The 72,089-nt window shown below is 30.4% G+C and overlaps 4 protein-coding genes across 7 annotated transcripts; 2 read left to right on the top strand and 2 right to left on the bottom strand.

Annotated features, from left to right (window-relative positions):
- The first annotated feature begins 9,538 nt into the window (after positions 1–9,538).
- On the top strand, positions 9,539–15,415 carry LOC130797972 (protein IQ-DOMAIN 31). Of its 4 annotated transcripts, none has more exons than XM_057660783.1 (8): positions 9,539–9,702; positions 9,828–9,860; positions 10,704–10,833; positions 12,066–12,362; positions 12,695–12,895; positions 13,173–13,250; positions 13,542–14,718; positions 15,054–15,415. In XM_057660783.1, exons 3-8 carry the CDS (start codon positions 10,750–10,752, stop codon positions 15,080–15,082), a joined length of 1,866 nt encoding a protein of 621 aa, XP_057516766.1. In that variant the 5' UTR covers positions 9,539–9,702; positions 9,828–9,860; positions 10,704–10,749; the 3' UTR covers positions 15,083–15,415. The 4 variants fall into 4 exon arrangements, with proteins under 4 accessions (XP_057516766.1, XP_057516763.1, XP_057516764.1 ...); XM_057660780.1 differs by having other exon boundaries at positions 9,555–9,702; positions 13,167–13,250; XM_057660781.1 differs by lacking the exon at positions 9,828–9,860 and having other exon boundaries at positions 9,565–9,702; positions 13,167–13,250.
- Positions 15,416–45,961: 30,546 nt separating this feature from the next.
- LOC130798209 (uncharacterized) lies at positions 45,962–48,668 on the top strand. The gene is made up of 2 exons (XM_057661099.1): positions 45,962–46,612; positions 48,112–48,668. Coding segments are annotated over exons 1-2 (621 nt in total). The 5' UTR covers positions 45,962–45,992; the 3' UTR covers positions 48,113–48,668.
- A 4,712-nt stretch (positions 48,669–53,380) lies between these two features.
- Positions 53,381–57,772, bottom strand: LOC130798363 (long-chain-alcohol oxidase FAO2-like). The gene is made up of 3 exons (XM_057661306.1): positions 57,171–57,772; positions 55,848–56,120; positions 53,381–55,397 (listed from the first exon to the last, which is right to left on the bottom strand). The coding sequence occupies exons 1-3, from the start codon at positions 57,408–57,410 to the stop codon at positions 53,676–53,678; spliced, it is 2,235 nt and encodes a 744-aa protein (XP_057517289.1). The 5' UTR covers positions 57,411–57,772; the 3' UTR covers positions 53,381–53,675.
- Positions 57,773–60,678: 2,906 nt separating this feature from the next.
- On the bottom strand, positions 60,679–69,840 carry LOC130798736 (ABC transporter A family member 2-like). The gene is made up of 16 exons (XM_057661835.1): positions 69,457–69,840; positions 66,906–67,137; positions 65,496–65,680; positions 65,229–65,414; positions 65,034–65,129; positions 64,221–64,403; positions 63,961–64,120; positions 63,653–63,876; positions 63,287–63,404; positions 63,130–63,206; positions 62,962–63,051; positions 62,717–62,860; positions 62,106–62,387; positions 61,959–62,039; positions 61,587–61,763; positions 60,679–61,084 (listed from the first exon to the last, which is right to left on the bottom strand). Exons 1-16 carry the CDS (start codon positions 69,838–69,840, stop codon positions 60,827–60,829), a joined length of 2,877 nt encoding a protein of 958 aa, XP_057517818.1. The 3' UTR covers positions 60,679–60,826.
- Between the last annotated feature and the right edge of the window lie 2,249 nt (positions 69,841–72,089).

Below are 72,089 nucleotides of genomic sequence, written 5' to 3' on the forward strand. Positions count from 1 at the left end.
TCTAAAGTAACAACAAACTTCAATTTTGTTACTGTTAGTGCACTTATAGTGTGTGACAGATACCAAACCGAACTTGTGTTTAGGGGTTCAGATTTGAAATTTTCAATATGAATTCATCGAATTTTAAAAAAATATTGGCAGTGTTCGATAAATAGTTGATAGTTGATATTGCAATGAATGAATTGACCAGCTTATTTTATAAACTAATTTGACCAACTGATTTTGAATCCGCTACTCTGAGTAGTTTGTTCAAAAACAGCTTATTCATTATAATAAATTGTTTCAACCAGCTAATTTACCAAACATTAAGATTGACTGGTTTGACCATCTAATTAAATCAAAATAATTTAAAACTACCCATTAAACTATTTTGCCAAATACCCTTTGATTTTTTCATTCACTAATCTATAGGGTTCCCTTCAATCAATTGCGACAACAAAGCGCAAGCTAACAACCAAATAATACCTTATTTTGATATTCACCTTATTACAGAAAATTACCATGAATACAAAGAGTAACTCAAGACAATAAAACAAATCACAAATTAGAAAAACAGATAACTAAAAGACTCACTCCATCTTCACCTTCATTCTTCAAAGGCCTCAGCAATGCTACCTATTCCAGCCAATAACTCAACAAACCAATTACCTTCTTCATCTTCTCCTCCTCCTTCCTCCTCCTCTTCTTCTTCTTCCTCCTCCTCTTCCTCAGCACCTTGTTCTTCTTGTTCGTGATTTTCACCATGTTTTCCATGTTTATGTTTCTTAATTTTATTCATCAATGCATGAGCCAATGATAGATACTCTGTATGGTCATGATGATCTTCATCCTCATCCTTTTCATTCTTCTTTTTCATCATTATTTTTATTCTCTTTTTTCTCATCTTTTTAGTGGAAAAATCCATGGGCCTTTTTAAGAAACTCAAGATGACGAGTATCACCACCATAACCACCACTTGCGGCCGCAGTTGGTGGTGTTGATGTTGAGTGCGAGGCTTGATACTTTTTGAGGTATCCCTCAGCCTTTGCAAGGAACCTTTGGTACCTTCTATCCTTGTTAGAGTCTACATTAGTGGTGGCCGCCATTTGCATGGTTGTGTTAAGAGCTTAGCTCTTGGGAGATCAAAGGAAATGTAAGGGATATTAATTATAAGACTAGTAAGATTGAAAATGGAATGAGTAAATTGTATTAGAGTTTATATACATTATATATATAGTGAGACCTATGTAAGAAAGATAATAGGATAGTTGCCCAACATGGTACTAAAATATAGTGCCATTTTTTTGAACAAGTCACGGTTGTCCCACGATTTCATATTGCTACTTAGTATACTACTATTTAAACTTAACTCATGGGATATTGTTTATTTGGGGATTACTTACAAAGAAACACCTTTTAAAACCCCTTTTTTGTAAAAAAACACCTTTTATAATTTTTTTTTTATAAAAAAACACCTTTTAAGAGACTTTTTTAAAAAAAAAACACCTTAAATCAGTTTCCGGTGACTTTTGTCAACTTTCCGGCGTTGACTATGCCATTTGTCAACTTTCCGGCGTTAACTTTTATTTTTATTTTTATTTTTATTTTTAATATTAATAATTTTTTTAAAAAAAATTTTATTTTTATTATTATTTAAAAAAAATTAAAAAAATTAAATAATAATAATAATAATAAAAACAAAAATAAACAAAATAATAATTTTTTTTAAATTTTAAAAAAAAATTATTATTTTTTTTATTATTATTTTATTATTTTTCCTTTTGTTTTTATTTTTATTTTATTTTTAATTTTTATTATTATTATTTTTTTTAATTTTAATTTTTTTATTATTATTATTATTATTATTATTATTATTATTGTTATTTTATATTTTTTATACTTTATACTTTTATTATTATTATTTTTTTTAAAATTTTTTTTAAAATTTTTTTTTGTTTTTATTTTTATTTTTATATTATTAATATTAATTTTTTTTAATTTAAATTTTTATTATTATTTTAAAAAAAATTTAAAAAAAATTAATAATAATAATAATAATAATAATAATAATAATAATAATAAAAACAAAAATAAAAAAATAATAATAATAAAAATTAAAAATAAAATAAAAATAAAAACAAAAGGAAAAATAAAAAAATAATAATAAAAAAAATAATGAAAAAAATATTTTTTAAAAAAATTTTTAAAAAAATTATTATTTTTTTATTTTTGTTTTTATTTTTATTTTTATTATTATTATTATTATTATTTTTTAATTTTTTTTAAATAATAATAAAAATAAAAATTTTTTAAAAAAATAATATTAATAATAAAAATAAAAATAAAAATAAAAACAAAAGTCAATGCCGGAAAGTTGACAAATGGTATAGTCAACGCCGGAAAGTTGACAAAAGTCACCGGAAACTTATTTAAGGTGTTTTTTTTTAAAAAAGTCTCTTAAAAGGTGTTTTTTTACAAAAAAAAATTATAAAAGGTGTTTCTTTACAAAAAAGGGGTTTTAAAAGGTGTTTCTTTGCAAATTTCCCTTATTTGGGTTTTACAAATCATTTCATTTAAGAAAATTATCGACTTAGCCATGCATTTATTATCTATTTTACTATGTATATTCCATTTGGTTATAAACATTCCTATTGGACTTAATTCTATTTTAAGGTTGGTCCAATTTTTTAAACCTTAAGGGTTTGGATCTAGCCCTCAGGATTATGAATTTGACTCGACTCTAAAATTAAGGTTCAGGTGAGGGTCAAGTCTAGTGCCAACTTGAATTCTTAACAGCCCATTTAATAACCAGTACTAAATGGTGAAAATGGTAATGAAAAATTAGTGTAATTTAGTAGGAATATCTCTTAACAAGTTTAATTGTCATGTTTATTCTTCTTCAACAATCTTAATTTCTTCACAATATTCATTCCTATACATTAATATTTGAAAATGTGGTACTAAGTGGTAATGGAAAATTGTAAATAAGTTTTTTTTTATGATTAAATTTCATTACCATGGAAATAACAAGTTACATATCATGAAAATTTACACTACAAATCATTCTATTTCCACCAATTAATATTGATTACCAAACTATTTCCACCAATTAATATTGATTACCAAACGGACAGTAAATGTCATTCTGCCAAGTTAGATATACTTCTATAACATCGATAGGGGTCTTAATGTGATTTTTAATGACCATAACAAATAGATTCTGAGTATACAACTTTTATATTAAAATGAATATATAGAAGGAATTATTTGTCGTCTCTAAACAGTAGCCAATACTAAATTTGCACAAATCACCAATTAAACATCAATACATGAGCTGCCCATTTCTAAACAATAAATATGCTCCCAACCATCTTTGGTTTATTAGGAGTATTAGAATCTTTCTGTTGTAAATTAGTATCATATTATCAAACAATTGTCTTATTTTATCTATTATATTAAAAAAAAAAAATTGACAAAACCAAAATTGTTTTAAACATAAATAAAATTAATGTTAGTTAGGTGAATGGAGATAATGAAAAGGATATAATTTCTATGTTTGAATAATATTACATCAGTTTATGTATTGACTTTTAGATTTAATACGAAAAATATTTTTTAGTGAAGAGTATTCTGTATTTCTTTTTATAGGCCCTCGTTTGATAGTCTTGATTTTCAACGTCAATGTGTAGTCAAAATTTTGCATTACTCAAGTGGCATTACAAAAGTATAAGGGGATTACTTATATAATTAATCTTTTGGGTACAAATACGATATATGTTGCCTCATGGAAATAATGATTGATGTTTTATTTCGTTAACACTTAGGAAAATAGAATAAGTCTTAATAGAAAATTAATTACTATTATAGTTAGTCTCCTTAGATCTATTATATTAAAATATTTTGTTTTCTAAAATATGTTGTATATTAGATTTTTCATTGTACAAAAAAATTTAAGTATGAAATACAAATATTATTCAATACATAAACCTAAACCTAAATTTCACATTACATTTCTTTATAGTATCTTGTCTTACTAATTTCACAAGGAGAAAGGGAGAAAAAGGGTTGAAATCACAGAACTTACAAGTATAATTAACTCATCTTATCAAACTTACAAGTTTTAAAACTTTTTCTAACACACAAAATATTGACCAAATAAAAATCTCTATAAACTCACAAAAATGCACGACTCAAACTTATCAACCCGCAAAAAATTTAGGACAACCCGAAATTCCCACTAACCGACGCACTTTTTGGCCCAAAAAAACCCATAAGTTATGGGTTATCTTGCTTTATTAATTCTAACAAATAAATCTTTGATAGTTGGGCAATGAATACTATGACTTATGACCTAAAGACATAAAAAAATTTTACACCTACATAAAAAACCCATATTCAAAATGCTTATAGTGAAAGTATTGATGTTGAAAGTACATATATGGACCGTTGAAGTAACACCTAATTAAACAAAATATGCCATAAGCTCATTTAGTTAGTCAATTAACTAAAGAACTTAATTGTATTTTCCTAATTTCTTCTAATAATTGTATTTTTTAGGATGCTCAAATAGGGAAAACCATTAGATGTGGTATTGAAAGCGACATGTTGCATTATGTTGATAAGGAGATCCATCAAGGTAGTCCAGCACTTGCACATGAGTGCACCGATCAACAACTATGGATGTGACATCGACGTCTAAGTCATCCCTTTGTAGGATATTTAATACCTTTATTTCCTTTCCTTGCTAGTTCAAATTTGTCTTTAGATTTTGAAGTTTGTGTTTTTTCAAAAAGTCATAAACACTCGTATTTTCCTAGGCTCAACTCATGTTACTAAACCATTTGTTTTAATTCATTTGGACGTTTGGGGGTCAGCTCCTGAAATTGATAGACATAATTTTTCTTACTAATATGTTTGATTTGTTGATAATTGCACTAAAATGAGTTGAGTTTACTTCTTAAAACATAAATCTTAGATCTTTAAAGTGTTTATTTCATAAATGTTATTTAGTGACTACTCATTTTAAAACACAAATTCAGATTCTTAAATTAGATAGAGAAATACATAAACCTTAACATGAAACATTTTATTAAATTATTCACCAATCTAGTTGCCGACACATACCTTAACAATGGGTCTTGTTGGTGGAGCAAAAATAACACACTATAACTTGTATTGCAAATGGACATGGTAACTTGTAATGCTCAATATTTAAAATGACCCTAAATTTTAATCCAACAAACACAAAATCAAATAATGTCGATAATATTTTTTGAAAATGTCGTTTAAAATGTAAATGGTAAGTATACTTTTCATATTTTTAAAAATATGCTTAATAAGGCTTGAACCCAAGTCAATATTGTCACATTGATAGAAGCGTTCCTACCAATTTAACCAACACATATACTAATATATCTAGGTATATAATTTTATACATAAGTTGAATGTTGTCAGTTAATATCATTGATTGGCTAGACATTCACCCTCAAAAAAATGTAATTTATTAAGTTGAGCTTGAAAATGAATAAATGATGGTGTGAGTTGTGACCAAAGTTCAGTCCAACAAAAATAATAATAAAAAATTAATGAGCACCTTCAGATAATGAAATTAACTAAGATACACAAGTTCAACATTTTTTTATTTTTTTTTTTTGGTAAGATTGAAGGAGTTGAAGTTGCCCTTATGCTTCACTCATAGAAAGTCATGTTTTAGATTCAAATATTCAGATTTCATGGCAGTTACATTGGAATTGAAGTTGAATTTATTTTGATTTATAATTTTTTGATTCGGACTTTAAATCATTTTTTTAATAATTTATTCTATTTGAATTTATTATATTACAATAACATGATATAAGCTATGTTATTTTTTTATTTGAAAACTCTCTATTATTTGCACTGTTTCTATTTTTAGTAAAAGAAGTTAATTTATTATTTTTATGGATGTCACCATTTTAACTTAATGTCATATAAACAAGGATAATATTCTAATTTATATGACTTCTAAACAAATTTAATGATAATGCTTTACACATGTAAATTTTAAATTAGTTTTTCTAATGCTCACTAAGGAATGTTGTAACTTTTTAGTATTTTATCAACTATCTTAATTCTTGTGCCAATTTATTTATATGTGGATAAAAAAAATTATAATTTTCATGATATAATTGTATTTGTTTGATAATCTAATCTAAAAGAAGTAAAATAAAGTTGACTAATTAGGAGTAAACTTTTGGTTTTAAAAAAAAAAGTTGGGTAATCAAATTTCTACATTTTGTAGAAATTTTAATTTCTAAATACAACTATGTTTCTTTTAGACTTTTATTTCCCCGATTTATTTTATACACACAAGAAACCCAACCAACTCTCACTCAACATCAAACTCACCAAGAAGTTATATAGAGTATTAATTAAGTCCTATTTTTATTTTTTTTAATGCTTAATGATTCATGAACTCTCAACTATCTCTTAATTAAATAAATAATATCCGTTGAATTGAACAACAATAACACATAGATGCATAATAAGAAAACTAAAGACATTTGGTAAATAGTTGTAATCAATCAGTATAAAAGTAGTAATTTTATCTCACAAATTGGTGCATTAAAAAGTAAATCTTGTAACAACAGCATACAAAAATACAAAATTAATAGTCACGTACATTTGTATAATAGTAATACCTTAATTACATTCATTGTCATTATATACAAATAAAAAAAAAAAAGAGAAAAAAAAAAACTTGCAATAAACAGCTTCTTAAATCCTACAATGGGAATGGGAGGGTTGTTCAACCAACCTCCACATTGCTACGTTTCCCATTTTGCCTGATTTTAGCAGCTATGTATTGTCTCCTAATCCAGTCTGGCTCTTTATTTAATATTTATTTTTACTCTCCTACTCATTTTTGCACATTATGTTACCAAATATGGCCAAATAAATTGACATCTTTTATCACTCAGCTTCACCTAAAAAAGTAAAAAGATTTTTATTTAATAAATTATAATTGTAGTATTATGTAAATCTATGTGAGAGTTTTTAAAAATAAATATTATAAGTCTAATGGAATGGAGAAAATAGGTGTCATTGATACACCCATCAAATCGAATCTTTAAATAGTATTTCTTAATATTATTGTATTTTAATTGCTATAAAATAGCTAAAGGTTCCATATAATTTTTTATAAGAAACTTTAAAATTAGTATATTTCTTAATATATGAGGCCAAAAAATGTTCTTCAAGTCATTATTGTAAAAAAATGACTCGGATAGTGAAAAAAAAATAGGTTATCACTTGAAAGTATTAGGAGAATAAATTCTCAATATGATTTCATTTCTGTTTAGTCGATTATTTATGGTCCGGTTAAAACAGGGTACTATGTATTATTAATTCATCAAAAATCTTGACTTTGATTCTAATGTGTTACATTATATTAGTTGTAATAACAAAATTAAAAGTTTAAAGCTAATTTTTTATTATTTTTTGATTTTTTTTGTTCATGTTTACTATTTTTTAAATTTTAAGGTTGGAGGAAGAAAGGAATAATTAGCTTTCGTGCACTAAAATACAAGTTTTTGGATTTTAAGTTTGGACTTTTGAGGAAGAATGTGATACTTCAAATTTAGTTTTAAAAAAAATAATTGATAAACTACTCATATTAACAAAGTGCATATTTTTTCTAGGGAACCCATGTGCTAAGCACTTCTATAGTAACTTGTATTTAGCTTGAAAAAGGATTGATAAACTACTCATATCAACAAGGTGCATCTTCCTTTCTAGGGAGTCCATTTGCTAAAAGTTCCACAGTTAAGTGTGCTTGGTGGGGAGCAATCTTAGGATGGGTGACTTCCTAGAAAGTTTTTCCGGGGTGCGCACGAGTGAAGCCAAAGTGCGCTAGAAAGACTTGTGTTGGTTTGTGGGGCTTGTCTAAAGTCTCCATGAGTGGTCATCAGCGGTCTGAGGGACTGGGGTGTTACAACTCCATAGTTAAGCGTGCTCAATGGGGAGCAATCTTAAGATGGATGACCTCATGGAAAGTTTTCTCGGGTACGCACGAGTGAGGCCAAAGTGTGCTGGAAAGACTTACATATGTTGGTCTGTAGGGTCAGTTTATACTCTCCATGAGGAGTCACCGGTGATCCGAGACGCTGGGGTTACAAATAGTACCAAAGCAACCCTGCGATCGTGATTGATGATGTGTTTAGTGCACCTAGTCGGGGAAAAGTTCTGAAACTACGGTCCAACGAAGATGTTGTATTCTTAAGTGGGAGGTGAGTGTGATACCCCAGATTAGCTTTAAAAAAAGGATTGATATACTACTCATATTTATAAGATGCATATTCTTTTCTAGAGAGCCCATTTGCTAAGAATTCCACAGTTAAGCGTGCTTGGTGGGAAGCAATCTTAGGATGGGTAACCTCTTGGTAAGTTTTCTCGAGTGCGCACGAGTGAGGTCAAAGTGCGTTGGAAAGACTTGTGTTGGTCTGTGAGGCCAGTTTACAGTCTTCATGAGTAGTCACCGATGGTTCGAGAGGCCGGAGTTTTGTGTTACAAAGAAAGGTAGGAATAAATAGCTTTAAGTGCACTGAAAAAAATTTGAAGATAAATGGATTTTTTATGTCTAAATTAATATTTAGTAGATAAAAAAAATTATTAGACAAAAGAAGTACTCATATTACAACTAACTGACTAAGATCCAATTTAGTTCACATTAAAAAATAACTAATCAGTAAAAATTAATTTGTATTAGTAATAATAAATTTTAATTAGTAAATTTAGTTTTAATTAGTAATAAAAAATAATTTTAATCAGCACAAAACAATTATAATATGAAAAATCAATTTTAATCACTAAAAATTAGTTTTAATCATTGAAACTTAAATATACTTTATAACTAAAATTACTTATAATTAGTAAAACTAACAATCAGCATGAAAATTAGTTTTGACCAGTAAAAATCAGTTATACTGAGTAAATTAAATCACTAAAAATGAGGCAAATTTTAATTTATTGACAATTACTCAATCAATGATAATTTTTCTTGTTTCCTCTTAACTACTAAAATTCATCGATTTGCAGAGTTTGTTATTCTAGATAATTGATTTATTTTACACAAATTATTATTTAAGTCAGTTTTTTTTAAACGCATTTTATAATATAAGTTAAATAATATAATTTATACAAAATATGAGTATATTGATTTCTCACATAATTTACTGTTTATTGCTTTCATTAAATTTGTTTTAAATAGGAATATGAAAATTACAAGATAATTTAGATTACTAAATTTTAGGAGTATAAACTCACTTAAAGGGTACACTTGGAATTTTACCAATTTTCCAAGGAATCTCCCCACTCTCTTATTTCCGAAGCAACTTCACAGTTGTCAGTCTCAATGCAAAACATTAATACACTCTTTCTCCAACTTCAAATAACAACCGTTTGATTTCATCATCACATCATAAAATATCCATCAACGGATTTAATTTGTTAGATGACGTGCATTACAGTGTACAAGCACGTACCTTATTATTACCTCTCCATAGTCATTAATATTCACTTTTTTTTGTCTGGAAAAGATTTTTTTTTTTTTCAAAAAATAAGGGTATATTTTCAATGTTGTTCAGTACAGAGTAGCAGTAGTATTTGCAGCAAGCTAAAAGAGAAACAAAAAATAAAATTAAAAAAATAATGTCTAACAACATCACCTTCATTTGAACTCCCAAGGTTTTTTCTTTTCTTTCATGGTTTTATTTTTCTCTCTCTTCTGTTTTATTTATTTTGAGGAAGAATGTTTTTTTTATTTGAAATTTAAGTAGTAACTAACTGTTTTTTGTTGGGTGATTTATTAGATTTTGTGGGTGTAAGTTGCTGCATTTTGTTTGGTAAGTTATAGATCTGAATGGGGTTAACTGCTGTTTACAGTTAATTTAATGTTTTTAATTAAGGAAACTGTAGTTTTATTTCTTAATAATGTTTATTTTTTGTTTTATGGTAATTTTCTGTATGTCGGTGCTTACTTGTAGATCTTCACTTTGGATTATTATTATTGGGTTTTTGTTATTGGTTGGTGATTTGTGAAATCTTTGTTGTTTTTAATTTTATTCAAATTTTAGGGGGAAATGATAAATGGGTTTTAAAGATGGAAACTTTTGGATTAATGGGTGTTTTGTAAATGTTAATTATAATCCTGTATAATTGCTGAATAGTTTTCCATTTTTTCCTTTGTATTTTGTGTATTTTCTGTTGCTTGATAGTGATCTTTGGTTCCACATGCATCCTGTTTTAAGATTAATCTTAGGGAGAAGATTTGCATCATTTTGATAGCTCATGATAGCAATTTGGGACCTTCTAGGTTTAAATTTTTCATATTTTTTATGGTTCTTTAGGAAGGAGCTTTTAATTGTTGAAATTTTGACCATTTACAAGTCTAGGGTTTAATTTAATGTTTAGATGCATACTGTTGGGGGGTGGGGTGGGGTCGTGAATTCTTGTTTTGTTACATATTTTAATTTCTGGTGTCTCAATGTAACCTAATCACTTTTGGGTGCTTCAAGGTCTAATTTCGCTGTCGCCGAACATAGATGGTAAGCTTGATTGCCACACACACATAGGGTGTGTTCGGTCTAGCATTCTATGTAGCGTTTAGCTTTTGTTATTGAATTTATGTTGGTTGCCTTAATCAATATGTTAGCTATCTTGTTCATTGCCTTTTTGTGCTGAAGCAGAATCCGCTCTGAAGACTTTGTTAACTCAATTGCTGGCCTTTTGTCAATGGGGAAGTCACCAGGAAAGTGGATAAAGACCGTACTTTTCGGGAAGAAAGCATCCAAATCCAACTTTGCCAAGGGCAAAGAGGTACTTTCTGAAGACTAATTTCTTGGTGATATTAGTGTATTACTCTAGACTCAACTGTGGTAGATTGTGTGTTACTTTCTTATCTTTCAATCACCCCGTGCACAAACTATACAAGGGTCATACGATCTCCCGTGTTGGCTGTTGTTGGTTCATTTAGTTGACCTATCATATTAGGATTAAGGCTTTGAAATCATTTTTGTGGCATTGTTGTTCCATTTGCTGAAGTAAGGTTAATGTTGTCTTTGTATTCATGTAGTTTTCAAAGGTTATATGGCTAAGTCAGATTAGTTATTCTTTTGGTACAAAATGATATACAATGTGCATGGAAAAAAAATCAAAAGTTATGCATCATAAAGGTGTATTTTTTGTTTTTTTTGGACATTTACTAAACTTTTGGTAAAGGTGAAGGAAAGGAGTTAATGTGTGATTGTGGATGTTCATGAGTTCAGTTAATGGAACTTTGGTTTGGGGTGCCAGGAGGACTAAATAGGGAATCTATAAGAACAAAATGTCAAATACTAAAGCGTTTATCCCAACAATATAGGGTATTAGGGAGTCTTTGGAGGATGAAGAAAGCGGGCTAGAAGGCTTCTTTTGAATGTATTGAGCAGTATCTGTTGTTAGAAGAGTACAATGTTTTTAAAATGGTCAAATTACACAAGTGTATTGACAGTTGATAAGGAGGCCATGCTATTGATGAATAGGAGACATAATAGGAGCGTGCCAGAATATTTGCGAGCTTACAAGGGGCATGTACTATGATTAGAGATTCCTATTTGTCTGGGTAAAGCTATGGTTTTGATGATGGAATATTCTGATGAGAATTTCTATCTTAAAATTGTAAGAACTATGATACTTGTCATCTAGCTTGGGGTCTTTCGTCTAATCGTCTTGCACCAATTCTGCCTCGGGTTTAGGCATGTTATATCAGACCTAATCACCCCCAAACTTTTTTCTGCTGTGATAGGTTTTGTCAGTGTAAATCCATATATGGTTTCTGTTCTTTTGGCACATCCCTTGTGTTCCTGACTGCTGGACTGCATTTTTCTGAATTTGGTTTTTTCTGTCATATGTGGATATTCTTTGTGATCAATGTTTTATTCAAATTTAATGCTTTTTTCTGTGGATTGCATCAATCAAGTGGATTTAGCAAATACTCGAACTTAGTTGTATGACAAGAATTTATGTGCATTTATTTTCACATCTGATTTATGCTTTTCATTGTGATAAAGAAATCCAACAATGAGAAAGAGGTGCATGTTCGTGTAAGGGTTCCTGAAACTGAGAACGCTGTTAGTATTCCAGATACAACAAATGTTGCTCTCAATGAAGTTCATGAGGATGATCATAACGTAATGTCGGAGTACAAGGAATCTTCTCTTGGGCAGCCAGATGGTGATATGCCAGTGTCGGGGGATCACTTTCCTGATGCAAAACCAACCAGAGAAATAGATCCGTTAACTGAAGCTGAGAGAATAGCTCGAGAAAAGGCTGTAACAAAGGCACAAGCTGCTTTTAGGGGATATCTGGTAATTTTTGCCGCTTTACTTCCACACTGTATTTTCCTGAGTGTGCTGCACACTATCATCTATTAAATAGTACAACATTTTATTATCTTAATGTTGTACGCAACCTTACACATGTTATACACTTGTTAGTGATAATAAAGAGGTTTCTGATTGACCCATATTAGTAAACATCATCGGTAACTCCACACAAATGCCATTTTACAATGGTTCATTATTAGAAACCAAAAAATTATAAATCTTTGACCCAATCGAAATAAGGGCATATCTATTTGCTAGTGTAATAGAAAAATAGTGCTTGTTCATCTTTTCTGATTTATGCTTATTCTGTGAAGGCTCGTCGCGCATTCAAGGCTTTGAAGGGTATAATAAGGCTTCAGGCTCTTATTCGTGGACATTTGGTGAGGAGACAGGCTGTTTCAACCTTGAATTGCATTGTAGGCATCGTCAAGTTGCAGGCACTCGTTCGTGGGTCAAGAGTTAGATGTTCTGATGCAGGTCTTGAAGTCCGAAAATTCTGTATAGTGAAGCCTCTGGTAACTCCCTTTACTGTCATATATGCAGTTAAATTTGACTCTATTTCTGCATAAAAGATCACTTTTAACTAAAAATTATGAGTGGATTGTCCGTTGGAAGCGAAGTAAAGTCAGGTTGGCGTTAGTATCTTCATTTGATGGTTGTACTCACGTTTTTTGGGATAAGCTTTTGTCTTTTATATGCACAACTCACATGAAACGTATTGGTCTTTTTCTCGTAATTTTGTGTTAATTGAAAGTTCTTTAGTTTCTCTTCTAAAACTTCTAGAAGTTCCAGGATGGCAAAGTTGGGGTTCATGAAGATGGTTTTTCTGCTGGTATCAAAAGCTCGTCAGTAAATGCGTTTACCAAAAAAGTAAGTTTGAACATTGTTTGAGTGGTTTATCCCACATCGAAAAATTAAATTAAAGAGGGTGTGCCAACTCTATAAGTTATTGAAAACTTTTCTTCTCATTGCCATATGGTTTTGGGTGGTATATATATCTTTGGCTTATGAAATGTGTGCACCTCGTGTTTTTCTCCAATAATATCCTGGCATTCACAATAAGTCCAGCTCAATTTAGTGTATTCTTATTTCTTACTCTATTGACAAACCAAACTAGAGAAAATCGTTTACATTGTAAATTTCTTTGTGTTATTTGTATAGCTCTTAGCATCATCACCAACAGTGATGCCTCTTCGAGTCCAATATGATGCAGCAGATCCAAATTCAGTTCAGAAATGGTTAGAAAGATGGTCAATATACTGCCCATGGAAACCCGTATCTCCACCCAAAAAAGTTGCAAACTCTCGAGTTCCCAAAAAGCAAGTTAACTCACTGACCGTTGACGGAGAAACAGGAAGGCCAAAACGCAGCGTTCGCAAGGTTCCTTCCCTCTATGATAATGTGTCAGCTTCTGATGTAGAGAAACCGCGGCGCAATCTAAAGAAAGTAACTGCCCATCCAGCAGATTCTGCACTAGAAAATTCGCCAAGTGAGCTTGAGAAGGTTAAACGTAGTCTAAGAAAGGTTCACAACCCTGTAACTGAAAGCTCTGGACAGCCGCAGACTGGGGTAATCGAGAGGGCATCTCACAATCAAGGGAAAACATCTGCAGCCAATGCTCAGGAGGTTCCAGCTCCAAAGGTAACTGACAAGCCGATTCATAGCTCAGGAAAAACGACAGCATCGATTATTCAGGAAGTCTCGGCCTCAAAGGTAACCGAGAAGCCAAATCCCAGCCATGGGAAAACGACAGCATCCAATGTTGAGGAGGTTACAGCTCTTAAAGAGGTTGATTTTCTTGAGGAAACCAATGTAGAGACTAGCACGGCTGTTGAGGAAGAAACCGTTCTTGTTTCTAAGTCAAATGAAAAGGAAACTGTGGGCCCTATAGAAACAGACAAGTCCGTTGAACTCTCGAACAATGATAAAATCGAGGTCAAATTAGAGTCTTCTGAAAATGGTGACAAGGATGAAAACACTCCTGTGCCGAATGGTGCCATGAAATCTAAGGAAGATTCAGTGTCAAACGATAATCAGAAATCCAGACGGGCTTCTTTCCCGACAAAACAGGAACTTATGGAAGACGGCGTGCAGAACACTCCGAAGCTTCCAAGTTATATGCAAGCAACTGAATCAGCCAAGGCAAAGCTAAGAGCACAGGGATCCCCTAGACTTGCCCAAGATGAGACCGAGATTATCAACTTCACCCGACGCCATTCACTTCCAAATGGAAAGGTCAGTTCAGCGTCACCTAGGACACCAAAACCACTTCAAGGTAGCAGCGGAAAGAGTGGCAACAAAAGTGATAAATCTTTGTTGTCTTCTAGAGATGGAAGTGGTTAGTCTTCTAAATTTGTGTTCAATTTATGATGTATGTTTGTTACATCTACGAGTTTTTGCGTATATTTTTCCCAGTTTTTCGATCACCAACACATGCGTAGTTAGAGGTGTTCATTCGGGTTATTAGGTGGATTTCGGGTCAGATGTTTCAGGTGTGTTTAAAATCTGGTTTTTTGTCCACATTGGTTTTACATAATTATAAATCTATTTTTATGTTGGGTCAAATCGGGTTCGGCTATAATATCGGGTGAATATCGGATCATTGGGTCTGTTTTGAACACCTCTAGACTTAGTGTAGTAAACTAGTAACAAATGTTTATGTAAACTTTTCAGGTAAGGCGGTCCAAGGATGGCGAAGGTGAGGGCAATGCAAACTTGACGCTGATTCATATAACGATGGTGAAAGTTAAAAGTTTGTTAGCAAATTGTGTTGTTGTGGGGCTTATTTAATTTGTTATTTAGGTGGAAAATTTACTGTGACTTTTCTGAATATGTGTTTGTGGATATCATAGCGGCTTTATTATGTAAGTTGGGTTCTTCTTTGAGTGAATGTGAATTGCAGGCTTCACTATTTTTATTCTGCCAAGTAAATTTAAATTATTAACTTATGTTGTCTCACTGTGGGAAGGAAACATGCAATATTGACTATTGAGTTTGTGTATAGTATTAGTCTTATATTCCATATATGTTTTCTATTTTTCATTTTTATTTTAAGTTTTAATTCTAATTGTATATGTTAGATGTGTTTAAGAGACCAGACCCGAGTCCAAACATTACTTGACCCGAAGCGAAAATAAATGTTTCAAGCTCCTTATCATAGGAAATGAATCTTTGGTGGAGTAAACAACATTAAAATTAACATTTGAAGAATAAATAATAACAAAATACCATGGAGATTAAAAAGTTATGTATAGTGGGTTAAGTAGTGAGTAATAATTTTTAGGTTGAAAAAATACACTAAACCCTTAGCTTCATCACTTGTCTAACTCCAATTATTTTTTTTTCTTACAAATTCATTAATTTCCTTTTATTAACACTAAAAAAGGTGCATATTAAGCATGTTATCAGAAAATTGTGAAGAAAAAATATATTTCAAGATGAGAGCTTCGTTACTGTGATTTGAATGAAAATCACATAGTAAAACTAAACATAATAGAATTAAAATTCAATATTTATGATCGGTGATTCAGAGTAATGGGGAGATTGATGAAGACGTTACTAATCGGATATAAACAGGTTGACTTAAATGGCGAGCAGCAATTGGGGCGCTTTGTGATAAAAAGTTACCGAGGAGATTAAAAGGTAAATTTTACCGCGTCGTAATTAGGCTGACGTTGTTGTATGGGACAAAACGTTGGCCCGTGAAGAAAGTTTTCGAACAGAGAATGGAAGTAACAAAAATGCGTATGTTGAGGTGGATGTGTGGTTATACTATGATGGATAAGATAAGAAACCAAGAGTTTAAGGAGAAGTTAGGGGTTGCACCTCTCTCCGCAAAGATGCGGAAGAACAAGTTGAGATGGTTTTGGCATGTGCAGAAAAAGATCCATGACGCCCCAGTAAAAAGGATCGAATGCATCATAGTGGAGGGCAAGAAAAGTCAAGGAAGATCTAGAAGAACATGGGAGGAACAAATTAAAAGTGACCTGCATGAATTTCACCTCTCCAAGGACTTGACCAGGGATAGGGGCAGTTAGCGGCGCCTTATCCACGTCTTAGATTACTAAACCCGTACCTTTAACCCATCGTTTGTTATCGTTATTGCCTTTAATAATCGCTCTTTACCTCCTTCTTTATTTTTTATCTTTATTTTTAGTTATTTGTATGTATTATATTTATTTTATTTGTAAGTTGCAGGTTTCTCTCTTTTTGAAGATCCTTCTCAAGCCGAAGGACTCTTTGACCGCACTCTTTTCTATGAGTATGAGCTGCCGTCTTTCTTCCCTCCCCAAACCCTAACCATAATTTTTTATGAGCGGGATACACTGAATATGATGATGAACATTAAAATTCAATTTCATTATCAAACTCAAATATTATTAACCAAACAAAATGAAAATTCATATATTTTCAAATTACTCGAAAAAAAATTGAAATCATAATAATGCTCATAATATTTACGTAGAAACATTACTTACTAGAATCATGAGGTGAAGCAAAAGGAGTTACAACATTACTGAAATACTCCTACTTTCTTTGATTTTTTTAAATTGTTGTTACAAATAGTGATATCTCTCCTCATAAGATATCACTACTATCTACAGTAACAAATAAAAACTATTAGAAAAAACATGTTTTGAACACTACAAGAAAAACATTTCCTTGCAACGTCAAAAGTCAGTTGAAAAAAAAAAGAAGGCCTTGCTCATCATATTATTCAATAGAGAACATTATTAACCCTAAATGGAGTAATATACCTTAGTCTAAAGCAGAAGGCATTACAATATTACCATGGATCCACACACATCAGATCACTTCTTCTATCAACACACATTTCGTGTTCTTCCGTAAAAACAGAATCAAAATGAAGATGATTAACTAATCATATCTAAATACTGATTTGCAGACCCACAAGTAAGAGTCTCAGATCCAGGATAATTCCAAGTACCCGCAAATAAGAATCGGAATTCCAAGTACCCATTTCTCCAACGATAACACGTTTCGATTTGCCGTTCATGTTCCATGTAAAATTCGCATTCTAAAATTTGAGGCGTCCATAAAATCAACGTTTCATGATCAGCATTTTTAATCATCTTGATTTGCACTCCTTTTAAGACTGTCCATTCTGCTAAATTGTTCCTCTTGCAGTAAACATTCGGGACTCGAATAGCTAATCCGCCATTAATTCTTTTCTTCATTCTTCCCCTTGGAAACGTATCTAAAAACTCACTAAGATAATCTCCTCTGTATGAAAATATAATTGCTGCATTCTTTGGCAACCCCGATGGAACAACATTATACCCAAGAAAGATCCATTCTCGAGGATCAAGATAGGGGCCAATGACTTTCATGGCGTAACATTGTATTTTAGTCTGATTTCGGGGATCTTTATCGTATTCCGGTATCAGACATGGAAACCGTTCTTGGATTACCCGAATATGCAATTCCCTTTCTTGGGTTTGATTTTCTGATTCGGTTGGTTCGACCCATCGGAAGTAGAAATCGGTATCGATTTCATTGGTTAGTTCCGAATCAAAGCCATTATAGGGTCCAATTATAAAGCTAGCATGATACGGAGTACTATGTTCGAGAAGTTCTATCCAAAAATCAAATCCATTCGGAGTATTAGTATGGACATCGTTCATAAGAATATGAGCATTTTCATGGGTGATGAAACGGGTGGGTTCACCAGTATGAAACATGCAACTAGGAATTTTGGTTTCATGAAAATCAAATAAGTATTCATCGATTATGTAGCAAAAGTTAAAAGAAAGTTTAATAGGAGAATATTGAATGGTAATATCATCATAATCATAATCATCTTCATCGACCCCAAGATGTTTGTTAGAAGTGTACTCATAAATAGCGTTTATTTTACCTTGTCCGCCATTAAAGAGAGCATCGTAAAGCTGGTGATCGTCGAAGCACTTATTGACGACAAATTCTTGAAACTTTTCTGGCCATAGAGGGATATATAAGAATGCACTTCTGGGTTGAGACTTATTTTGGTTCATTAGAGGACCAAAATGATACCAATCAGCCTTGTTTTCAGCCATTTTTACACACTTCTGTTAGAGGGATTGTTGGGATTTCTTGAAAAGCTTGAAATGTTGAAGAAAAAATAACAAAATCTTGAATTAAGGTATTATGTTGAGGTGAGTGGGGTTGTTGCTTGAGGAGAAAGATCTTTGTATATAAAGGACTGGTTTCCTTTTCTAATTGGTTGAATAACTAAATAACACTTCGTAGGATTATGCTACAAAATTAGTTTTTTCTATTCTTATTTTAGTTGCTAATTAAATGTTAAGTTAGTGGTAATAAAATAAATTAGTGGGTTAATGCTATGGGAAGTTAATTGCTTACTAGGAATATGGTGAAGAATCTGTTTTTTAGTTGCCATCCATCATTATAATTTTTTTAATATCTGATAACAAGATTCCAAATTCTCATTATGAGAAACTTTAAAATTCATATATGAATAGATCGAATTCAATAAATAGGTAGAATAATTATATAATATAAAGAGAATAAATTTTATCATAACTAAAAATAAGAAAAGCAAAAATAAAGAGATTGAAAGCACAAAGTAAACAATGTAGGGTAGAATTTGTCGAGAGAAAAAAAGGAGGAGAGAGAAGAGAGGAAGGCTAGGGATTTTTTTTATGATGGACTGAGTAATTAAGAATATTATTACCTTATATAATCAGTTTATCTCTTTAATTGTATTTGGTTATATAATTGCCACAACATAGATTTACACAACTAGTTACATAAATGTAGAGCTCTTCAAAAGTGACCTGATTCGAAAATTCGATCTGAAATCGAAAGTAAACCGACCCGAAAATATGTTTTTTTTAGGTTTATCGAACCGATGTTACCCGACCCGAAGCTATACCCGAACCGGTTGACAACCGAAAATGGGAAAACTGAACCCGAGCTGTAACCGATTTTTCTAAGCGACACATAAACGTTAACCGAGATTACCCGAACCTAATAATGACTGACTCGAGTCATATTTGATCTGAATCATGCTCGAGACCAAACTCGATCCGGTTAAAACCGACTTAACCCGAACAAAGTTTAGATCGAACTACTGTAAACTTGAACCAATTTTTTACATAGAAGTATGATCGACTCATATTCAATCATCTTATTAGTTATTTTAATAAAGTGATAAATAATTTTATAAATACATGGTTTCATATATTTAGAGTTAATAATCAATGGTCAATGTTTATTTAACTACTTTTAATCGAATTAGATGAAAAATTGATAGAACTTTATAATTTTAATTTCTGGTCAAACAAGTAAAAGTAACAATGTAATAATGATCACTAATTGATTTGCATTTTCACTATTTTGCTTTAAGTAAATGAACCTTATCATCAATTAAAAAATGACTAATAATTTAATCTGATACTGACTCGATCAATAGCAATTAGTAATTCGCAATTTGTAGCCAAGTTTTACTTGAAAAATACCCGAACCCGATCTGTACCCGGTAAAACCGAACTAATTATTAACCGATGACAACCCGCGACCGATTGAAACTCGACACGAACTTCAACCGACACCGAACTGATGCTAATCCGATAGTTTGAATAAATGATCTTCAACCGAACCGTGACTAACCGACCCGACCCCAGTGTGACCCGTTGCAACACGCATCCGAAATTTAACCGATCCGAAATGCAATCAAATCGAATTATACCCGTCCGAAACTGACCCGATCACCCGAATTAACACCTCCACATAAATGTTTGTTATAGTTAGATATAAGTAACTCACCCTTCTACTATTTTAAGCAGTATTTTTGTAATTTAATAAATAGAATATCATCTTTAATTCATTAGCATTTTCTCCTACACTATTCCATTGCTTGTAAAAACAATTATACGCTGTTGTCCTTCCATTTAAAAAATACGACACAACTTTACTTAACAACTGATCGATCACAACTCACAAGTCTATCAGTGTATTATTGATAGGCTTACTAAAGCAAGTAATATAGTAATGATTCATAACTTCACACACATGAGATCACTCGTTAATTCTATACACAAAAACTAAATCAAAAACTTGTAAAATTCTTAGATGCTAAAAGCTAATAATAATATTCTAATGGTTTGCAAGTAAGAGTTTCGGAACTAGGAAAAGTCCAAACACCCGCAAATCGAAATCGGAATTCCAAATACCCATCTCTCCAACGATAGCACGTCTCCATATGAAGTTCAGGTAACATGTAAAAATCACATTCTAAAATTTGAGGTGCCAATAAAATCAACGTTTTAGGTTTATGATCTAAAAACATCTTGATTTGTACTCCGGTTAAGACTGTCCATTCTGTTGTATTATTCCTCTTGCAGTAAACATTCGGGACTCGAATTGCTAATCCACCATTAATTCTTTCCTTCATTCGTCCATTTGGAAACGAATTTAAAAATTCACGAAGATAATCTCCCGTGTATGCAAATGGAATTGCTACCTCCTGTGGGAACGACCCATTTGGAACAGTGTTGTACCCCAGAAAGATCCATGCTAGAGGATCAAGAGAACGGTTGATGATAGAAATAGCGACATCACGCATAGAATCCTCTAGTTCCTGTTCTTCATCGTAAACTGGTATCAGAAACGGAAACCGTTCTTGGATTATCCGAATATGTAATTCCCTTTCTTGAGTTTGATTCTCTGGTTCGGTTTTTTCGACCCATCGGAAGTAAAAATCGGTATCAATTTCACCAGTTAGTTCCGATTGAAAGCCGCCATTAAAGGGTCCGATCATTAAGCTAGCGTAACAAGGAGTGCTATTTTCGAGAAATTCTAACCAATTACTGAAATTATTGGGAAGATTTGTATCGTTCATGAGCAAATGAGCATTTTCATGGGTCATGAAATGGGTGGGTTCACCAGTATGAAATATGTAACGGGTGGGTTCATGAAAATGACAGCTGTATTCATCGAGTTTGTAGCAAAACTGAAAAGAAAGATTAATGGTAGAATATTGAATGGTAACAACATCATTATCATAATCATCTTCATCGACTCCAAGATGTTTGTTAGAAGTGTACTCATAAATGGCGTTTATTTTGCCTTGTCCGCCATTAAAGAGAGCATTGTAAAGCTGCTCATCAACGAAACAGTCCTTAAGTATATTCGGGTTTATAGGGAGGAAATATAAGTATAAAGGTGTGGGTTGAAAGTCATCAATTTTGGCTAGTAGAGGACCCAAATGATACCAATCAACTTGGTTTTCTGCCATTATTGGGATTTCTTGGAAAGGTTGAAATGTTGAAGAAGAAATAAAAAAATCTTGAATTAAGGTATAAATTATAATGTTGAGGAAGACCATTGTATTTAAAGGATTGGGTTCTTTTTCTGATGGTTGAAAAAATGAATAACAATTGGGAGTTTGGGATCCGCCCGTCATATTCTATTTTCTTAAACGCAAAATTGTGTGACCCTTTGTTGAAAATTCAAATTGGAATTGAAAGTTATGTGATCCAAAATTATATAAATTTTTATGTTTATAGAATCGAAAATATCGGAGTTAGTTGACAATCGAAAGTTGAAAAACGAATCGTGATCAATTTTAAGAACCGACATATAGCATACTATTAACTAAGATTACTTGAGCCAAAAATTGAACGATCCGAGTCATATTAAACCCGAATCATGCACGAAATTGAGCTAAATCCAGCTAAAATCGACTTAATCTGAATCGATTTTTAGTCAAATTTGTAAACCCAAACTGATTTTAACAAATCATCGAGTAGTAATTCTTGACTTCTTATAGATTCTAATATTGAGGCATTTTTGAAAAAAATTTAATTATATAATATATGAATATAGTTTAAGCAAAATATAAATGGTTGTTTATTAACAAGATGGACACAATATGCAAAATATGAGTATGCTTTTATAACTCTTATGAAAGAGTGTTAATGTGAGACAAAGTTATTAAATTATAAAAAAAATTGTAGTTCTTGATTTCTTATAAAGTATCACATTGGGTTGATTTTTTTTTTTATTTATAATTATAAAAAGTTTGCGTGTGATGAAATTTGTTAGTGTGATAAGATTAGGTAGTTGTATCACTCCATGCATTATATTATGCATAGTAAAATAGCAGTGGAGATCGTTTATTATACTTAAAATTAATATTTTTTTTCGTTCATCTAATAATTTGATCTTGCATTAAATACTATTTTAATTTGTTTCATCAAATTTACTAAACTAAACATTAGTAGTATTTATATGATATAAATACTTTTAGTATTTATATGATATAAATTTAGTCGTTGTTTATTCCTTTTATTTTATATTAGTGTATTTTCATCTTTAGAAATATTAATTAAAAATATTTTAACGGAGGAAAAGCCAAATCAACTTGTGATGGAGATGTTTTTCTTCATTTGGTAGCTCATTTTATGGCATTCATCATCATTGATGTGAATGATGACAGTGCAAAGGGGATTGGGGAAGGAGTATCATAGTAATGGAGAGTGAGGACTAACGACATAAGAGAAAGGGGTGCAATGTGGGCACAAGCACGACAACAAGCCGTCAGAGGGTGGGTTGTAGAACGCTTGAACGAGCACCTACTATTTGAACCTTTTTAAATTCGTTTTGAACCAACTTATATATATATATATATTTGTGTTTAATTTAAATTCAATACAAACTATAGACTCATTAAGAGAAACAATTTTTATGAATAGCGTGAAACACGAATTTTCTTTTTTTTTAAAAATTGGGATGGAGCTTGTGGTGACGTTTTTCAAAGAGACCGTTTCTCTCATAATACTTGTTTTTCACAAAAGCGATATAGTCGTCGCTAAACTGATCCGTCGCAAGTCCATCACTGTAATATTGATAAGATAAAAATGCAAGTAATAATGTAATGAATTCACATATACGAGATTACTAATTCTATCCACAAAATTAATAACAAAATCAAAATCAAAAACTTGAAAAATTAATAGACACTTTAGCTTCATCACTTATCTAACTACATAATTTTTTTTTTCTTTACAAATTCATTTCCTTCATTACAACTCAAAAAAGGTGTCTAATAAACATATTATAAAATTGTAAAAAAAATCTTCATGATAATGACATAGCAAAATTTATCATAATAACGCTAAAATTCAATTTCATTATCAAACTCTAATATTACCAAATACTCATATAACTCACCCAATTAAACTAGATGAGTACCTTTATTCTTGATGGAACCTTACAATGATCAATAGAATCAAAGGCTAAGAAAAGACGGCTCCATGACATTACCATGGATTCACACACATGAGATTACTACTTCTATCCATGCACATAGAATCACGTCTCATGTGAAATTCACATTCTAAATTCAACGTTTCAGGACCAGCTTTTTTAAGCATCTTGATTTGTACTCCTTTTAAGACTGTCCATTAATTCTTTCCTTCATTCGTCCATTTGGAAACGAATTTAAAAAATCACGACTCCAGTGTATGCAAATGGAATTGCTGCATCCCGTGGGAACGACCCACTTGGAACAATGCTGTACCCAAGAAAGATCCATGCTTGTGGATCAAGAGAGCGGTTGATTTTAGAGATGGCGTAATCATGAATATTATTGATATCATTTTGGGGTTCATCGTAAGCTGGTATTAGAAATGGAACCCGTTCTTGGATTACCCGAATATGCAATTCCCTTTCTTGAGTTTGATTCTCTGGTTCGGTTTTTTCGACCCATCGGAAGTAGAAATCGGTATCAATTTCACCAGTTAGTTCCGATTGAAAGCCGCCATTAAAGGCTCCGATCATTAAGCTAACGTAACAAGGAGTGCTATTTTCGAGAAATTCTAACCAATTACTGAAATTATTGGGCAGATTTGTATTGTGCACATTCAAGAGATAGAGAGGAAGAGGTTACATCGTATACTTTAAGAGGAAGTGAGGAAAATTTATAAATGACACGAAAGATTAAGTTAAATGTGTGAATATTAATTAAAAAATAAGTATCATGTGTATAACCAAATATAAATGGAGCGCAATTCATGGGACAAATTAAAAGAAAGTGCAATGGACATAAGGAGTATAAGACATGTTTGCCTGCGTTGAGATTCGTTAGTGAGATGAAAATTGTTAGTTGTATCACTGTATGCATTATGCATTATAAAATAGAAATGGAGATCTTCAATCATACTTAAAATTAATATTTCTTTCGCTCATCTGATCTGATCTTATATCATCTAATACTATTTTTTAGTGACAACCTAAAAATATAACGTAAATTTATTCGTTTGTTCTTATTTTATATTAGTGTATTCTCATCTTTAGAAATATTAATGTTAAACATTTCATTGGAGGAAGAGCCAAATCAACCATTAATGTAAGTATTTTTACCATTTGGTATCTCATTTTATAGCATTTATCATGTAACACCCTGTATTTTATCGGGTTAAAAAAAATGTAATAAAATAAAACAAATTAAATAAATAAGTTTATTAAATTATATTATTTACATTTTCAATTGTAATTAACGGTAATGTGTTTTATCGCGTACGTTGTTATCACGTAGTGTTTCTTTTTCAAACAAAAATAAATAAATAAGTAAAATAATAATAATAATAATAATAATAATAATAATAATAATAATATAGAAATAAAAATAAAGATTAGGGGAAGGGAAGGGGTGGCCGGTTGGGAGGAGTAGGGGAGGAGTCTTGTAACTCCTTTCATAAGTGTGCATTATGGCACATTAAGTTCATTTCTTAATTGTCTATTAATCCTATAAGCATCATTTGAATTCTTCACTTTTCTAATCTTTCAAGTGAACAAAAATATTCAGAAAATTTATCCCCTTTGCTCTCTTGTTTCGGCTTCTCAAAGAAAGAAAAAAAAATTGTTGTTTTCCATCCAATCTTTTGATAAAAGGGGTAAGTTTAGTTGTATTTTAATTATAGATTTTATATTCAAGATTTCTAAGATGATTTATATTTTATGTATGATGATATCCTATGACTTTTAGGAGGATTGAGTATATATATATATATATATATATATATATATATATATATATATATATATATATATATATATATATATATATATATATATATATATATATACATATATATATATATATATATATACATATATATATATATATATATATATATATACATATATATATATATATATATATATACATATATATATATATATATATATATATATACATATATATATATATATATATATATATATATGTATATATATATATGTATATATATATACATATATATATATATATATATATATATATATATATATATATATATATATATATATATATATAATTTTCTCTAATAATCCTTTAATAAAATTTAATTTGTTAAAAGGATTAATTTATGTTTCTTTCAAAAATAAAATAAAATAAAATAAAACTTCTTGATCTATATTCTTTAATAAAGTTTAAATTTGTTATAAGAATTAAGAATTAAGTTAATATTGATATTTAAATAAATTTCTTTAATGATCTATATTTCTCTAACTAAATTTCAATTTGTTAGAAGAAATTTAAATGGTATGGATCAAGTAATATAGTCATCCAAAAATTCATAAATCCTTTAGCAAAATTTAATTTGCTTGAAGGATTGTGTTTATATATATGTCTTGATTTAAAAGGGTGATTTGGTATTATGATTTTCTACAAAAATTTAATTTGTTAAGAGAATTAAGTATTTAATTTACTTATCATAATTTATGAAATTTTAAGTTTCTTGAAGGATCTTGTGGATGGACATGTTTCTTTTTATTTGATGGCTTTTATGCTTTGATGATGTGGTTTTGTGTATTAATATATGTATGGAAATATCAAGTGGTTGTGTGATAGAAAAATTTGTCTTGTTTGTTTTATCTTAGTAGTTGTAAAATTGATCTTGTTAGATTTATTTTGGTTATGAGATTAAAAGAGTTAATAATTTGAATAATGTATATATATATAAAAAAATAATAATAGTAATAATAATATAATAGGAGTTTCGGACATCAGCTGCGGCCTCGGTATTGATGCTGATCCGGAAACGTTAATCATATTCCGTTGTTGTTTTATGTACCCAATGTGTTAAAAGATCGTTAAACGCTTAAAAAGATTTTAAATAGTAATTGGATGTTAGAAATTATTAAATTTGGTACCCAAGGTAATTGACGCGTTCCGGACGCAATGTCAAAGTCAGATTTACCATTTGAATTTTCTAAACTGTCCGAATTGACCATTTAAGTTTCTGGTTAAATTCGAATTTTTGGAACTAGTAAGATTTGGGTGAAATTATTTAAAATTATTAAGTCCTAATAGTGTCTTAATAGTATGGAGTAGATTAGATGTGTAAACACGTTCTAATACGTGATTTTTGTGTGTGTATGGTGTCTAGGACCTCGATTCATAAGAGGGTGAAGTTCCTATCGTGATTGAACTTTGTTTTTGTTTGCAGCGCTTCAAGGTACACGCTTAGACCATACTGTTTTATGTGATTGTGCAAGTGATGTTGTTTCATTCCTAATTATGGCATTTGAATTGCTTAATTGAAATTGAGGATTTATGTGTTTGTTACCCAAAGGGGTTAACGTTTTGGTTTGGATTATTACAATTGTTGTTCCCATGGCAGTTTCGAATCGTTACGGTAACCATGGGGGTATGTATACTTTACCTCTGACGACCCGCACAGGACGGGCAACGTCTTAGGTCGATTGTTACCCTGGGATTAGCTCTCCCAAGTGTATTCCTCCAAGTTGGAATTATCTAGTAATGAATGTATTATAGCCTATGCATGCTAGGATGAACACATTACTTGTATTCAACCTGTTTGACATTTGTATGAAGTCTCTGACGTGTATTGAATTGTTCTTTGGAACCTGCTACGTGTTGTCACTCGACGACTAGTAGATTGATTGCAGGTGGGGACTAGAGTGAGGGCTCGACTTAGAAACCGTAATCATCAAGACTATGTTTCCTTTTTGTAATAAGATTATGAGTAGAAATAACTCCAAATTATGTAACAAGAGTTTGTGTTGGTTTCTTTTCGCTTTTGTCTATTTTCTTTAGTTTATCTAGAGGCAATTAGGCTCTCGAGTTGTACGTTAGAACTTCCACTGACTTGTTTCTTTCACTTTGGCACTGTTTTCTGCTTTAATTATATTTATTTATCGACGGAACATTGACGATGTAACACCCCGGCCCCTCGGACCGCTGGTGACTACTCTTGGAAACTGTAGACTAGCCCCACAAACCAACACAAGTCTTTCCAGCGCACTTTGGCCTCACTCATGCGCACCCGGGAAAACTTCCCAGGAGGTCACCCATCCTAAGATTGCTCTCCACCAAGCACGCTTAACTGTGGAGTTCTTAGCAAATGGACTCCCTAGAAAAGAAGATGCACCTTGTTGATATGAGTAGTCTATCAATCCTTTTTCAAGCTAAATCTGGGGTATTACAGACGATCCCAGAGGAGACTTTTCTCTAGAGTTCGAAGAGTGAAAACGGAATTCGTATTTTCATATGAATTTCCGAATCACTTAAACCGGTTCGTTACACATCATCATTGCATTGATGTGAATGATGACAATGCAAGGGGGAAAGAGTATCATAGTAATGGAGAGGGAGGACATAAGAGAAAGGGGTGCAATGTGTGGCACAAGCACAACAACAAGAAGCTGTCAGAGGGTGGGCTCTAAAGTGCTTGAAGGAGCACCTACAATCTGAATGGTGCGCAAATTTTATTTAACCGCAAGCGCACGGTGTATGTGTAGTCGCATGTCGAACATAAGGAAGATAGGACAAGAAACTTGCTAATTTATACTTATTATATTGCTCAAAGAGAAAAATATTTAATTGATTTTTGTCTAACAAACTAAAAATGCAATATGAAATGGGTTTAAACTATATGATGAAGAGATCTAGGGTGTGGGGTTCCCCTAAATTCTTGTATGATCAAACTTTTGTTAGTGTCTATGAAATGTTGAATTAATTATGTGATTAAATATGATCTTGTTAATCTCAAACTCTTGCTCTGTTGATTAACTATTAGATTTAGGCCCTACTAATTCAATTCTCACACACTAGTTTTATTGCAAGAATTAATAAGAATCTAACTAAAATTTACCCTAAAGCAAAGTCGATCATAATCTCACACGCTAGTTGTGTTGACTAGTCCAACAACGCATGTTTAATTTAGGGTTAATGGCACAATTCAATCACATTAATCCTAATTTCATAGACACATTTAATAATCAAATCATACTTGAATTATAGGTTCAAACTCTAACCCTAGAAAATAATTCTACTCACTAAGGTGGAAACAATGAACACAAACCCTAGAATGAAATTAAGCATGATAAAAGATGATAATAATGAAATTGCAAGGAAAATAAATAATTAAACTATGAAACACACAATCAAAGATCCAAGAGACAAAAAATATGAAGAACAATACTACTTTTAATAAATGACAATTTCTAGGAAAAATAATTAATGTTTGACAAGAAAAGATTAAACTAATACAAATTTGATGAAGAAAGATTAAACTAATAATGAGAAAGTAAATCAAAGATAAAAAATTAAAAGCTTACAAGAATTAAATATGTTGCATGGTATCCAGAAGAAAAAGCCAACTCGGTGTCCTCTTCCACGACTAGGAAGCCGAGTCGGCGTTTTTGGCTAACAGTTTCAGCAAACTTCAAACGATCGTCATTTCTTGCTCGGTTACCGGAATTGAGTATAATATACCGTTGGAAAACTCTTAATGTCTAGTTTCTAATGCCGCAAACCTTGCATTAATGAGATTTTCCTATGAAAAGTTATGACTAAAAGAGTAGACATGGATCAAATTTCACCTCAAAACTTTTGAATTATAAACACTCTTCTATTCTTTTGCTCATTTTCTTTGTAGAACATCTTCACCCAAGTTAAAATCTCTTAGTAAACTCCGTCATTATTAAAACCATAAGTATTATGCTTAAAACAATCAAAACCACTCAAAATCAACATGAATAATCAAAACGAGTAAAGTAGCATAAATCTTCAAAATAATCACGAAATTACTAACAACGACCATAATTAAGGAGTATAAAATGATATAGATAAGTGCAATTTTATCACTGAACCTTTTAAATTGGTTTTAAACCTACTTTTTATACTTCATTCGTTCCATTATACATGTTACATTTGACTTTTTACGCAATTTAATGTGTTATTTTATTCATTTATATGTTGAATTATACACATCTAAAAGTTATAAAAATTCAATATTATGAAAGTATGCGATTAGGCAATTCAAACAAGATCCCACTTGACTTTTTTTACCTAGCCATTAGTCGCAGTATACTAAATATACTTGAACGATGAATAGTATTAATTTATAAAAATGTAAAAATATTTCAGAACGGATGAAGTATATATTTGGATTTAATTTTTACTTCAATACAAACTAAATTAGGGGCCATTTAGAATTTAAGTCTAGACATAAATCCATAAAAAGTTGATTGGTCAAATTGAACACGATTCAACACGACCCTTAACCAGCCATTCATGTGTTCTTGCAAAATTTTTGTTGGATAATGACAACATGGTGTCCCTAATTTAAAGCAATTGTTGCGGTCAATAGGAATTGCCATTTAAAAGTCTGATTCATATTTAACAAATTTGTACAATTCCTCTTTGATTACCCCTTCAAAATAAATAAATATAAATAAATAAATATGTACAATTACTCATTCAAATTTACCACTCCTATATTGTAATTTTATAGCAACGTCCATACTCAATACACTTGCAAAACAGTAGAATATCAAAATTCAAAGAGGTATTATTATTTTATATCAAAATTTATTTTTTTTTTATATCATCATCATACTATTTCATAGAAACTACAAATGCACTACTCCTTTATCATCAAACTAAAAACCAGAATTAAACTCCATCAATCCCTAATTTGAAGTCCATGAAGATTCAGATTCGTAAAATCAGATTGAGAACCACTTAGAAGATCATGAACGGGTAAAATCAAGATTCGCAATTCCAAAGATTCATCTCTCCAACGATAAAAAGTATGAACATTCTTACCATTATACTCTGGATTTAATTGCAATAGGTTTTGCAAACTCAGAATCAACACTTTACCACCATAAGAAATTGAATCCATCATCTTCATCTCTAATCCAGTAAGCATGCTTTCACTCTGAGTATAAACATTCCCCACTCGAATTCCTAACCCAGAATTGATTCTCTTCTTTAATCTTCCTGCTGGAAACGATTTTAAAAACTCTTCAACTTTTTCTCCTTCAAATTGATACGCATTCAACCGTATCTTATCATTCACAAACTGATTACCCCCAAGATAAATCCATGATAACCCATCATTAGGAACTGTCTGTATTGGTATCTTTTCTTGGGAAAATCTAATACGAAACATGGAATCGGATGTTTGATAGTTAAGCTTAAACCATTGAAAAAATAAATCTATGTCAACTTCTTTATCAAGATCGCATAAGTAATTAAAAGCATTGTAGGGAGTGAATTTTAAAGAAGCGTAAACAGGGGTAACGGTAGTAAGATCAACATCGGCAAGATCACCAGAATCAAGAAGTGATTTAGCGTTGATATCTGTGAGGATTAATGGTTCGTTTGAATTGGGTTGTTGTAAGCTGTAACAGAACTTAAAGTAAAGTTTGACAAAAATTGGAGGGATTAAATTGCTATCAACACCATCATCATAAACGGCTTTCATTTTTCCTTTTCCACCCTCAAAGAGAGGGTACCAGAGTTCTTTCTTGAAATCGCAGACAAATTGTTGGAATCTTTCTGGTTCTATATCGAAGAGAATGTAATTTGATTTAAATTCGTCAGAGTTTATGGATTTAGATGTTGTAGCAAGATGTTTCCAATCTGGTGGGTTTACTATGGGTGGCGCCATTTTTGTTGTTTGAGAAGAAAAAAAGGAAAGAATTAATCAGAAAGGATGAGTGTTAGATGAGGAGGAGGAAGATGATTGTATTTATAGGATTTATTTCTTGGGTGAAAATTGAAATAACAATTGACAAATAACAAATGCGTGGGTAAAAGGTGGTGCACGGTAGTGTAGTGTTCTGCTATGTACCGAATAATTGCGAAATGTGGAAAGATTTGTTAGTCAATTATTTCCGTATTTCATTTTGCACACACAAAAAATTTAGTGAAAAGAAATTGACTTGGGAAATTAAACAAAAAAATTAGTAAAAAATTAGGAATAAATCGTGAAGATAGAAATAGACTCATAGTATAATTTGTGTATGACTATGTGAATTAAAATTAAAATGAGAGGGACAAAGAGAGTCTGGGTTAATATAAATAGGTTTATTGTTTTATTTTCTAGTTCCTTGTTCTTCTTTACTTGCACCATTTGTTTTTTCACATTCCCAATCTACGTACTGTAACATTTGAGAAATTAATATTTTTAGAAATGGAGAACTTAAAATTAATATTAGAACGAGAATTATTTTGGATTGAGTCGGATATTTTTTTTTGGGCTAAGATAACGAGGAAACAGATTGGGTCTAAGTATATGGCGAAAATTGTAAAATATCTCTTTTAATTTTATTAATTTATTTTCCTTCTTTTCATTTCTTATTTGATTATTTTTTAATTCTTCCTACTTCTAATTTGGAAACCGAAAAACTAAGAAAAAAAAATAATTTGTTGCCTCATTTTCACAAAGAAAAAAAATGAAAACCAACACTGGATTCATGGCCTTCTTCTTCCTTTCAACAATTGCAACAATCACCTTCCATTCTTTGTGAATTTTTGAAACCCTCAATCTGTATTTTGTTCATCCTTTTCCTCTGAATTTCGCAACCTTCTCCGTCAAATTACTCTGAGAAATTCGAGTATAGAACAATAGCTTTACTGCTTTTCGTTCCTTGCCATTTTTGCCTGGAAACTTTTCGAAATGAACAACAATGGTGTCGGTTCAGATCAGTTGAACAGACAACACCAGCTTCACGCCATTGTTGCAGTTGAACTCATTGAAACAATATCAAGTTTCTCATTTCTTCTTATGTTTAATCTAAGAAAAATCGCACTTCTGTCCTTAATTTACGAAAGAAGACAAGTTGATTCTTTTCTTGTCTATGATCTAGGTTCAAAAGTTTTCTTTTCTTTTAATTTTGCTTTCTATGAATTACTTGTTTCAATTTTCAAATATAAATCTCCCCAATCATAAGTAACTGAGTTCAAGACTAATTGTATGTGGTTATTTAAATTAGAGTAGTGAACTTTGTCTTGATTGATGTTAATTAGATAAATCTTGGGATATTTGTATTGATTTAAAGAAATATTGAGAATATAGGCTCTCTTGATATTATTTGTGAAGATTTCATATTGGGTTAAAATTGTTTGATGTTGATTATTAATCGGAAATGATGAAATTATTGAGAGTATGAATTTTGTTGGAAAAGGGTTTAATATTAGGGGAAGTATTGAATAATTGGAATCCTTAGAATGAATTAGGAGTATTCTTGATTTTTGGTATGAATGTACATATAATGTTTATTTGGAAAATATAAAGAGATCAATTAGAGAAGCGAGTAATCTTTAAAAAAAGTTAAACAAGTCTAGATTGCTGTTATAATATTTTGATGATATATTGAGTGTTTATGTTAGAAGTGCACATTCCTTTAATGCTTAGAAATGTTACAATATAATTCTTGATTAAGTCATAGTCTTAGGAGGAGATGTAATAAGTTATATGTTAGATTAGCTGTATCGAACGCACCTTAGTGATATTATGTTTATTGTTATGCTTCAGGAAATGATTTTTCTGTCGAACCATTCTACCTGATAGTTGCGTATCAAACTTGACTCCTTGAAGTGACAGTGACGGTGAGTAGTAGCAGTCCCTTAAAGGGTCTGGCTAGACTACAATTTTGAAAATTATTTTATAAAAGCTGTGAATTTTATAATGTTGAGACAAATTTGTTATAAATGATTATGCTGATATTGATATGGTCAATGGATCGGGCTCACGAGCTGGTCATTGACGGAGTAGAGAGAAAATCTCCCTTACTCCCTATTTTGAGGTGAATTGTCATTCAAATACTGACTATCCTCACCCTAGAGTGAGATGGCCTTAGAGCTATGGGTGTTCCTCTCAACTAGACTTCATGTGCGCACATAGATCTAGAAAACTGATGTTGGTTTTATACTTATGATTAGAATTACTGTGTTCTGTTGTTTTGAATTGTTACTTCTCATTCAGTTTAACCTGACCTCTTGTTGTTTCCATCTTTTAGACTGTTTACAGACCGAAACTGGTTGGGAACGATGGGTTAGGGGTGATGATTAGAGTTACATGAATGTTAAATGGAGATGAGTACGTGAGAAGTTGTAGCTTTGTATTAGGTTTTGGTAAATGTATATTGGACTAGATTGTATTGGTTATGTTGGACTTTTATAGTGACTTTTATGATTACTCTGTATTTTAGTTAGATTTTTGGATTGAAAATTAGCTTATACAGTTATGTAATAGAATTGGTGACCCCTTTGCACAAGTTTTGGAATTGAGAATTAAGTTTTTTGGGAAATAAACCTGGTGATGACCCTGTTTACTCAATCAACAGTAGGTCGGGTTGTTACAGAGAATTAGCTGATACAGGTATGTCATAGAACTGGTGATCCCTTTGCACAAGTTTTGGAATTGAGATTTAAGTTTCTTGGGAAATAAACCCTGTGATGACCCCGTTTACTCAGTCAACGGTAAGTTGGGTTGTCACAAGTACTCGATCGTTAATATCTTTAGTTATACATATCAAAAAATTATGAAACTTATAAATTAATAACTTAGATTACCGACAATATGAAACTCAATTTGCTCGACAATTAGTGCCAAAATCAATGGTGCAAGTAACAAAGAACAAAGGAAGTATAAAACTAAAAAATATAATTAAAGAAAACTGTTGATGTTAGAATCGGGATCGGCTTCAAGCAAATGCAAGTCGTGACTACGCCTAGGGTCCCCAAAAAATTTTAGTTTTCTACTTGTGTTAAGATTCGAACTTTTCTGTATATATATATATATATATATATATATATATATATATATATATATATATATATATATATATATATATATATATATATATATATATATATATATATATATATATATATATATATATATATATATATATATATATATATATATATACATATATATATATATATATATATATATATATATACATATATATATATATATATATATATATATAGTAGTAGTATATAATAGAGTATATATATACTAGTATAATTATAGTTATGTATATAAATATATAGTTACTAGTATATATATAGATATATTATATATCATATACATATATATAGTATACATATATATAATATATATATATCTACGATATCTTATATATAGATATAATATATATATAGATATATAGATATATATTATAGTATATAGTATGATATATATATATATTATAGATATATATCAGTATATATATATATAGTATAGTATAGTATATAGTATATATATATGTATAGTATTATATTATATATTATATATATATATAGATAATATATCTATTTAATAGATATATACTATTATATTAATATATATATATATATTCTAAGATATATATATTATATAGATATATATATACTATATATCATATAGTATATATATCAGTATATATATTATATATATATATATATATATAATATATATAAATATATAGTATATATATATTATACTATAATAATAATATATATATATAATATATATAGATATATTATATATATTATATATAATTATACTACTATATATATAATATATATAGATATATAAATATATATATATACTATATATATATTATATATAAATATACTATATACTTATATATATATATATACATTATATATATACTATATATATATATCATATACTATATATATAATATATATATATATATACTACATATATATACTATATAATATACTATATAATATAGCTATATATATATATATATGTATATATCATATACTATAATCTATATATACTATATATCTATATACTATAAATAGTAATCAATATATATAATATATATATATATATATATATATATACATATATATATATATATATATATATATATATATATATATATATATACATATATATATATATATATATATATATATATATATATATATATATATATACATATATATATATATATATATATATATACATATATATATATATATGTATATATATATATACATATATATATATATATACATATATATATATATATACATATATATATACATATATATATATATATATACATATATATATATATATACATATATATATATATATACATATATATATATATATATATATATATATATATATATATATATATATATATATATATATATAATAGTTTAGTGGCCCATAACTAATCTTTAGCCCCGAGGCCCCCGACCTCTAAAAGCTTGGGGTCGATCTTGGATAAAATTATAATTTTTTTAATTTCACTTGCTCATAATTATGAAGAATCTTTTTTGTTATTCAAAATTTCAATTTGCAGTCCTTTTAGAATTGTCTATTCACTCAAATTAGGGACCCGTTTGCTAACCTTGCATAAATTCTATTCTTCTTTCAATCATTCTTCCATTTGGAAACGAATTCAAGAACTCGTTAAGAATTAGAAGCATTTCACCTTTTTAATGATTAGTGAAGTTAGTTATGTTTGTTTTTTTTTTTTAAATTCTATGTATTTACTGAAAAGCTCTGTAGAGTTCATTTTAAAACATAAAAAACTACAAAAAGAATAGTTTGAATTGATAAAAAATCATTAAAAAGAGTAAAAATTAATAAAAATCCGTTTTAATCATCACATTTTAGACTCTTAGTTATAATTTATAACTAAAAATCATTTGCAATTAATTTCAACTTTCCTTGTGAGAGGTTACCAAACAAAGGTATGTATCATACTTTACTATTGAGCGCTGGCATGGATCATCTATATATGGTCGTTGTACGGGGTTATGATCATACTTTGCTATTGGTGCGTGTCGGATATACATGGTCTTTGTACCACTACAAATAAAACGCAACTTTCAGACTGAATTTCCGACTACCCGTAAACAGTCGGAATTTTCCGACCAAATTACCGACTAAACCCATACAGTCAAAATTTCCGAGTAAATTCCTACTAACAGGTAATTGGTAGGAATTTCCGACTGCTTACCGACTAAATTAAAAGTCGGAATTTTTTCGACAACCATAATGGTCGGAAGTTGGTCAGTATTGTTAATTGGAGAGGAAAAGCTTGTCAAAGGGTTGTCAGTGATTAGTCTGAAGAACTCGTGATACTTCTATAAATACCCTCCACCAACGAAACAATTTTTTTTCACTCATTTCACATCTCACTATCTATAAAACTTTCTTTCTCCTAAGTATTACACTATCAAGATAAATGTTTTAATTTTTTTTTCTGTTAATTAGATTATTTATCGTTTCATGAATTTCAATTATATTTTCATTAATTTAATTTTAGTTATATGCATTATTTATTATGTTATGATCATCATCATCATACCTAGCGTATCCCGCTCATAAACAACTATGGTCAGGGTCTGGGGAGGAAAGACAGACGGCAGCTCATACCCATAATGGAGAGTGCGGTCAAAGAGTCCTTTGGCTCAAAAAGGGTCTTCAAAGCGAGCGGAACCTGCAACTATCTGAAAGTGTGCAACTTACACCCACCTTAACGATGAATAGTAAACAACTAACTAAATATACACAACAAATAGAATACGTACAAATAACTAAAAAATGACAATAGTGAGAGAGGTAGTAAAGAACGATAAGTAGAGGCAAAGAACAGTAACAAACGGTGGTTAAGAGGGACATGTCTAGTAATCTACGACATGGATAAGGCGCCGCCAACTGGCCCTATCCTTGGTCAGGTTCGTAGAGAGGTGAAGTTCGTGCAGGTCACTTTTAATCTGCTTCTCTCTTGTTCTCCTAGTTCTTTCTCGGCTTCTCTTGCCCTCCACTATGATGCATTTGATCCTTCTTACTGGGGCGTCATGGGTCTTTCTCTGTACATGCCCAAACCATCTCAACCTGTTCTCTTACATCTTTGTAGAAAGAGGTGTAACTCCTAACTTCTCCCTGAACTCCTGGTTTCTTATCTTATCCATCATAGTTTTACCACATATTCCTCAACATATGCATTTCTGTTACTTCCATCCTATGTTTGAAAACCTTATTGACGAGGCAGCATTCTGTCCCGTACAACAAAGTCGGCCTAATCGCAACGCGATAAAATTTACCCTTTAGTCTACTAGAGAATTTTTATCACAAAGCACCTCGGTTGCTGCTCGCCTCTTAAGTCATCCCGCCTGTATACGATTAGAAACGTCTCCATCAATCTCCCCATTACTCTGAATCACCGATCCCAAATATTTGAACTTGGACGTACATGCAACAACTTCTCCCCCTATGGTCACCTCTGGCTCCCCTATCGATTCTGTCCCATTGAAGTCGTATCGCAAGTATTTTGTCTTCGTACGGCTTATGCGCAACCCCTTGCCCTCCAAGGCTTCCCTCCACTCTTTTAATTTACTGTTAGCCTTCTCCTTAGTTTCTGCGGCCAAAACAATGTTGTCAGCGAAAAGTATGCACCATGGTACGGTCTCCTAGATGGATTTAGAGATTTACTCCATAATGACCGTAAAAATGAAAAGAGTTAGTGTTGATCCCTGATGTAGGCCCACTTTAATTGGAAAAGACTCTGTGATACCCTCTGGTGTTTGAATGTTAGTCGAAACTCTGTCATACATATCCTGTATTACCTCATTGTACTTTTTAAAAATACCTCTATTCTTGAGGCTATCCCAAACGATGCTTTGTGGAGCTTTCATACGCTTTCTCCAGGTCAATGAACACCAGATGCAAATCCTTCTTTTGCTCCTTATACTTTTTCATCAGTCTCCTCAAAAGATGAATTGCCTCGGTGGTTGATCTTTCCAGCATGAATCCAAACTGGTTTTCTCTAATCACCGTCTATCGTCTAATTCTTTTTTCAATCACTCTTTCCCACTGTTTTATTGCGTGGCTTAGAAGTTTGATTCCCCTATAGTTCCCGCAAACCCGCAAAAAAGCCCGCATATTACGGGTTTGGGTATGAACTTTTAGGGCCGCACTTTGGCCCGGCCCGGCCCACATCAATGGGCTGTTTTTCCACCCGGCCCGGTGTTTGATCACCTCTATTTAAGCTTTTCTTTATACACATTCACATTTTTCCTTACTTGTACCAAGATAGAAGTTGTGATATTGGCATCTAAACTTAAGCAATGTATATGCAATGAATTAAGTTTGCATCATAAGATTGTTTTGGACTTGAATATTTTCACTTGCTTTTCTCTGTTTTGTTTCTTTATCAAGTTTTTTTTGGAGCTTTATAGGCAATGATATTCAATTTTAGTCCATTAGATCTAAAACATACATAAGTTATCATCACGTTGATTGCCACATCTAGTGGTAGCTTTTCAAAGTATTAGACGATATAATCATCTAAAATATACAAACCGTTAATAACTCTAGAAAACATGATTACTTACCCATTTTCACTACTAAGAAAATTTATAACAAATACATGAATGTAAAACAAAATCTTCATTCTACGTAGTCCAATGTACCGGTTCAATTCTTAACAAACAATAAACGTAAAACTCGGAGGAAAACCTTCACAAAGCTCGATTCGGAATTCCAAGTACCCATCTCTCCAACGATACCTCGTCTTGATTGTTCTGCCTCGACGCAAGTTAATATCTAATTCTAATACTTCAATCGCCAATAAAGATAACGTTTTAGGATCTTCTGTACTTATCTTTATTTGCGCTCCTTTTAGAACTTTCCATTCTCTTGAATCATTCTTGCTGCAGTATACATTAGGGACACGAATTGCTAACCCTTCGTTAATTCTATCCTTCATTCGTCCATCTGGAAACGAATCCAAAAACTTGTCAAGTACATCGTCTTCGCAGTAACGAAAAATAATTGATGGCCTCCCAGTATAGACAATCTTCTCTTGAATTGGAAGAATATTAAAACCAAAATTGTTCCATGTTTGAAGATCGTCATAATCTGGCATAAGAAATGGAAAGCGTTCTTGGATTATCCGGATATGCAATTCTTTTTGTTGAGTTTGATTTTCGGATTCGGTTGGTTCAACCCAACGATAGTATAAATCGGTGTCGATTTCTGGGGTTAGGTTAAATTGTCCGCCGTTACTGAGGCCGATTAACAAATTTGAGGAAACAGGACGATTTGTGGAGTGATTAATCGGAAAATTAGTACGGATTGTAAGAGGGGTTTCATTGGCGACGACGGTGTAGTAAGAGTTAAAAGAAAGATTAATAGGAGAGTATTGAATGGTAATAGGATGATTATCATAATCATCTTCATCAACTCCAAGATGTATGTTAGAAGTGTTCTCATAGATGGCGTTTATTCTACCATGTCCGCCATTAAAGAAAATATTTACAGGCTGTTGATTGCGGAAGCACGCAAAAGCAACAAAATCTGTAAACATTTGGGGATCTAATGGAATATTATACAAGAATGGAATTGACCACTGTTTCAATTGTACAGGACCAATATGGTGCCAATGAACCTGGTGTTCTGCCATTATTATTCACCACTGTTTTTCTTGTTTTCTTGGTAAGGTTGAAGATGATGTATTAAAATGGTACCAATGAAAGTGGTGTTCTGTTCAATTTATGATATAAGTGAACAAATTTGTTGTAGTACGGTCTACGAGTGAGGTGCATGCTAGAAAGCGTTCAATTTTTTTAATTTTACAAAATCTTATTTGGCAACCAGAATATCGACAAAAAAGATTTCTTATCGTCAATTTGGCGATAAAAAAAATAAGAATACATTTAGGACAAAAATAGTGTCGAAAGAGTTTTTTTGTCTCCATTCGCTTTTTATTTTGGAGTTTGCATCAAAAGCTATTATGATAAAGGGAGTACGGTATAATTTTTATGTTTAATATTTTTACTTTATACTTTTTTTTTTACTTTGAATAAAAAGACAATAAGAATACATTTTTATTGGTATAAGAGGGTGGTAATGGTAATAAAATTAAGTAATAAAAAATTTGGTTGTTTGGATGCCTTCAATTGTAATGGATGGTAATAAAATAAGGTAATGAAATTGTCAAAAATGGCCATTTTTATTACCATCAAACAACATGGTATTAGGCTGTAATGGTAATGAAGTATTACTGTGGTAATAAAATAAGGTAATATTGTTTCGAGCTGAAGAAAAAAAATAATGAAGAAAAAAAGGTAATGTAAGTAATTATCCAAAAAAATATTATTATTAAAAAAAGAATTATTAGATAGAATAATTTAGATACAATAATGCTTTTAGATTGTGCAATGTCTATGGTGCAATGGAGAAAAGTTTGGCTGATCTCGATTTCAAAAGATCTGGAAAGGATCATTGAAGAAGAAGGTCCCTTTTAAGAGTCACGTGACTGTCACGTGAGGGTCAAGGGTTATACTTAACGGTCAAAGGCCAAAAACTGTTATAAGGTAGTGTTTTGCAAAGAATTGTATTATATAAGGTAGTTTTTTGCAAAAAGTTTTACATAAGGTACTTTTTTACAAAAGGGGTATAGATTAGGTAGTTTTTTATAATTTTGCCTTTTTTTTATTGCATTGTTTGTTAGACAATGTATTGAATGGAATGAGTTTACTTGATTTTCACTTCTTTAATGGTTTCTTACTTAAACTAGCTAGCTTGTTGTGACATTAACTACTACCAGTAAAGGGGAGAAATTTGACTAAAGTTAGAGGGGCCAAAATTCTTAACGTACAATAAGGGGCGGAGCAAAATTGATAACTCTTTGAACGCTTTGTACAATTTTAAAATTTATGATATTTTTCTAATACCTTTATATCTTTAAATATTGAACATGATGTACATCGTAATTGATAAATATTAGGACTCCTAATTTTTTAGGGCACTATGCTGTCGAGAAAATTAAAAATGCTCAGAATCCTCTCCGATTGACCACCCAACTATCTTTTTATACCTAAATATGCTAAATGTTTTCTAAAAGCTAAGTTATTTTTATAAATATCCCATTAAATTATTGAATGTGACATAAAAGTGAATAATTCTAAATAAATAAAACTAGGGTTTATATAAATACTACCTCTGTTTCTAACTATTTACTTGCAATATTTATTTTATTGCCATTATTCATCATTTGAGCTTATTTTATATATTGCGGATGATGAGTAAGAAAAATAAAATTAAGTGAGATCATGTTTGAATTGTCTAATCACACAATTTCATAATATTAATTTATATTATTTTTAGTTTACATAACTCAAAATAAATGTGTTTGAAATAACGCATTATATTTCGTAAAAAGATGAAATATTACAAGTATAATAAATCTAGAAAATTAAATATTATTACTATTAATACAATAATTCTACAGTAATCATAATAGAAAAATGATCATCCTGATAGTGTTAGTACTTCATAATTGTATTGCTTTATAGGTGCAACATTTATTAGAGTCGATGGTACAAATATTAGGCTAAAATATTGAGCCGTAGCTATATTGAAATAAAGTTTTCTCACCATTGGGATATCTCTAACTATTTAAGAGAATTCAGTTAAAAATAGTAATGAAATTCAACTGAAATAGCACAATTTGGCAAAATTTCAATTTTAATATATTTGAAATTCTTTTCCTCAAAAATTAATATTTCTTTGCGTATGAAAAAAAATCCTCTGAAATATAAGGTAAATTTATCAATTTGCTGTTATTATTTAAATTTGTCTTGTGGTGAAAGCAGTAGCAATAATGCTTAAAGATTTATTATTGGAAGATCTGAACTAATGCTTGAAGATTTATTATTGGAAGATCTGAACCTGCAAGCCAAACAGTTTTTCAACATGCTAAATGTTGCAAAACAATGCACTATAGTCGATATAGGGAGATTGGCAAATTTGAAGATTGACCATAATTGTTCTAAAAGGTTGTACGTACGACAAGTTTGACTTAACCAAAACGTAACTCAATGACATATGGATTTTACAACATAAAGAACCAAATAAGGAGCTCGGATTCGCATCAGAGAGAATTGATTATTGCATTAACAAGTGCATGAAATACTAGGGTTGTACCGTGAATGCTGGCCTTGGAGAAGGTGCGAGTGGGTCGGGTGCTCGTTATAGTTGGGATGGTGGCATGGAGAGAGGTTGTTTTGCTGGATCCTGCGAATCGCATAGTTTTATGGCGGGCTGGTGGTTATAGTCCTTCTAGTCATGATGGTTATTATAGTAGAATCTAATAAGTATTTTATTTATTTATTTTTATATTTGGATATTAACTTTTAATTTGAATAGATTAGCTTGAAATATTATTTTTGTAATACATGTATCTTATAAATGATTAATTTCTTAACTATTATCATCATCATCATCCTACTCAGTGTATCCCGCTCATAGAAAAACTACAGACAGAGTCTAGGGAATTTCTTAACTATTATCTTAACCTTAATTGTTACAATATATATTTGGGTTTAATTTAAGGGTTAAGATCAGAGTTGTCATTGAAATATTGACTAACTTCACCCTAAAGAGACATAGTCCTAGAGTTATTAAGCATCCTCTCAACTAGATACTTAATGCGCATAAAGATCTAGGATTTAGTTTTCAAACTTGTATGTGTATTTTCTTCTACATGTTTTTGAAAACTTGTTTAAAATTCAAAATAATTGTTTTATGTGAATTGAATCTACTTGTTCAACCTTCTATAATTAACACTTTTATATTTTGATTTTAGATTACATGTGACTTACGAATTAAAGTCGGCAGACTATGAGGATTGATTACATTGGGAGAGTTAAACGAAAAGAAATCTAAATCTTCTATAGTTGGTACTTGGTAGTATTCCAGTTGGTTTAAGCATGCGTCGTTTGACTTAAATCTAAATCATTGAAGTTACTTTATATAATATCTTATAGTCATGTATTACATTATTTATGAGGAATTTGTGAATTTGTTCAGAGTTTTAAATTGCCTCTATTTTGGATGGTGATTATAAATTATGGATGACTTTTGAATTGTTTTTACTTAATAATGCCCAATTTTAAATTAGGGAAATATTAGGCCGGGTATTACAAAGGTGGTATGACACAACCTAAGGCACAACTACGACATATTAGCCTAACTCATTACAACACGATTAGAAGCACAAAAGAGGTGACCTATTACTTAAGTCGTTAATTACAAACTAATTTAAATATAATTGTACAAATTATTAAATGTTACTGACTTAAAATACAAACATCTTGATGAGTGTAAACTATTTGCACTCATTTAAGACATTTATACTTTTTTTTGGTATATAATATTGAATTTATTTTGTATATTTTCGTGATACAAACTACTATATACTATATAGAATGAACTTATAGAAAAATATGCCTCATAAAAATTAAATAGTTTATCTCATACTTCATATATTATAAAAATATTAACTTTTTATTTGAAATGGTAAAAAAATATCTCTCGCAACATTAAAAGTTTGTCTTAATTCACCTAATGATTTTGTTTCAGTTATCGCCCAAGAAACCAATTGTAGACTCTACCTATAAATACATTCATCTTCTTGCTTTCTGATTAAAACTTTAATTTTTTTTGTTCTCTCAAACAACAAAAATGGCAATCAGAATAAACCCAGAAAACTGGAACCATCTAGCTACAACATTTCAACCCGTAGACTCCAACGATTCCATCTCAAATTACATTCTCTTCAAAATAGAACCAGAAATATTCCAACAATTTGTCAGCGACTTTCGGAATTATCTCTCTGACCCTTTCTTTAATGGTGGAAAAGGTAAACTCAGGGCCATTTATGACGATGCTACTGTTTTCCATTCAACTTCAACGCGTCGACTATTTGTCAAACTTTCCTTTATATTCCGTTACAGTTTACAACAACCCATTACAAACAAACCCCTAATCCTCACAAATACGAACGCCGAATTACTTATCGACACTGGTGATGTTTACGGTGTTGATATTACTACCGTTTCCCCTGTTTACGCTTATGTGAAATTCACACCCCACGAGGCTTATGCGGATTTATGCGATCTTGATAAAGAAGTTGACATACATCTTTACTTTCGATGGGACACCAAGGCTTACGTTAATGCATCCCGACCGGCTCTGAAAATCAAGATTGTTCAAGAAAAGGTACCAATCATGGTACAGACAGTTCCTAGTCATGCTAATTTACCATGGATTCATCTTGGGGGTAATCGTTTCGTGAATGATAAGATTCGGTTGAATGCGTTTCAATTTGAGGGAGAAAGAGTTAAAGAATTTTTGGAATCGTTTCCAGAAGGAAAATTAAAGAAGAGAATCAATTCTGGGTTAGGAATTCGAGTCGGGAATGTTTATACTCAGAGTAAAAGCAGGCTTACTGGATTAGAGATGAAGATGATAAATTCAATTTCATATGGTAAAAAAGTGTTGATTCTGAGTCTGCAAAAGCTATTGCAATTAAATCCAGAGTATGTTGGTAAGCAGGTTCATACTTATTATCGTTGGATTGGTGAATGTTTGGAATTACGAATCTTGATTTTACCAGTTCATGATCTTGTTTGTAATTCTCAGTCTGATTTTACGGATCTGAATCTTCATGGACTTCAAATTAGGGATTAATGGAGTTTCATTCTGATTTTTAGTTTGATTATAATGGGATTAATGGGGTTTCATTATGATTTTTAGTTTGATTTTAATCAAGATAATAAAGTAGTGCAATTGTGCATAGTGATAGGTACTGATCTAATGTGGGTGTATATTACTCTACTACACATGGAGTTTGCAATCTTTCTAATGGAATAATAAGATGAACAGTTCTTATAACCATCTCAAATTTTGTTTTGAATTTCCAATTTTGAATTTTGATATTCAATTGTTCTTGTAAGTATATTGAACTTGCTATAAATTTTGTTTTGAGGGAAATATTTGAGAAATTTTGTGTTGGTGATTTAATTATTAAGGAACTTGTATGTATGTCAAATTGTTCAAATAAAATACAATGAGTCGATATTTATTCAACTTAATAATAGAATCCGACTTTGATCCAGTTTCAAAATGAGTTTTAAATCATGGAAAAATCAATATTGACACAAGACAATTGATTTTGAATCGACCGGATACACCTAATTTAAAATTAATCCGATAACCTAAATAACACCTCTAGAATAATTCAACCCCAAAATTTTTTAAATTTGATTAATCCTTTCCTATATACATGGAAGCTCAATCAAAATAAAATAGATTGCTAACAACCTCTCACCTTAAACTTAATTATAGTTTCCTTGCCAAGTAAGAACAAGCCAATTTTAGGAGAAAATAATACCGTTTACCAAATTTTTTAATGAATTTCTATTAGCATTATTTTAGAAATTAATTCATTTCTCTTAAAAAAACACAAAGTAGAAAACAAAGCCCTCCGTCAATGGAGGTTGGGAATGTTGCACCCTTAAGATATGGTGTCTCAACCTCCCAACGAAAATATACACAGCTCCTTTGCGTAATCCTTATTATTATTCTTTTGCTTGCCCTACTTATTATAGCTATCACCATCTTAATTGCGTTTAAATACGCAGACACGCCTCAATTTCATGTAAAAACCATTGAAATTTCAGCATTTACCGTAAAAAGTATAAATCCATCGGTACTATCAACTAATATTGATGTGTTTTTTAATACATATAACAAAAACATGTTATTAGGGTTAGATCTTTGGAATGTGGTTATGGAAACTACATGGAATGAGAATGAGATTGGGGCACGTTTACGAAGAACACAAAAAATGCATCATTTTACACAAGGTTATAAAACTATATCTTTTTTAAGGATGAATGCTAAAGCCGAATTTCAAATCACAAATACTACTAATGGTAATATTAAAAAGGAAGATATGAAGCTTGATTTGATTTTAAGAGGGGAACTTACTTATTATTCGGGTATTTTGTGGTCTCTACGACGTCGTTTTATGGTTCTCTGTAACGGTGTTTCTATCCTTTCCTCGAATGCCACTTGTAAAACAAAATTGTTTTATAGTAACAATATATGGTAAGGTTTGTTTCTCTTATTTTTCATGCTTTGATTTTCTTTTTCAAAAAGAAAAAGAAATAAATAAATGGTATATTATGATGACGAATGATCAACCTCTTATTTTGTTTTGAAAATGATTCGACATTTTGATTAATAATCAAATATTGATATTTTTTTACCATTATCATTTATAAAATCTACTTTTTAGGAATATATATATATATATATATATATATATATATATATATATATATATATATATATATATATATATATGATGAAATAATAAGAATTTTAAATTGAGAAGGATGAGAAGGATTTTTGTTTGATTTTGTTTTGTTATTATATACAAAAAAGGATACTGTCACATGAACATTTTAAAAAATATTTCATAGTTACTTTTCTGTGTAACATAGCTACTTTTACAATTATGTGTTTTTGGCTCAATCGTAACCATAAATTTTTTTTTATTTTAGTGAAATCAAGAATGTAGAGTCTTTCTTACTCTTCTCTTTTTCAACCCCTTTTCATTGGATCCTTCTCTCTCTCACACACACACACACACACACACATATATATATATATATATATATATATATATATATATATATATATATATATGGAGATATATTGGTGATAAAACTTTTATTAAAATATTAATTGTAAAACAATTTAAGATACTAATTATGGAAATTTAAAAAATTTAACCCTAAAGTTAAATTACAATAGTAAATAAAACGAATAAAGTTTACTTTATATAATTTTGTTTGGTCCAATAAACATCAACAATTTGTTAGTAGTTGTTATACAAAGAAGTTTATTGAAGTAAAAGAGAATAAATGATTTAAGTAACTCGTTTATTTTGATTTACAAAATTAATATGGAATTTAACTTAGTAAATATTTAAAGCATAAAAAAAACGAAATGAAGGCATTCAAATGAAACTAATGAAATAACCATTTATTTATTTTTGGGAATAGTAAATAAACATTTAGGGGTGTTTGGCACAAGGGAATGAGACTTGTAAGACTTTTAAGATGAGACTGTTATGATATAAAAGTCTCATTTCTTGTTTGGCATGTTAGGGACTTGGAAGAAATAGATGAAAATGAAAGTCTCATCAATTACCACCCTCCCGCTAAGACTTAATTTTTAGGGACTTTCTCTTTTTTATACTCATTTCTTATTCACATTCCCTTAAAACAAACAAGAACCTAAACTTTTTTTGGAACAAAGTCTCATTCCCTTCCTCAAATTTCATGTGCCAAACAACCCCTTAATTCATTTATTTCTTAAAATTAAGGAATTGGAGAGAAATACTAGCTTTTTCTTCATATAACTATATTGATATATATCGTAACTTTATCATGTTATAAATTGCTACTTTTTCAGATGGATTTATAAAATTTAATTTTGGCACAATTTTATATTGACTTACAATGAACGATTTGAGCCCTCATAACTAATGCTTTGGGAGTCTCCGTACTTTGTCACCCTAATGCTTTTTTCTTCCACAGAAAAAATTTGCTCAAGACTCAGAGACGAAGACAGAATTTTAAGTGAAAGGGACCAACATTTTCGATAGAAGCTGATTGGCACTTTCTACGTAATAGCTAGGTAGTATCAGCGCTTGGGCAAACAAGAACATGGCAAGGGTGAGCAATCGCGAGCAAGAGAATGACGGTTAAGAGTTCTGTTTTCGAGATAAACTAACGATTGATCGGACGAGAAGCCGCAAACGATCTAACTACAAGACTACATCTGCTTCGGTGATCTAAAATTATGTTATAATAGGCAACATATTTCTCGGCCGCGCAAATGAGGAATCAAAGGAGTATAATCCTATAGATATATGTTATGACTTTTTGTGTTCAAGTGCTTGGACGAGTATGTGCTCGAACAAGCCGTGAGCCCAAATTTAGGTGTTAAATACTTGCACATATTAGAGAAAAAGATCTAATTAATCTTCAAATGTTTTTCATGTAATTAGGGCATTAAGAGCAAATAGTAAGCCCATTAATTTAAAGGATAAAGCACAAAACTTACCCATGCTAATTTTGGTTGGTATATAAAAAATACACTAGATAGATTCTCGTGCCAAGCACGATTTATGAATTATTTAAATAATAAATTACTAATTTTATATAAGTAATTATGTTATTATATACTAATTTTATGAATTATTATTTAAATTGATTTGTTTTAAAAACTGTAAAAGTATTACTCTTAGATTGAGGTATATTACTAATATATATAAAACATAATCATAAAATCATGCACTAAACAATATAGATTATAAGTAATTAAAAAAAATAATAGAAATTTTCAACACATAAAAAAAATAATATAAATATTTAATGTCTTTTGTAAAACCTTAAAATAAGTTTTCAGCCTAATAAACATTCTCCCTCTAGTCCTTAAATAAGTTCCCATTTGTCATTTTGACTGTTCCAATTATTATTCCCATAAAGAATCTTTTTGTTTATGTCACAAATTTTGAACAAAAATAAACTTATTCATTCTGATTTAATATTTTAATAATACTTATGGTCCCCATATATCTTCCATTAGATTCATTTTAACAAATTTATGTTCTTTATGGTCCCTATATATTTTCTATTAACTTTATAAAAATATTTTTTATTAGTTCATCATCATCATTATAATCATCATCATCATCCAACCCAGTGTATCTCGCTCATAGAAAACTATGGACAGAGTCTGGGGAGGAAAGGACGGCGACAACTCATACCCATGGAGGAGAGCGCAGCCAAAGGAGTCCCCCGGCTCGAGAAAGTTACAAAAACGTAGCTACATGTGAGAAAAGACCTATAAAAGAAAAAAAAGTAGACCAACCTACAGAAAAAAGGGGATAAGAAAACTAATAAAGGAAACGGGATGACAGGAACCTTCGAGGACATCAGTAATCTAAAACATGGTCCCTATTTTTTTCTCTATTAACTTTTATTTAATTTTTTTAATGTTTATGGTCTTTACTTTTTCTCCATTGAATTTATTATTTAATAAAATAATATGTCTATAATTTAAAAGATTCTATTTTTCTTAATTCCCGTAAACATTCATTGAGGAAACTTCATTAAGGAAGGGAGAGAGTATTATTTTACTATAAATCTACTTATCACCTAATTTATTTATTTAAGTGTTATAACTTTGTGAAACATAGGTGATATAATTATCATTTGAAAAATATTTCACCCACATCTTTTTCTTATTATTTAATTAAATAATTAATATATAATCTATTTAATTTGTGTAATTTTTTTAATATAGCCACGTAAGTAGTGTATATGATTATTTATAAAAATCGATTTCAAAATTATTTTCTTTTCTTAATTAATTACAAAAATATTTTAACGAAAATAAATTTTTAGATAAATAATTAATATGTTATCCGATAATTATCCATTGAAATTAAAAGATACTATATATCTTAATTGATTGTATATGGCAAAAATTAGTAAATAAGATATAGTTTTAAAATCTTTTATCACTAATCTATTAAACAATTCTCATTAGAAGATATTACATGATATATAAAAAACAATATTTGCCTAATAAGAACATAAAAAGAGCGGGAAATTTGTTATTGTGAAGTCGACATATGTCCTAATCGTTTCTTCACTAGTATATTTGTAACAGACCTTTTTTTCTTAATCTTAAATATGTTGACAAATTCAATAATCGTTTCGTTTTATTATTTCTATTGTCGTTCTAAATTTTATTCCAATCGTTCTTAAGTTCTTGATTTTTTTTATATAAATTATTTCTCTTAGAATAAAATATTAGGTTTAAATTATAAGTTTATTTATTTATTTATTTATTTATATATTTGGTAATTTCATTTTTTTCCCTTCTCTTGGTTTAAAAAATATATTGTTTTTTTCAAATATTAAGTATTGCTAAATTACCTATAGTAACTTAATTTTTTTATTCCTATATTATTTTATGAAAATAATAATAATAATAATAATAATAATAATAATAATAATAATAATAATAATAATAATAATAATAATAATAATAATAAAATAGAAATATATATATATATATATATATATATATATATATATATATATATACATATATATATATATATACATATATATATATATATATATATATATATATACATATATATATATATATATACATATATATATATATATATATATATATATATATATATATATATATATATATATACATATATATATATATATACATATATATATATATACATATATATATATATATATATATATATATATATATATATATATATATATATATATATATATATATATACATATATATATATATATATATATATATATATATATATATATATATATATGTATATATATATATATATATATGTGTATATATATATATATATATGTATATATATATATATATATATATATATGTGTATATATATATATATGTATATATATATATATATATATATATGTATATATATATATATATGTATATATATATATATATATATATATATATATATATATATATATATATATATATATATATATATATATATATATATATATATATATATATATATATATATATATATATATATATATATATATATATATATATATATATATATATATATATATATATATATATATATATATATATATATATATATATATATATATATATATATATATATATATATATATATATATATATATATATATATATATATATATATATATATATATGAGATATAATTTGTGTATTAATTTCGTGAATGATAGTTGAGTATAAATATTATTATTAATTTTAGCTAAAAATGCAAAAAATAAGGAAATTCACAAAATGGGTTAAAAATATATAATTCTGAAAAAATAACTTATTTTATTGTTACTACACATTTATTTTTCATTTAAATAATTTTTGTGATATTTAAAGCTTAAAGAAATAAATTAATAATCTAAACTGTTATGATAGGCGAAAAGAAAGAAAAGTGAAAAAATAATTAAAATTATTTTATTTTGGTGGATAAAAATATACACCAGCTCATTTAATAATATTTTAATTTTTAAAATATTTTGTTTGGATTTTAATCTTAAGGAAATTAATTATTCATGTACTAGTAAGCTATTAAGAAATTAGCTAAATAAAATAAAACTTTATTTTCTAAAAATTTGGATAAATGGACTAGGATCTATAATAAACCCAATATGTCCCTTATATTAAGATATTTTTAGTATTTATTTATGATGGAACTATTTATTTTATCATTTATAATAAATAGACGTTTAAGAAATTGATTATTAAAAATTTATAAAGCTAACGAAAATTAATTTATAAATAAATACTAAAGACCCATTTATGTTTTTTTTAGTCTAATAATAAATGATTTTTTATATTTAAATTGTTATAAATTTATTTCTATTATATGTTATTGTAATGTTGCATTTATATGAAAACAGTAACATGATAATAAAAAGGCTTGATAGTAAGGAAATTTCGAACCATGCTTCCGGCATGTAAAAAACGTGGGACGTGTTTTTCGGCACGTAAAATACGGCGAACACAGTAAGGTTATTTAACCTGATCTGTGGGTGAAGCAACATTGTACTAGAGGAGTGACGAGTACTCCCACTAAGTTAGGGGTTTAGGTTTACCTCACCCTAACAAGCCCTTATATATACAAATATCAAACAAAGATCATATGTGTTGCATTCATTAAATAAGTACTCGGATTCCACGTCCTAACACTTAAGCAGAAGTGTTAGTAAATTACGCCTTGGTATTCAAGCAGAAGGACTAGAAGTTATATATATATAATTTAACATAAAAAAAATAATCCTCTATATTGCATAAATCCTTTTACATATTACTCATTGAAATTCACATATTTGTATATTTGTATTATGCTGGCAAGTTTTTATGCTCGGCTTATTAGCTGACCGATTTCCATCGGCTGTTCCTTTATAATTGGAGCAGATGCTGCAGGTGACTTTACATGAGGTTATTAAGAAGCTATTGTATCGTCTATGTAATATTTGGATATAGTATGTTTGTAATTTATATAATGGGTATATAATAACGATAATTATGTATTAAAGCAGGATGTAATATGTAAAATTATATTTTAATTATTTAAGTTTTATTTATTTATTTATTTTTATTTTTTATTTTTTTGAAAATATATATTTTTTTATTATTAGTAGACTTCCGCTTTAGCATTACTTACCATAATATTATATTAAACCTATATTTAGGAAAAAACAGTCTGTTACAATATTGTATAGATTAAAGTAGCTAGGCTAAGATTTGTAGCATAGTTGATAAATACTAATCTTTCGGTTTTCTAATGAAGTTTTTACAAGAAATGTTGACATAAATAAGAAAAATTAAACATTTAAATTGTAGATATATTATTTTATTGAATTATAAATTTGATCGACGAAAAGTAGAGATTATAAAAATTTAAAAAATATATTAAAAGATAATAAACAGGGGATCACAACTAATAAAAATATATTTTTATAAAATTAGTTAGAAATATGTGGATGCCACAAGAAATATAAAAATATTAAAATAAAGGTAGTGAAAGATATGTGGAGACCATACGCAAGACTAAAATATTCTAATAAGGATGTACAAGGTTATTTTATCCAAAATTCGTGAAATAAATAAACAAAAATTTTATGAGAACAATAAATAAAATATGACAAATGAAAACTTACTTAAGAAACCAAGGAAATAGTATATTACTATCCTTTCTTACCCAAAAAAAATTAATTGTACAGTGCAACTCTACAAGAAGAAAGAACTTTAAAGTTTAAACTATATAAAATGGTATAGCTATAAAAATTAGCTGAAGATACCAAAACAATTACTCCCTTGATTTTATATTGTAAGTTACGTTTAAAATATTTCATACATGTAAAGAGAAATTTTAAATGTGATTCTTTATAAATATAAGAAGTCATCGTCATTATATCCAGTGTATCTCGCTCATAGAGATTATAAACAAGATCTGTAAAGGAACAAAGACGGCAACCCATACCAATAAAAGCATCTATTTTCCTTGATCAAACACACTTGAAATTCTAGTGGCAATACAATAAGCAACAGATTGAATAGTAATCATAGGATTAACTCCTATAGCAGTTGGCAAAACACTACCATCACACACATACAATCCTTCAGCTTCCCAACATTCTCCATTTTCATCAACTGCCCCTTCTTTTTCAGTCACCCCCATCCTACAACTACTCATTTGATGAGCACTTCCATACACTGCCCATTTCTCATCCCTCGACATCGGTCCTCCACTCGCTACAATCGACTCTAAAAACTCGTCGATTTCCTCTGCTTTTACCCCTTTACATTTCAATCTCTGCCCATCACTTCTAAATGTCCCCACTTCAGCAGCTCCTGCACTAATCAAGATCCTTAAACATTGTCTTAAACCCATTTCTAAATTCTTCTTATCATATTTGTTTAAGGAATATGTGATTATGCCTTCTTTTTTAACTGTTCCTGTACTATGATCTTTAATTAATGCAACTAGATTAACTGTTCTTCCATATTTGATCATCCTTTCCTTCATGTCCAGACCCGAGATCCATGGTATTAACCCAGAAAATGAGGCAGGACCAAGTGATGTAGCTTCAATGATAGCATGAATTTCATCAGATGTTTTAGAAGCAACCTTATGAAGTGAAGTAATGATTCCTCCTTCATAAGATTTTCCTTTCAGATTTGGTGTAGAACATTCTGGAAACACACCCCAAGCTAATAATGTAGGATGCAGATGAAGATTTGTTCCGATGTTGGGATTCTTCAACCCACTAGAGATCAAAAGTGGGGGTGTAAACAGAGATCCACAAGCAGAAATTGAAATTTTGGATTCAATTTGTAGATTCTTTGCTAAAACCCCAATACATTTCTTTGATCTTTTTCCTCCATTTTTGTTGGTTTCGAGCACGAAGTTCTGGGCTTTGCACCCGGTTAAAATGACTGCACCATTATCAACAGCATCAACTAACCAAGTAGTATCAGTTCCTTTCTTATCCCCTGTTCTACAACCATACCCACATGAACCACAATAATGATCTTTTGATGAATTTCTTGGTACTTTTTCAGCTTTTAGGCCAAGATTTTCACACCCTTTTCTTAAAACTTGATTCTGAAACCCTTCTTCTGAGCATTCTTCTGTGACATCTAACCTTTTCCAAACCTCATCCATGGCGGATCTGTACTCTGGCCCACCAAATATTCGTAGCTTGTGATTGACCCACCATTCTGTAAGCACTGAATCTGGTGTTTTGATGCTTGCTGACCAATTTACAGCAGATCCTCCCCCAACTGTTGATCCTGAAGCAAGCAAGATTTGCCCATCTCGAGTCGACATCATTCCTCCAGCTATGTATAGTTGATCCATTGATGGACCTTCCAAAGAAGAGTAATCTGAAGCAGCAAAGTAGTTGCCTTTTTCAAGGATGATTACTTTTAGGCCATGTTTTGCGAGAATTCCTGCTGCTACTCCTCCACCACATCCTGAGCCTACTATAACAACATCACATTTTATCTTTATTGTGTTTTGGTTTGGAACTTGTGTAACTTCTAGGCCTTTTTCTGTAAGAGCTTGGACTAGAGAATCATTGTTTATGTTGTTACAGTTGATTATACCCTTCTGGAGTGGTCTTGATCTTTCTTTGGGCCTGATTGATGGCTTTCTTGAATCAACTTTGTAGCCTATGGCTTCCCAATTTGGATTTGTTGCTTTGTCATCAATCTAGAAAAAAATCACAAGTTAAAACATAACGGACGTCTTCAGCGTAGTTGTTTAAGTAGTTGATAATGGTTTTGTGATGCTAGAAAGGTACTTTTAGAAATTAAAATTGACATTGTTCAATAAAGTAACAGTTTAAACAGCTTTTAGTGTTGCAGGTAGTTAATTCAAAACCTTACAAGTTTGTGATTTGGACTGAAAATAATTAACAAGTCAGAAAGTGATAAATTAGATATTGGGCTTGTGTTTTTGACCTGCATAAGAAAAGAATTCATTGCATATAAATCCGACGAGGTTCCATCTTAATACCAATTGGTAATAAAAGGAGTAGTTCATCAAGCTTATATGTTAGTCAACCTCACTCTAATTGTTCAATATAGGATCATATGTGGGTTATTTTTCCAACAGTTAGTTGGGCAGTTTTGCAAATAAGGGGAAGTAAGAGTGTGTTACCCGAGAGAAGAAGATGAAGCAACAAACAACTTTGATGAACAGAAAAACAGCTCTTAAAGGAGTTATGTTGCTTTCTCTACACCAACTTTGCAGCAACTTTTCTCTGTTGTTTAGAGTCATCTCTGAGTATTTGCGAATATAAGGAAATTTATGGTCCATGCATAACGGCCCACAAAGCAACAATGTTCCTGGTCTGGTTGATAGTAGCCTCAGTACAACTTTGATTAGAATTACTGCCTCTGGCAAACCCCGCTTTGCTATTAGCTCTGCCACCTAATCATCACAATTGCATACCAAGTAATGGTTATTTTTATATATGTTTTAATTATAATATAAAAATGCTCGTTATTGTCCACATGTGATCAATTGTCCTACATCGGAAAAATGAATTATGTACTTTACTTTATAAACTTGAAGTGTGACTTCTACTACTAGTGTTGATTTAAATATTGAACACTTTTTGGATTTGTTTGTGGATTATAAAAGACTACGCCTTGGGTTGTATGGCTCTATTTTCATATTAGTTGATTCATATTCGGTTACATTATATCATGCGTCTTTTTAGGTTAAATGAGTCTGTTTTGAATATCTTTAACATGGCCTAATGTAGTAATGTTACAAATTTGTTGTAGCAAAGTTCAAACGGACAAAATAGTAATTTCCATGTTTTTTCAGTTACCATTTGCCTTTTCACATCATTTAATATATGTTTTCAATCGTGAATATATGTTATTATGAAAATAAAAAAATTCTAAAAATCAAAACTTAATACTAATAAGATCTCATATGACGTATTATGTATCATACAATCTATCAAAAAGACTGTAAAATTCCACATAATAACAATTTCATAGTGATTTGTCATCATATCATACAATTCAATAAAAAGACTGTAAAATTCTACGTGGCATTCTCATAGTGATTTGCCATATGAAATAATTATTTCCAAAGTAAACATCAACTTATTTCTTAATATATAAGTAGTGCATTATAATAATATATGTTCTTTTAAATTTTCCTAAAATATTATATATTTAAATTTAAAAGTTACATAAATTTCCAATTAAAGTTTCTTAATATTTACTTTTTATGTTTTAGTATTTGCTAATTAATAAAAATTCTGCAAGTAAAAAACTTTTTCGTCATTTTGGCAAGAAATTTGATTTTTTCGCAAATTTAAAAAATAAATTTTTTTTAGTGATATATATATATATATATATATATATATATATATATATATATATATATATATATATATATATATATATATATATATATATATATATATGCATGCTATAAAATTGTTAGGAAGTAATAAAATACCTCGTCTGGGACAGAAGGCTGAGAAGCAGAAGCTCCAAAAAAAGAATAAATAGCTTCTTGAGAATAAGCAGACTTAATTTCTTCACTCACACAAGAAGGTGGAAGAGGAGGAACCAAAGCTTCACACATTGAAGCCAAGGTTTGAATTTGACTGCTTGAGAACCCATGCTTGAAATTACGAAGCTGCACACCTATTCCTGTCAAAAGTGGATGACAAGCCATAGTGGCTAACGTCAACATATAGTGTCAACGAACCAACTCGGCAAAAAGTTTTAGCTGATGGTAGAAATTGTTGTATATATTACTTTCTAATACGCCCCCTTACACAAAATGCCTTTAGATTAGAATTGTGAATATAACACAAACCCTTCTCATATAATCTGCCATTAAATATTACACTTGAATTTAAGATTGAATGAGATTTGTACCGTGGCCTCTTATCACGTTAGCTCTGATACTATGTCACGGTACCAACTCACCGACTAAAAGTTTAAATTGATGGTTAAAGTCTAGAATATGTTATATATTCCAAGAACTTGTTTTCCTCTTCTCACTTCTTGATCTGATCTCAATGGTGAATTTATATATTGATATCAAGATTGTCATGGGCGTCGTCGTGGGCATAAAAACTACCCCAAAATGAGGTAGTGGTGATGACTGATGAGTGATGATCTTGCATTATATTATGGCACACAGTTCACGTTCTTCATATTGGCTGATAAATGACAACGTATGGCAATCCATACGTCAATCAATGTTAGAAAGTGATAAGATAATGATGGATGCTTGCATCTTTCTTCAAAAACCTCATTCTATGTTCAATCAATGGTGTGCAGAGATGTTTATTTGTAAGACTTAGATTTGGACTAAATATTTTCTTATACTGTCACATCAAATTTGCGACATTTGTCTGATTTTTATTTTTCCATAATAGATCGCTTTATCCATTTTTCTTAATTTTCCCACCAATTTAAAAGCAATTAATGCGACAAAAAGGTTATTTAAAATCAAACTCAAACTAAAAGGATAATCTTAGGCTTGTTAACTCTTCCGATCCTCTTTTTGAAAATGGAGCAATATTATCGCTTTATTAGTCCTCTTATTTACTTGGTGTTCACTTACCAAAATTCGCCCAATTAAATTGTCAAAAATTGTGAATTTATAATTAGAATGTCATTAGAAATTATCTTTGATATTGTTTAATCGATAGCACTATCTTATGAAGATTGGTACACCTCCGAGGTGAGCACTACTCATGATGAGACGAGGGCGCAACTTGATAAGCTCAACAGTTTAGTCATAAGTTTAGGATATTCATACAAGTTTAACTTGACGAGAACAACCTTACTAGAGAAACAATGTGGACAATGCAAAAACGCTTGCAAGTTATTGAAGAGACCTTCCAACAATAACAGAAACGGATTAAGAGGATAAATCAATAATGCTAGTCATGGCTCAGGTGCAGGTGGGTCACGTGCTCGTCATCGTTGAAGTGGTCATATTAAAGGTAGTCTTGATGGATCTGATGGATTATGTGGATCACATAGCTCTCATTGTAGTACTGCTAGTCAATCTAGTCGTGGTGGATTGGAGGTTATTACTAATTTTTTTGGTTTGGACACTAATTTTTGTATCTAGATTAATTTAAGAGAAAATTATTTAAAACTACCTTTTCTATACACTAGTTTGCAAAAAACTACCTTATATAATTTTTTTTGCAAAAAACTACCTTATATAATACATTTCTTTGCGAAAGACTACCCTTTAACGTTTTCTTAGGGTTTGACCGTTGAAAGTAACGGTTGACCATCACGTGCAAGTCACGTGATGTTTTAACCCTTTTAAACCCTTCTTCTTCTACTTTCTTCAATCCCTATTCTTGGCGCTGCTGACGCGGTTCGTCGAGCTGCAGTCAAGGGGGCTATGGGAGATGATAGACGAACTGAAGCAATGGTTGCAACAATAGATGGAATGGTTTGGGTTGGGTGCAGTAGTGGTCATCTTGTGCAGTGGGATGATAATGGGAATCGTCACCTAGAGCTCCATTTTCATCCTTCTGTTGTTCAGTCTCTTGCTACTTACGGTTCTAGAATATGGGTTGGTTATTCAAGTGGCATTGTGCAGGTGGTGGATCTTGAAGGGAACCTGCTTGGGACTTGGGTGGCTCATAGTAGTCCTGTGATGAAATCGCAGAAATGAAGAAGGAAAGGCTTAAAACATCACGTGACTTGCACGTGATGGTCAACCGTTACTTTGAACGGTCAAACCCTAAGAAAACGTTAAAGGGTAGTCGTTCGCAAAGAAATGTATTATATAAGGTAGTTTTTTGCAAAAAAATTTATATAAGGTAGTTTTTTGCAAACTAATGTATAGAAAAGGTAGTTTTAAATAATTTTTCTCTTAATTGAAACAATTATTTTTGTAATATACTCCATGTAATTCAATAAATTTTTAAAATTTTAATTTAATTTTTTTAATTTTATATTTAAATTGAGTGCTATTATAAAAGATAATTGAAAAAATTTAATTTTTTTATAATACGGAATTTATTTGGCGATAAAAATGATAACACATATTCTACTACATTAAATTGGCAACAAATATAACGATAAGTTATTTTGACGACGAGAAATTTTGTTCTCAAAATAATCGCTAAAAGTTGTTTGTGATTGATTTGGTGACAAAATACCATTATCTACAAAATACGGAGTTTTTGGTGACACACACATTTAGCTTAAAGGCTATCACTAAGGGACGGTGATAAAAGTATATTATTGGATTATGTTTTTGTTGTTCCAAAAGAAATTAAATTTACAGAAAGCGAAATTAGTGGTCCATCCGTGACCCGACCCACATTAATGAATATAAAGTTATAAACTTACCCTGCTAATAAGTTAATGAAAACAAAAACGTTATAAATTCATAAAACATTTCACTGCTGTACTATTGTTCTTATTTATCAATCAATATTCAATAGTGATGTATAAACTATAAATTGATCAATTTGAACCCAACGTTTAACTACCTTGTATCATCTACTCTGTTTCTTTTCAAATGTTTTATTTAGTTTGGACATGTTTGTTAATGCACTAATACTATCTTTAATATCTCTAATTGTGCATAATTAAAAATTACAAAAACTAGATATTAATAAACCTTATGTTAGGATGAATCAAAAAAGTTCTCATTTGAGTATGTTTTAATTTATAGATTCAGAATAAAATACAAATTAAGAGTGAATGATGAATAGTGTAAAAAAAACCAAATGAGACATTTGAAAAGAAACAGAGGGAATATTAAGTAATAATAAATAAATAATCCTTTGTAAACCAAATGCTCTTCAACTGATTCAAATATTTACCAAAATTTGGTTTCATATAGTTTGATTGAGCAAAAATTAAATTGACTATTAACATGATATAAATTGATATGAAATTAATCTATACATTAAAATAAATTCATACTAACATTTAATCTTATAAACATCATAATGGTAAGTAATCCGACCAAAAACACCTTATTTAAAACTCAACCGATGACTTGAATGGACTAATCGATTTAGTTTAAACATTTTGTACGCAATCTAAAATGCTATCGTTTATTCACTATTAAGTACACTCTCATTCACTAATATGACACTATTAGCACAAAGCCTATCATGGCAAGCTAGATTCCGCGAGTTGGGTAGGATCAATCACCCTTCCGACAATTCCTTTGGGTCGCCCTAAGGACTGTGGCTGAGCAACAGGGAAGCTTGGCTGCACATGTGGTGGAACAGGTCTATCAGTTGAATATCCTGAAATGCAGAGTTCACCTGAATCATTCTGTTCCCAATGTATCTCGATCATAACACCTTGGGCGTTCTCGGCTGTCTCTGACCCTGGTATAGCCACATACCTAGCTCCTACAGGTACCTGTATTGCAAGTAAATTGTCAACGATCGATATGTATGTTTGTTTAACGCTAGGAAATTATTTACAAGGGTAAGATTGTGTGTATTTGACCCCTCCAAAGACCACCTAGATAGGAGCGTATAAGGTGGAAATCTCTTAATGAAATTGGGGTAATGGGTATGATTGCCGCCTTCCTTCCCTCCACAGACCCTGATCATAGTTTCTATAGGCGAGGTACACTAGGTATGATGATGATAATAATGGTGAATGCCTTTATGCTAAACTTTAAACCATGATGATTCAGCTATCTGCATGACTGCATACCTTTACATTTCTTCGGTTCTTCCATAGCGACTAATGTAGTTTATCGGTGATTTTTGTTAAGGTTTGTCAGTGTAGTATTGAATAAAGAGTATCGTTTTGGAATAAACTAAAATATACTTGTAATTCCAAATAGGAAAAAACCCAATTTTAAATTAGTTAGCAAGTAAAAAGATCTTAGCTTGAGCTTAATTGAGATTACCTGAACTGATGTTCCAGATGTTAGAGTAAGAATCTCCAATCGGCCATCAGCTTCAGCAGTTTCCAACTCTGCCTGCCCTGCAATGTTCAGGAAAACTTCTTCGAGAGTTGTCAACCCAAGCTGAATGTCTGCAACGCCAAATTCTCGTTGTCTATCTTCTAGTTCTCCTAGTGTTCTCTGATCAACCAATATAAATCTTTTACTATCCAATTACACGTTTTTAGGCCCGATTTATGTCACCACACTTCAAGTAAAGTAATATTGTTTTCACTAAGTACTGCTGAATTATAGTCATTAAAACTCATTTTTCACCAATAAAGAGTTCGTACATAATCTAGGAGCGATTATATCGACTAAGAATATGATCTTTACCTTAAGAAGAGGCTCTTTGTTACGGGGAATCACAAATGTAAGAAACGCGTTGTTCTCCTCCTTCGGATAGATTCCTAGATGCTGAATAAACCAATAAGAATGTTATTTCTGCAAAGAGGAGAAAAAACTAACAATTCATGATCTTACATGTCTGAAAAATTCTTTTACTATGTCCTTATGTGCTGAATATTGCTCTGAGCTGCCACTTATGAAGCTCAAATTAGCAATAAAACCAGTCCCAAACCGGGATTTCAATCTTATCGAAGTCCCAATACAGCGTAGTCTTCCTTTCGCCATAATTCCTATTCGATCTCCTAATATATCAGCTTCTTCCATCGAATGCGTTGTTAGAATAATCACTCTTCCTTTCTTTGCATTTTCTATTATGTCCCATACTTGCCTCCTGCTTATTGGATCCATGCCTGTAGTCTGCAATTCATGAATCAATGCCTTTAAAATGCTTCATAACTTTCTAGGATTTCGTTTATCAATTCGATTCATTTTCAAACTACCAATAACTGTTTATCATTTTGAAACTACTAAACCATATTCTAATGAAGTTGTAGTGATCAAGTCAGGGGCGAATCCAGAATATTATTATAGGGTGGCTGAACTCTCATCTCTACAGGTATACTGAACTAACTCGCCTATTATTTTTCTGTTATATGTTATACAAGTGACCCGGCCATGACCTATGCAGGCCCGGATAGAAATTCTCCCCTAATTCTAAGGGCCCCATGCTAGGAGTTTGAACTTACCGGTTCATCCAAAATAACTAATTTGGGGTCGCCAAGAAGTGCAGATGCAACACTAAGGCGACGCCTCATGCCTCCACTGTAACTACCTGCTCTCACTTTAGCCGAATATGCCAATCCAACCTCCTCGAGTGCTTTCTTAACAACCTTATTGACCATGAAAAAACAAAAATTTATAAATGTTTTGCTTCAATCAAAAATTTAAGTTAGAAAAATCATGTCCTGCATCAAAGTGTAGAATAAGAAACCTCTTTGATTGATGCAGGTGGTAGGCCTTTAATTGTTGCAAATAGCTGAAGATGTTCTTCACCAGTTAATGTATTCCAAAGAACATCAAACTAACATGACATAACATAAAATGCATGAGATTTGATGATCATTTCGCGTTTAATGTAAGGGTTTAGTTAAGGTTATACCTGGGGACAGACGCCAATCATTTTTCGAATATTCGACATTCCAATGGAATTTCTGATGGAATTTCCATGGATAATTGCTGTAATATAATTGAATTTTCATAAATCTGGTTGAAGAAGAAAAGCTAATCAAGAAGTATAAAACCATCACAAATTATACCGTCTCCTGCTGTTACGGAGGCTATGCCGGTTAAGCAATTGATTGTAGTCGTCTTTCCAGCTCCATTTGGTCCCAAGAGACAGAATAGTTGATCCTTGGCCAAATTTACATATAAACCCTGAGAAGAATTAGCACTAAGTAATCAACTGAGTAGGTCGGATACACGAACCAATACATATCAAATCAAGTTGAAATCAGTGTCACGTGATTCATTAATCTCCTCGTGAATCACAAATCAAAAAAAGCAAATTTTGGTCGGTTTTAGGCTATTGTTGGGCATATTTGAGCAAGTAGCGAATTCAAAAAGCGAATTAGCTAGCGAATTATGTTACACTGGTTCAGATTGTCGGAAGGAATAAATGATACCTTGATTGAATGGAAAGGTTCAGTCTTGTGAAATTTACAGCAGCTTAAGTTCAGTTTTCCAGGATAAATCTTTACAAGACCCTGAATCTGAACAGCAATATTAGGATCGATTTGACGAGATCTCATTTGTTGCTTCACTTCATTTTCTTCCTCGAGCACATCTGTGTCATCGGGAACAATATTTTCAAGTGTAGGATCTGAGTTGCAGCAGTCAGATATACGACCTAAACAATGACATGGATGAGAAATCAAGCAAAGTTTTACCACAGCTTATTTCGAGTATTTAACAGAACATTGATTGTCTCTACCTAAAGGCTCGTTTCCCCCTGATCCTAACCAGTAGCTCGGGTTCACAAAGTATAGAAGTGATTTCCTAGTACCATTTGAGCTCGGAATTACATTATCGAAGTATAAGGCCAAAAGAAACCAGCACAAAGAAGTATATATGAGCCGCATGTAAATATCATTCTGCACGAAGATACTAACATCAAAAAGTGTCCGCAAACTTTACTGAAATTGTAAATTATCAATTGTAAGGCCCGTTTATTTGTTTGATTGGGACGCATACCATTGTCAAGAAACAGTCCGACTGATTAGTAGGGCATTTGGTTCGTTGACCCCAACTAATCCCCTTACTGTTATGCGACTCAGTCGCTTTGATGAGCATAAGAAGTGCACGAGTTAACAGACTTGGTGGAAGAAAATATAGGATGTTAGTTTTCTTGGAGGGATCAACCCCTTGAGCTACAAACTGCAAGATCAAATATACATATTAGTAACATTTAAGACACTAACGGCCCGTTTGGTACATGGTATTAGAGGGCGTTAATGGTAATAAAATTAAGTAATAAAAAATTTGGTTGTTTGGATGCCTTCAATGGTAATGAATGGTAATAAAATAAGGTAATGAAATTACCAAAAAGGGCCATTTTTATTACCATCAAACAACCTGATATTAGGCTATAATGGTAATAAAGTATTGCTGTGGTAATAAAATAAGGTAATGTTGTTTTAAGCTGAAGAAAAAAAGGTAATGTATGTAATTATCCAAAAAAATATTATTATTAGAAAAAGAATCATTAGATAGAATAATTTAGATACAATAATGCTTTTAGATACAAATATACAATAATAAAACTAAGAGTCATTACCATTTTTTATTACTAACAACCAAATGCAATCAATTCCATTACCATTCTTTAGTCATGCACACCAAACAAAAGAATCTTCATTACCAATTCTCATATCCATTCCTTCATTACTATTGCCATTACAACATTTCATTCCCATTACTTCATTACCATCAACCAAACGGGCCGTAAAAGTACCCGAAACTTTGCTCTAACCGACTAAAATGCAGAGTGGAAAATATTGGATTAACCTGTAAGATGACTCCAATCAGAAAAATCCAGAATCCAGCTCGAAAGGCAGAAGATGACTTGTGAAGAAAAGCGGAAAGCATAAATGCAAAACTGGTCTTGTATCGAAAACACCCAATTGGAAGAGAAAAGTCAGGAAAAAGAAGATTAATAGAGGATTCGATGAAATTACTCAATGTTTATGGATGTTAAAGTACCATATTCAACTGAAACAGGACAAAAATGAAGAGCAAAACTCCAAAACTGTTGTACAGGAAAAATGGGAACTGAAACATCAACCCGGAGAGGACAGTGCAAAGCGATGCGATGAGTATAATGAAGCTCTCCCAAAGAATCCATGACAGCCAATAAGCTGAATCATACAACCCCATTATATTCATGACCTGAAAAAACAGGTCATACAGGAAAATTATGAGACTGTTTTTCATTGTATCTTTGTGTTAGTTGCTATCTCAGATCTTTACCTGTCGTAGTTTTAGTTCCTTCTCTAGGACAATAGAGTTTAGTTGAAACACAAAAGGAAACATAGCAACTGTGAACAGAAACAATGGTGCAAGGATTGCATAGTCATCCGTAGAGGAAGCACCTGCATCAGTAGCTGCATGATATGGGAATCCCTTCACTCCTGCCGCCCAGCTAAAATTTTGATCTAACCATAAAAAATACATGAAAATTTCCATGTAAGTTGATAGAGTACATATTAGAAGCCCATGTCACGGGCTCAAATCTCACCCACCCCTTCTTTTGTTAGAGAATATCACATATCTTGGAGACTCAACCATCGGCTTTAGATTTTGGTTGAATTGATTCCTTGACATGGTATCAGAGCTAACGAGACAAGAAGACACGGTTTCAAATCTCAATCACATGAAATATTTAGCGCTAGGTATGATGACGGTCTGTGCTGCATTTACACTTTTAGCCCAAAGGATTCTCATGTAAGGGGGCGTGTTACAGTATGTTAGAGCAAGTGCCCAATCTACCAAATGTCAACACAAGAGAGCCTTCGATGTGTCATGGTGATGATACAATGAAGAATATGGGTATTGTGCATAAGGGAGGCCTTGGTGAAGACAAGGGAGTGCACAATATGAGATATGACTTGTGCCTTGAACGAGGCAAGGCACAAGTAAATGTGTGCTTGATTGAGGAAGCAGCTGGTGAGAAGAACAAAAGGCTCTGAACCTTCGCTCGACCAGGTCGAGCGGACTACAACACCCCAAAAACACGAGTTTTTTTTTTGTTCTCAGTTTGTAGTGGGCCTTCGGAGTTTTTTCCTAAGGCTTTCTAATATGTTGTGGGACTATATAAGGGGGTCTTAGAGCATTATTAGGGTATGGGAGTAAGGCTAATACACATGAGAGAGGCTAGGGTTTGAGAACCATTAGAGTTTCTTCTTCTTTGTATTAGAGTGGGTGATCTCCATTGTTGAATGGAATCACTATCTTGAGAGCTTGTTCTCAAGTGTGTTTGGTTTGTCATTAGTGTAGTGTTGAATATATTAATGAAAGGAATCATTTTCGAGGGGAAGGTATTCATAGATACCTCATAAACACATTGTGTTGATTGTTTGTTGTCCTTTTGTTTATTCTCTATTTTTCACTCATCTTTTACATTTTATTCTACCATTGTTGGGTTCGAGCCATTCTCTTTTAGAGTCTATCATATATCCTGAAGCCTTAATCATCAGCTTAAGCTTTTTGATTGATTTGGTTTCTTGACATCTTTCAAGTGGAATTATTAGCACGCATAATAGAGTATATAACATAATGAGTAACATATATTGGGCCTTCAACCATCATATGTTCCTTGATAGCAGCAAAGAAAAGTGTCAAATTTGTGCAAGAAAAGAGGAGATGGTGCAATCTAGATACCTGCCAGAAGTGATCTAGCAAGTTCACGCTCAGTAGCAATTTGAAGTGGGATTTGAAACTTTGAAATGGGATGTTCAAACGTGCCCCTCTTTGCAGTATTTGTAGAGTTAACTTGTAATCCATAGCTCAGAACAGTAGGACCTTTTTGTAGCATATGCAGAGCTCCTGGACAGCGTAATGGATTGCTAAAAAGCCAGTCATCTACCTCCCCAGGTGTTCTAAATGATTGAACCTGCTTGCTCATTTACATACAGAATTTATTGTTCAATTGCAAGATAAAGAACATTGTTTCTCCGTGTTATTATAATTGCACTGTTTTTACCAAATTTCATGTAGATGGGACTTATGGGGCTAATGAATTGTGTGTGCACTGTTTCTCCAATAGAGTGCAATTAACAAAAAATGGAAGAAAAATTTGACTCTACTATGCCTTGATCGCCATTCAGATTGAAATCTAGTACCCCAAACTTATTGATGTTGGAATAATGGTCACAAAACAATTATTATTCATTTTCTATTATGTAGCTCCTATTTAATTCATCTAATTTTTACTTAAAGTAATTGATTTTTAGTACTTTGAAATTGTTTTTTACTAATCCTTTTACCGATTCTAATTGATTTTTGCTGAATTAACTGATTTTTGCTGAATCAAAGTTTCAAACTGATTTATTTTGATTGTAGCTAATTTTTAGTTATATATTAAAACTAATTTTTATTTATTGTAACTGATTTTTATTGATTATAATGATTTATGTTGCTTAAAACAAGTTTTTACTTGTTAAAATTAATTTTTACTAGATATTAATTTTTTATGGTGAACTAATTTAGTGGAGTAAATATTGTCATGTTTTTTTTAGAAGTTACAAGTTACAACCATATTGGCCAGTGTGTTACTATTTTAGTGCGAGTTCCTTGTATATACTCTCACAATTTCTTGTTAAAACTCTCATTTACTTTTGAGTTATTATTTTAATTACTCTTAGTTAATGAGATTTTGTTTAATTCATTTCAACATAAAGTTTATTAATATTTAATTTTTATAATTTTTAATTATACATAATTATTGCTATTAAGTATTAAATTAAATAATTGACAAACGTGTAAAAAGCAATTGAGAGATTTAAAATGAAATAAAAAGTGTGTTAGTTAACCTTTTCAATATTGTGATGTTAGAAATTGACCACTTTACTTCCTTCTTTTTAACTTCTCTGGTAGCGTGTGCACTTCACGTGTCAGTTATTAGTGATAACTTTCGGTATTATTGGATTAAACCTTAAAGCAAATCAATTAGTGACGATTACCATCTTAATCTTAATCACGCTGTAATTTGCTTTCAAGTTAGTGATTTCCAACCACGGCGGAACATATCTTCAACGTCGTATTCCTATTAAGTTTACGGCTTTTTTTTGTGGTTGGATAAATGTTTTTTTAATCCTTGTTTATAATATTAATACACAAATAGTAAACATAAAAAAGTATAATCAGAAAGTATTCGTCCAAACAATTCGATAGTTGTTTGTGGTTTAGTGAGAATATAAGTGCTCGATAAAATAGTAGTTTATGTAGCATTTAGCTGTGTAGATAATTATTTTTAAAATGTTTTGAATTATAGCGTTTCAGAACCAAAAATTGCGTCTAATATTTTTTATATTTTCTCAACAAATTAAATTCCAACAACTATCGCTATATTAATTTTGTTGAATAATAACAATAATTTAATAGACAATTATTTAGACATTTAAAACTCTAAAAGTTACAACTTACAATTATATAACCACAACTATTTAGACCTTAATTTTGTTGAATAATAACAATAATTTGATTGGTAGTACTAAATGGTGGTAATGAGAATGACTTATAATGTAAAATTTCATCAAAAGTTTCATATCATTCCAAGGTGATGAAATTTTGATCACAAAAAAATTTTTTTTTACAAATTTACATTACCACCTAATATCACCTATCTCAATGGTAATGTTTTAAAATGAATATTATGAAGAAAATATAATTAAAGTTGAACAAGCATGACTATCAAGGTAGCAAAGAGATTTCTCAACCAAAATTATACTAATTTTCATTTTTATTACCACTATTTATATCCATCTATCCAATGGGTCGTATGTGTCACGAACATGCATAAGTGAGTTTTTTTAAAAAAATTGATGCAAGTAACATAATTAAGGAAAATAGCAAAACAAATCTGTTTATCTAAAAGGAAAAATTATCAGAGATAATTCAATATTTTGCTTATTTCTCTACAATATTACTAATTTTTTATTAATCATAAATAATACCAATTTTAGGGGTATTTTCATAGTATATCCCTAACATGTTAAAAAATCAAAACATAGGAGATATATGACAAAAAATAATAATTTATCTTATAAATTAAAGTTGGTATTATTTTACGAAAAATACTCTTTAAATTAGTGTTATTTATGATTAATCAAAAGTTATTATTATAGAAAATTAACGAAAATTATATTATTCACGATAATTTCTCCTATTAGTATATAAATATAAGCAAAATAAAAAAGAGAAGGATGGTGACCTTGGAAGGGGGAATAGGGCGTCCAGGATTATTAGCCATGATACGTGACACAATGAGGTTGGCCGTACGGCTAGAATTGCCACTCCACACAAAATCGAAGCAAGGCCGTCGGATGTGAAACTTGATCTCACATGGAGGAATGGACGGTGAGATTACCGGCGGTGGATCTCGCAAATCCGGCGAATCATAAGAAATCCGGCTAGATTTGATGACGGCGAAAAGAAAAAAGAGGAAGATGAAAGGTGCAATGAATTGAAGCAATGTAGAACGCTTATTTCTAATTGCTATCCATAAGTTTTTCCTCATTAACGCCATCACTTGTTGGATCATCAATCCCACCATTCCTCCTCTTCCTCCTCTTCCTCCTCCTCTAAATGTCTCCATTTTTTATTTTCTTTTCTATCCCAAAGGCCAAAGAGAAAGTTTACAAATTTTAGGATGTTGTAAAATCTAATATCTATAATCTAGAAGTTGTTTTTTTAACTTGAAATTATTTCTATAATTTAGAATCCTAATTATTCTCACCGTTTCTTTTGCTTGTCTACTTTAAATTTGTCCATGTTATGAGAAAGATTTTTAAATTAGATTTTTAAATTATATATTAAAGATATAATATATTTATGTGAGATTTTATTAGATTTTGTTGACGTAAAATTTTTTAATATATAATTTTTATAATTTTTTATGATGCGTACTTAAAAATATTAAGACATAAAATTTGTTAAAAAAGTCATACAAAAGGTAAAGTGGACAAAAGAAACGAATAGAGTATAATATAGTTTTCCATGTCAATTATAAATTCTCATGGTCAACAAAATAAACAAATACATTATCTTTGTAATGATAAATATATTTTATAAATTTTCATATGAAATGGTGTTACTTGTAGTTTTAAAGTGATCATTTTTGTAATTTTAAATTGATCACTTATTTTATTATTTAATTCAAAAGTACATTATCTTTCTAATAATAGTTAATATTTTAAAGTGATTACTTATAACCTTAAAATAATCACTTACAATTTTAAAGTGATCATTTTGTAGTTTTAGATTGATCATTATCACTTAATAACTTTATAGTCATTGCTTACAATCTTAAAGTGATCAATTAGAAAAATAGACTAATTATATAAGCTCGTCTCATGATGAAACCATATCATACACTTGCTGACTTGCTGAATTTATTTATTGAGTATAAATGTCAATATGTAGATTTGAAATTTGATTTTCAACTTTTCATATATGTGCTATAAAATTCATTATAAGTTTTGATATTTTGTTTGTTTTACATTTTGAACTTTTGAAAATTAAAACTATGTAATTAAACTAAGAATAAATTAATGTGAAAAGATATTTTTGAGTTCTTTTGGGAATATTAAGGATTAGTAAGGAGTGGGACTTGAAGAGGAAATATGGTTCAGCTTACCTTTAAAAGCACCTAAATTGCAAAGCTTACCCACTTTAATAGAGAAAAAAAATTAAATTATAAAATGAACTTTTTTAAAAAAAATTATCAAAAAAAATTTTGTTAAATTTAAATTCTTAAAATATGTGTCTTTTTGTCTAAGCCTAATTAAGGTCAGATTTATTTACTGTTACTAACATTGAATTAGAGAAAATAAAAAATTATCACGACTATGATTCGCGATTAGTAACAGTAAATCAAAAAAAAAACATTAATAGAGTACAATTTGCACCTTAGAAAAGAAATAAAATGGGTACTATAACTAGTAAACAGACAAATTAAAATGATTGTGATAGAATATCACTCCAAGTCAATTTTTTTTGTATTAGTTGAAAAAATATTAAGAATTAATAACTAATGAAAAAGTTCTTAGTCGATCAAAAAATTATTTATTATTAAAAATTGTACATATATTTTTGGCAATACATTTTTGGAGCTATAGTTAGATAACAAAGGAAATCAATAAATGTGTCAATCTAGGACTAGCAAAAATATAATGGACAAGAAGGATTTTGTATTAAATGAGGAAAAAATCAATTTTATTGAAGTATATATTCACTCTCCTTTTAAATCCAAAAAATTTGGATTTTGTTTTTTCAATCATTAAATAAATCTCACAAGATTTATCACAACAAATCAAAACATATTTATATGAGAAGGTAAAGAGATACTCTTTAATCCTATTAAGTTTAGGATATTAATTATTTTTGTGAGTCAGTTGCAATTAATTTATTACTTCTCATATTAGGAAAATGGACCATACATTTTTGCCTTTTTTGTTTTAATTTCATCTGCAAATTCAAAATTTTCTTTTATCTATTTTCATATTTGTTCTATTTCTCATTTACTCTAACCAATACTTAGTACATCCTCTTTTAATAGTTTTTTTTTTTTAAAGGATTGAATCTTATCACCTTTTTAAGTAGTTATATGTTTGCTTAATAGCTATTATTCATCAAAAAAAAAAATAGTATAATAACATCTTTTTCTTTAAAAAATATAATAATCAAATGGTATCTCGATGAATTATTTATAGTATCAATGTTTATATTTTAATTATATTCATACCCATTTATATATTTAAGGTTAAAATAAAAAAAAGATTGGGAGCAAATATGAAAACTAGAAAATGTAATTAAAAAAACAACAAATATTAGAAGCAAAGAATT

This window comes from Amaranthus tricolor, chromosome 13 (genome assembly GCF_026212465.1).
Source record: "Amaranthus tricolor cultivar Red isolate AtriRed21 chromosome 13, ASM2621246v1, whole genome shotgun sequence".
NCBI classification, from domain to species: Eukaryota; Viridiplantae; Streptophyta; class Magnoliopsida; order Caryophyllales; family Amaranthaceae; genus Amaranthus; species Amaranthus tricolor.

Bases quoted from the DNA above. Each gene is read 5' to 3' on its own strand.
- LOC130797972 (XM_057660780.1), top strand. From the start codon at position 10,750: ATGGGGAAGTCACCAGGAAAGTGGATAAAGACCGTACTTTTCGGGAAG. The intron at 10,834-12,065 runs GTACTTTCTGAA...ATTGTGATAAAG, and splicing joins ACTTTGCCAAGGGCAAAGAG to AAATCCAACAATGAGAAAGA. The intron at 14,719-15,053 runs GTTAGTCTTCTA...TAAACTTTTCAG, and splicing joins GTCTTCTAGAGATGGAAGTG to GTAAGGCGGTCCAAGGATGG.
- LOC130798209 (XM_057661099.1), top strand. From the start codon at position 45,993: ATGGAGGTTGGGAATGTTGCACCCTTAAGATATGGTGTCTCAACCTCC.
- LOC130798363 (XM_057661306.1), bottom strand. From the start codon at position 57,410: ATGTTGACGTTAGCCACTATGGCTTGTCATCCACTTTTGACAGGAATA. The intron at 56,121-57,170 runs GTATTTTATTAC...TGTGATGATTAG, and splicing joins AGCCTTCTGTCCCAGACGAG to GTGGCAGAGCTAATAGCAAA. The intron at 55,398-55,847 runs GTAACACACTCT...ATTTTTTTCTAG, and splicing joins GCTTCATCTTCTTCTCTCGG to ATTGATGACAAAGCAACAAA.
- LOC130798736 (XM_057661835.1), bottom strand. From the start codon at position 69,840: ATGGAGACATTTAGAGGAGGAGGAAGAGGAGGAAGAGGAGGAATGGTG. The intron at 64,404-65,033 runs GTTAATCCAATA...TTGATCTTGCAG, and splicing joins TGATTGGAGTCATCTTACAG to TTTGTAGCTCAAGGGGTTGA. The intron at 61,085-61,586 runs GTAATCTCAATT...CTTGCAATACAG, and splicing joins CATCTGGAACATCAGTTCAG to GTACCTGTAGGAGCTAGGTA.